This window comes from Podarcis vaucheri (genome assembly GCF_965113315.1).
Source record: "Podarcis vaucheri genome assembly, chromosome: 13".
Taxonomy (NCBI): Eukaryota; Metazoa; Chordata; class Lepidosauria; order Squamata; family Lacertidae; genus Podarcis; species Podarcis vaucheri.
The window spans coordinates 41,463,784-41,523,158 of NC_138751.1; the positions used below are offsets into that span (position 1 = coordinate 41,463,784).

Consider the following 59,375-nt stretch of genomic DNA (forward strand, 5'->3'; position numbering starts at 1 on the left):
GGTCGTTGTTGTTCTCTTTGACATCTGATGGGAGGGCGTTCCACAGGGTGGGTGCCACTACCAAGAAGTCCCTCTGCCTGGTTCCCAGAAGGCCCTCGGAGCTGGACCTCAGTGTCCAGGCAGAACGATGGGGGTAGAGACGCTCCTTTAGGTATACTGGGCCGAGGCCGTTTAGGGCTTTAAAGGTCAGCACCAACACTTTGAATTGTGCTCGGAAACCTAGGGTTCTCAAGCCTTTGTTCTTCTTATTCTACTGTGTGAACCCTACCAGTACCAAGGTCTAAGCTGGGTGCTCCAAGCTTTGACCACATGGCTTAAGCAAGCCACCTTTGTGTTTCTAAACAAATAATTTAGTAACATTTACCCAGTGCTTTTTTTCCCCTAGAAAAGAGGTGTTGGTACTCACCATGAAGTTGTTACACCTTTTAACAACAACAAGAAGAGGTGCTGGCACTGTGTACTCTTGAGTACAACCCCCCTCCCCCCAAAAAAGCATTGCATTTACCACATTGGAACCTAATTTTTGCTGCCTGCGTTTTCTTACTGCTGTATGGGAAAGCACATGAATCTGACCTTTAAAGAGTTTGTAAGGAAACCATTTTTAACTTACCAGATGTGGGGTCTCTTTCTATGCTAAGGGAAGTGGGGAACTTTGCAAGCAACTTAGAAGGGGATATTTTAAAAGTCTAACAGCCGGAATTTCCACGCTTTGCTTTGCTGTACTGTATATTTTGTGATTTTAAATCACTGCTGGAGCCCTCTCATCAAAGAGTACTTGTCCCAAACCTGGATCTTAGGCATCCAGTGAATTCTCTTCTTATTATACCTAGCATATTTTTCTTTAAACCAAAATACGAAAACCAACAGCATCACCCAGGCATCTCCACCAGTTTCTGCCTGCCAACTTGATTTGCTAACTTCAGCTGCCAACTTCCATGAGTTTCATCAGTTTGTGAATATCCACTAGTTTTCATTCGCAATACATTCATACACATAAAAACACAATTTGCCCCTGCTTCTCAGCAATACAGCTCTGCAGACTTAGACCCTATTATTCACTGCAGGGGCCCCAAATGGATGGTGTGTACACATCCTTTGGTTTTAAGGGAAAGGTGTCTTCCTGAAGGTGAGTCGGAATCTCCTTTCCTGTAGCTTGAAGTCACAGATTCAGGTCATAAGGGCCTCTGGAGCAGGAGAAAACAAGTTTCTTCCCTCCTCCCAGTGACGGCCCTTGAGATATGGACAGGGCTGCATGGTGTGGCTCTAATATCCATCTTCTGAGAGAGAGAGCAAAACATTTCTCTCTCCCCTTTCTCCACCCCATGCAGAATTGCAATGCATTAGGGCTGGCTATGGGCAGGATCCTTGCATTGCCGGGGGCTGGACTAGATGACCCTTGGGATCCCTTCCAACTCTGCCATGCTATGTGTCTATCAAGCAGCTAAAGGAACGGGTGGGGGAGCAAGATGAGGAACAAAGGGAGGCACAACCACACACCACAGCAGCACATTCTGGCCAGACCCACGGTGGCCTCATCCCAGCACACTTTGACCCCCCTGATTTTATTTGTATTAATTCAGCTGCCTGGCAACCCATCTGCCTGGCCCCTGTGTGCCAGCTGATGTCACAAAGAGCTGCTTTGCAAGCAAGCCTTATATGGTCCTGCAAGAGGGATGCCTGTCAGATGATGGTGAGAGACTTGGCAAGATACTTGCCCATCACTGATCATGAATAGGAACTGTGAAGATAGGAGGAGCACGAGGCCCAGAGGAGAGGAGTGGCATAGAAATCTTCTTCTTCTTCTTCTTCTTCTTCTTCTTCTTCTTCTTCTTCTTCCTACCCGTCACTGATGCATGTGGCTTGGCTCCTTGGCTTGACTTGTCAACAGCTGTAGATAGCTTGCCAGGTCCCTGCCTCTCAGAAATGCAGCTCTGTGTACTTAGCCCCTTTTCATGCTGCAGGGGCATCCAATGGATCCTTTGGTTTTAAGGGAAAGGCATCTTGTGGGCTTCATCTTGTATGGGGCAGGAGCGTAGCGAGATTTATTTTGTGTTATTTGTTTGCACCATTGCTGCGTGTGACCCTTGAGAAAGAGGTTCCTGCCCCAAGGGGCTTACAATCTTTAATTTGACACAGGGAGGGAACAGGAAAAGGTTGAGGTCCAAGGTGGACCCTGAGTCCTCCTGCGAGACAGAAGTCAGGGTCTGTGAGTTTAGATTTTGGGACTCCTGGACATTTCCCAATTGTAACCTCTTCCTCTGTTTTTGCAATAGGGTAATTAAGGTGATTCTGTTAGAATTCCCAAGTGTATGTCAAGCAGGGAGGGAGGGGGGAAGAGAGAGAATGGAATTCTGGTGGAGACAGAAGGTTGGAGGAGGCTTAGAAAGGGAGAGTGAATGTTGGGGGGAGGCTGTTTAGAGTCGGTTGAGAGTGGTGGGTTCTAGAAGGGGGGCACTTGGTGGGGGACCTGAAGCTGGGCTGGGCAGCTTTTCAGGATCAGTAGTCCAGTAGTAGGATCAATACTGTATCAATACAGTATTTATCAAGTGTGCCCATCAGTGACCACGAGAAGGAACTCTGAATGTAGGAGAAGATCCAAGGCTCAGAGGAAATGAGTGGCATAGAAATATTATTATTATTATTATTATTATTATTATTATTATTATTACCCATCACTGGTGCATGTGGGTTGGCTCGCGGGCTTGACTTGTCCACAGAAAGCTTGGCAGGTCCTCAGCTGTGATCCCCAGATTATATTTTCTGTTGTGGATGCCTATGCCAGGAGAATACCAAGTCCTTCTTCCATCTCAGGGTCATGATTTGGGAAAGGCTCTGGCCAAGCAGCAGCCCAGCGGTGTGAGGGGGAAACCCAGAATTTGCAGGTATGCTGTGACCTTCAGTGGCAGGGGAAGGGTTTCCCAGTGATCTTCCCAGCTGGAGGAGGAAGGCCTGATTTAGATATTCCTATAGTTTTACGGGAAGAGTTTCTCCGCGGTCCACCTGGGCAGGACAAGGGGCGTGATTCTCTCCCATGCCAACACCACATCCCAAGGGTGGGCCGGGGCAGTTTTAGGATGGCACGACCGGTGTGCTCACACTGGGCACCACGCTGCAGAGGGGGCCAAAACAATGCTGAAGAACAAGAGGGAGGGGTGCCAAATTTTAGGGTCATGCGGGGCACCGTTGACATTTGAGAGCCCAAAGTTTGCCCTTGGTTGGACGCAGTTCCAGATTAAAACCTGTGGAGGCAGTAAAAATATCGCTGGGCTCCTCGCAAATTATCTCCTGATACCAATTTACCAATCAAAAATAGTAATAAACCAATTTTATTACACAATACTAACAGTATTTATTTTGATCCATTGGGTAATATGGCTCTTCTTGGGAATGCTTCTGCCAATATGAATCCCAGAATTCTTCCCCCACATCCTTCCTTCTTTCAGACAGAAACGGACATGGTGTGTGGAAACTGGACCAGGGGAAGAAGCGACTTCCCCATTGCTGTGGAAGGGGACTGCCATTTCCTCATGCCAGCAATGGGACAGCCACTTCTCTTCTCCCTGGTTATTGCCTTGGGGAAACAGGTCCCCCCAGGAGCTGTCTCCATGGCTATGGTTTCAGACCTGCAGGAATCAAGGCCAGCCTACTAGTCCAAACCTAAATATTTTGGGAAATAGATAGTTTTCCATGTTTGGACTTCAAATTATGCATATTGCTGTCCCGGACCACCTAGATCTCAAACTAGGGCACTTTCTTTCTTGCAGCCTTCTTCTTCTTCTTCCTTAGAAATGTTGCCCCCAAAATACTAACATCAGAGTTAGGTTGAGAAATCTTATGAAATCTCACATGTTGACCAAAATGGAATGCATTTGAGGTTCTTTCCTTGCCTTCTTAGCCCATATTTTTCTCTAATTTCTGCATCCCATGAAAACATCCTTCCTGAGATACCAGGCAGCACCAACCAGTGGTCTCACTTACCACAATGAACCTTAGAATAAAATAAAGGTAAAGGTACCCCTGACTTAGGTCCAGTCACGGACGACTCTGGGGTTGCGCGCTCATCTCGCTCTATAGGCTGAGGCAGCCAGCATTTGTCCGCAGACAGCTTTCAGGTCATGTGGCCAGCATGACTAAGCCGCTTCTGGTGAACCAGAGCAGTGCACAGAAACACCATTTACCTTCCCGCCGGAGTACTACCTATTTATCTACTTGCACTTTGATGTGCTTTCGAACTGCTAGGTGGGCAGGAGCTGGGACCAAGCAACAGGAGCTCACCCTGTTGTGGGTGTTACCATAAAGCACCAATGCTGCAGCAAGCAAAGGCTCCAGCAGCTCAGTCAGCTGCTTGTGGCTGGAAAGCCAAACAGGATGTTTGTGACTGTTGCCATGGAAACAAAGGGGCAGTCCATTCTGTACTGAGCACCGGATGTTAGCTCAGTGTGTGTGTTATATGACCCGTACTGGAAGTACATGGGTGGAGTTTCTTCTTGCTGTTGTCGAGTGCAGACGTGTTTCTCTGTACTGATATGAGAGACAGAAATAAAGGATGTAAATAGTTTTCTGTCTGCTTCTTTCCCCTCCTTGGGGGACACCAAAGGGGAGAGACGAAGAACGGTGTGTTCCTCTCAAACATCTGAGATGAATCGCCGGGACCTCGCCTGCTTATCAGCAGAGTGGAGACGCGGGGAGGTCGACAGGAATATCTGCCGGTGCCTACGCTGTGGCACATTCCTCTGACCCAGGCAGAATTCCAACAGTGGTAGCAGAGGATGGTTGCTGTCCATCGGACATCTGGATGAGAGGCTGGTGAGTTGTCCTCCTCTGCTCCATGGAAGCCTGATTTGAGAGGCTGATTCTCTGCAGCCAGAAGCTGACCAGAAGAAGCTGACAGCCAAGCCGATGCCCAAGGTATGAGACTTTTAAAGGGCTTACAAGTGTGAATGCAGAATGATTCATTCTCTGCTTCACGGAGAGCGTGTGTGGGAAAGCAGCTCCAACTTAGAAGAGGCCTGCATACCAGGCATTTTTGTGGTTTCCTGTACGAGGAAAGGAATGCGCTGTTGCTAGGCAACGTCCTTCAGAAGGCTGTGCCTCAGAGAGGAGAAATGGAAAGTTACTCGAGAGGACTGGACAGTCAGTCTATGCCTCAGAGAGGCGAAAACAAAGTTTTGTTATGACTAGGTCCTCACGAACTGGTGGAAGGGACTTTCCAACGCAGCCAGTGTCAGAGTTGCCAGGTGTCAAGAGTGTAAACAAGCCAGCTATTGGATTTTAGAGGCTTGTGTTTTAGAGTCAATGCAAGGACTCAAAATGGATGCCAAGAAGGGGGGAGGCTTGCCTTCTCCACCCCTCCTGACCAATGACAATTATTCATCTTGGTCTGTAAAGATGGTCTGCTGCAGAATCAGAGACTGTTTGGGGTGATTGAAAATCCCATCCCTGCAGCACCAACGCGTGCTTGGGAGTCACAGAATGTGAAGGCTAGGACTGCTATAATTCTGTGTGTCTCAGATGAGCAGCTTGTGCATATACAGCATTTGGAATTTGCGCAAGAGGTTTGGAACGCGCTGCGTACAACGCATCAGAGAGATGCTGGTTCTTCAGCGTTGCTGTATTTTGAGAAGTTGACCAATCTGAGATTAGCGCCTGATGGAGATGTTCAAGCGCACCTGACAGAGATGAAGTTTCTGCATCAACAGGTGGTGGAACGCAATTTCCGTCTACAGGAGGAAGTGTTTTGCTTCATGATGATAAACAGCCTGAACCGGACTTACAAGGTTGTTGCCAGTCAGCTTGGTTCGCTACCTGCTCAGCAGCTAACCGCGGAAAGAGTGTGTGCCGTCGTCCTGAACGAACATGACAGACTTGCTGCACTGGAAGTGAAGGACAGAGGGAGGCAAGAACAGAGTTCAAATCTTCCCACTGCTGATGCTACTGGAGAGCATGCCGTAGCATTGAGTGCCGTCCGATGCTATAATTGTGGACAGACTGGGCATCTACAGCGAAACTGTAAGAAGCCGCGCCAGTCAAAAGGAGCCAAGAACAGCTCTACGAAGCCTGAGGCGTCAAGCAAAAGCCGTACCAAGTGCCAGGTGAAACCTGCAAAGGCTATGATGGCGAAAGGAACCACGCCAGATGTTGGGAACGCATTCATAATCGATACGGGCGCCACGAAGCACCTCTGCCCACACAGAGAACTGTTTTCGACGTTGAAGAAGCAAAGCTTCACTGTGAAACAAGCCAATGGTCAAGAACTGGAAGCGACCGGAATTGGAACTGTGTATCTTGAGAGTCTGAACTTGACTATAAGCGATGTTTACCTGGTTCCAGAACTGAAATTTAGTCTGCTGAGTGCTTCGCAGATTGCAAAGAAGGGACTAAAACTGTACTATGATGCTAAAAGATGCAAGATCTACAAAGATGGAGAACTGTTTCTTACTGCCAAAGAGAAAGATGGACTGTGTTTGTTGACTTTTGATCAAAGTGATTACATGAAATGTAATACTTCTGATTCTAACGACATTTCTCTTGCAGGTGTGACCAGTGTGAACACCAGGAAGGTGTCCAAGAAGGTCCACAGAGCTTTTCAGCGGGTGTATGCTGATGTGATTGGTCCACTAGAACCATCTAGAGGCGGTGCAAAATATTACCTTGTGTGTGTTGATTGTTACACTAATTATTCTTGGGTTTATATGATGAAGAAACCGCAGGAAACTTTAGAAAAGTTTCAGGAGTTTTGTGACAAGGTTAAAAGTGTGCATGATGCTAACATTGATTGTCTTTTCACAGATGACAAGCCAGTTTTTCTTTTACAGGATTTCCAAAGGTTCCTGGATGGAAAAGGGATAAGGCACAAACTTGCTACTTCCGAAGAAGCATGGAAGAAATGTGTCTGTGTTAGGGTGAACAAAGAGTTGCAAAAGGGGATGAATGCGCAATTGCTGAGTTCACATTTGCCACATGATTATTGGGCCGAATCTCTAGCGTCCTATCTTCATGTGTGGTTGAGAAAAGTCTCAACAGAGTTGGGATGTTCTCCTTTTGAGAAGCTGTTTAATAGAAAACCTTCTGTTGCCTATTTTCAGGTTTTCGGGTCTCATGTGAGAACAGAAGCTCCAAGTGGGGTAAAGAATGCCAGAGGCATCTTTGTAGGTTATGAAAAAGGTCTCTACAGAGTAATTTTGTCTGAATCTGGTCAGGTGATTCTCACAAAATTTCTAGAGAGTGCTCCTGAACGGGAGAGAGTGATTGTTCCCACTTTTTCCACAGATGATTCTGATGATGATGATGATGATGATGAGTTTGATCTTATTGAGTTCAGTGGTACTGATGATGATGACACTGATAGCTCAGACAGCTCAGTTGTCACAGTCATTGAGAGGAAATCTCAAATAATGACTAGACCCTCAGAAAAGGAGGATGAACCACTGATTAAGCTTAGTACTGGTTCTCCAGAGAGTTCAGAGGCTGAACCAGAAAGCAGAGAAGAGAAGCAACTCTTACGAAGGTCTGAGAGAGCAACGAAGGGTGTACCACCCAAGAGGTATTCAAAGGAGTTTGCTAACCTTGCATATGTTGCTGTTGTAAACGATCAAGGACAGATTGAAGCTGTGTCTGAGTCAGAGACAAAGGCACAACAGAGAGTTGTTAACCAAGGAAATGTGAATTCACACAACCAGAGAGGTACATTGGTTAAACCAGTGGCGGGTAGTTCCAAGGGTGGAACTGAAACAACAGGGGAATGTTATAAGTATAACAACTGTTTGTTTTCTTCTCTGGATGACGCTTTGCTCGCAGCACGCATTGATACTTTAGGGGGAGTATGTTACCATAAAGCACCAATGCTGCAGCAAGCAAAGGCTCCAGCAGCTCAGTCAGCTGCTTGTGGCTGGAAAGCCAAACAGGATGTTTGTGACTGTTGCCATGGAAACAAAGGGGCAGTCCATTCTGTACTGAGCACCGGATGTTAGCTCAGTGTGTGTGTCATATGACCCGTACTGGAAGTACAAGGGAGGAGTTTCTTCTTGCTGTTGTCGAGTGCAGACGTGTTTCTCTGTACTGATATGAGAGACAGAAATAAAGGATGTAAATAGTTTTCTGTCTGCTTCTTTCCCCTCCTTGGGGGACACCAAAGGGGAGAGACGAAGAACGGTGTGTTCCTCTCAAACATCTGAGATGAATCGCCGGGACCTCGCCTGCTTATCAGCAGAGTGGAGACGTGGGGAGGTCGACAGGAATATCTGCCGGTGCCTACGCTGTGGCACATTCCTCTGACCCAGGCAGAATTCCAACAGTGGGGATTTGAACCACTGATCTTCTGATCGGCAAGCCCTAGGCTCTGTGGTTTAGACCACAGCACCACCCTCGTCCCTCCCTAGAATAAAATAGATACATATAATTATCTATATATTTATCTGGAACTCCTCCAACCAATCCAACTAACTGAGCTTGTATCAGGGGTGGTCCCAGAGTCCTGCTGACATAAGCCAGGATCTTCTGGGTTCCCCGGCTTTTCCTATAGGTAACCTCTGTGACAACACAGGGCTTCCACCACCACTGGCTATTCCCGGTCTCAGCTTGCATGTGGCTACAGCTCCCAGATGGACGCAGAGGACAACTTCAAGCATTACAAAACTCAGGAACCGCCAGTGATTTTATGCCCTGCGAGTTTCCCAACAGCATGGTGTGGCAATGCGACCATTGGGGAATCCATGGACAGTGAGAGCCCATTCACATGAGAGCCCATAATATACCCTGCTTCGTCCACAGGGCCACACCTCCAGGGATCAGGCTCCAGCTCCAGCTCCCAGGATGAAGGACCAAAGGACATCCAGGTGATTCCTGGTTGCCATCCATCGCGCCTCTTCCCCACTGCCCCTTCTCCTTGCGGGCATGGCTCCGTCTCAGCCATCTTTGGTGCAGAAGCAGCAGCCAAAGTTTCCTTTCATTAAGACAGCAGCTCTGCTTATTTCCCACCTGTAATCTCTTCCTCTGTTTTTATTTTCCTTTCTGTCTCCTAGCTCCTCAGACAGGTAGGTCATAGAGGCTATTGTGGGCTTTGCAAGCAAATGACAGATGGCATAGCTGTCAACGTTCCACTTTTTTAAAGAGAAATTCCCTTATTCTGAATAGGATTCCTCGCAAGAAAAGGGAAAAGTTGACAGCTATGCAGATGGGGAGGCCGCCATGTTTAAGAATGGCATCATAGAAATTGTGGTAGGGGGAAGCGGGGCACATTGATGCATCGGGCACATTGATACACCAACAATATTTCAATACAGTGGCAAGACGAATGCCTCGCAAGATGAAAAACTCGCTAGACGAAAGGGTTTTGCGGTTTTTGAGCTGCTTCGCAAGACGAATTTCCCTATGGGCTTGCTTCGCAAGACGAAAACGTCTTGCAAGTCTTGTTTCCTTTTTCTTAACACCGTTAATACAGTTGCGACTTGACTTCGAGGAGCAACTCATAGAATGCGGTGTGGTAGCCTTTTTTAAGGTTTTTGGTGATTTTTGAAGCTTTTCCAAAACTTTTCCGACACCATGCTTCGCAAGACGAAAAATTCGCTAGACGAAAAAACTCGCGGAACGAATTAATTTCGTCTTGCGAGGCACCACTGTATCGAGAAATGTTATTTGTGTTGCGACATCACTAAAAATGTGTCTATACATGTATGCCTACAACAGTTGCGACCACACCGCCCGCCAGTTAGCCGTTGACATTTGACGAGAGTAGGTTAGAACTGAACTGAAGGGTTCAGCCAGCCTGCTTATATAGAGCTCCACTACAACGCAACGTTACACTTTCTGTAACTATCCAATCACTGAACGTCACTTTCAATCCCTTATTTGCATATGTGGACCTGAGTGAAAACTATCTACAGTATTCCCCTGCTGGCTCAGGGTCAGAACTTCAGTACATAACACCTTGTCCCTTTTTTCAGGTTCTACAGTCTTCCTACATTTGTTGTGAGACATTAGTGTTGAGTACAGTATAAGGTTGGGGAAGAAGAGGATTGGAGAGGAGGGGTGGTGTGGTGAGGCTTATATTCTTTTGTATATTGTCCGTGTGGGGTTTTGTGTCTGCGTTTATTACATATCCTTGGTAGTGAAAGGTATTGGGGAGGCAGGCTGTGATTGGTTGCCTGTGGTTGTCTGCAATGGGGTTTGTTTGCATTTGTGATGGGGAGAATTGTTGAGTCAGGTAAACCAGATTGATTAATATGCTGTCAATGGATTCTTCTTGTTGTCTTTATGGGCTGTGTATGTGATAAATGGGAGCCATACTGGGGTGAAGGCGTCCTCTCCCATTTGTCCCCATGTCAGTTTCAGTTTATTGCTTAGCTTTTCTAGTATTTCTGTGCACACTCAGTAAGCATAGCCCATTGAGACATTCCTTTATGTGATACGGGGGGGGGGGGATAAATATGGGTACAAAATGGGCTACGTACAGAGAGCTGTTAATTGAAACAGAAAACAAATTAAAATGGAAATATTTTAACAAAATTAGAGAGAACGTAACAGATTGGTTACAATATTTTTCAGTTAAATGAAATATTTAAGAATGATAAAATGGTAGGATTTGCATATGAAATTTCAACCTTTCAGAGAGAAAGAATTGAAAAATGATACGAAATTAATATCTAAAATGTACAATCTGTTGCTGGAATGGGAAACAAAAGATGAAGAGGTCAAATCAGTTATGATTAAATGGTCACAAGATGTGGGACATAATATTCATATGGTGGAATGGGAAAAACTATGGAAGAATGATATAAAATTTATAGCGTGTGTGGTGATTAAAGAAAATTATATGAAAATGATGTATAGATGGTATCTAACTCCAGCTAAATTAGCAAAATTTATAAAACTAAGGAAAGCAAGTGTTAGAAATGTAAAATAACAGAGGGGATATTTTTCCATATGTGGTGGAATTGTAAAATTATAAAGAAATATTGGGAAATGATTTATAATGAAATGAAAAAGATGTTTAAAACAACCTTTGTTTAAAAAAACCCAGAAGCTTTCTTATTAGGAATTATAGGAGTGGACCTATCAAAATCACAAAAGAACTTGTTTATGTATGCAACAACGGCCGCATGGACCTTATTAGCACAACATTGGAAAGAAGAAGGTGTCCCATCTAAAGAAGATTGGGAAGTTAAATTAATTGAATATGCTGAAATGGCAAAATTGACTATGAAACTAAGAGGAAGAGATGACAATGAATTTAAGGAAGAGTGGAAGATGTTTATTGCATATTTACAGAAGCAATGTACACAGGTTAATACATTAGCAGGGTTTTAAGATTACTTGTAATTTTGTTATGAATGGATAATAGGGATTTAAATAGGTTAAAATTTAACAATTAGACATGCAGTATGTTGAATAGAACCAAGGAAGGGACTAGACTGGAAGTCAATTTGTTTTGTTTTGTTTCTGTATTGTTGTTTTTATTTTGGGAAAATCAATAAAATGTTATTTTTTTTAAAAAAGAGACATTCCCTTATCATCATTGATCTTAGCCAGTTCTTCACTCTCCACAAGGTGCTGAATGACTGCTCTCTGATACAAGTCGTGTATCAGCAAGAGACATGAGCAGAGCCTTTTTTTGTGGTAGGATAAAAGATTACCCACCTCTTTTACTAGGTCTGCTATGTTCAGCTTTTTTAACTGCTGTTTGCAGAGTTTCTTCTTCTTCCATATGGTGTACCACAGTTCAGTTTCAGGGTGGGAGTCTATCACTCTGTCGGGTTGCCAGTTGCGTCGTGAGATTGCACCACCACGACATCATCAAAGCAACCTCGGTGCACATTTCCATTTCAAATATTCTGATTCTATTTACTTTTAGTTAAGAATTTTCTACTTATTTACCTAACTCCCGCTCCTGCTATGCCCATGCCATTGGGCAAAGGCTGAATGTCACAGCAGCTGTAACATTATTTCATATGTGATGGACTTGTAAAAGGGTAAAATATTGGGAAATGATCCATGATGAATTGGAAAAAAAATGTTCAAAAGCACTTAAACAACAACCAGAGTCCTTTTGGTTGGGGATAATTCAGTGGGAAATTCCCAGGTGTCGAAAAAGGTTATATATGTATGCCACTACTGCGGCCTGTGTTTGTTAGCCCCAAAATGGAAAACGAGCAAGGTCCCAACTAAAGAAGAATGCCAACTTAAGCTGATGTAATATGCACAACTTGCAGACCTAACATACAGAATAAGAGAACAAGAACCACATACTTTTAGAAAAGATTGCAAAATGTTTATAGAATATATGGGGGGAAATTGTGTACACTTGAAAACGTTGGCAGCATTAATAATAATAATAATAATAATAATAACATCTTTATTGTCATTGCCCCCTTTATTAAGATAAATTCAACAGTGTAAATACGTTTTAATGGATGTAATAATGGAATACTGAATGGTTTAGTTTAGCTAAAATATGCAGGGATTTATGATATGCAAAATGAACTATGGAAAGAGAGGACGGGAAGTCATTGATATTTCTAAAGCGTAAAGCAGAAAAGTTAATAAAATTATATACGGTACATAAAAAAAGAATGTCACAGGGGCTGCCTGCTGTGTTCTATTGGAGAAGATGACGAGGGCCCAGGCAAATCACACGCTTAAAAATGCTAATAAAAGACTGGTGTGTGTCCAGGAAACAAGCGAATGGCCGGCTTAGGCAAAGACCAGAGACAGGAAGACATTGGAACTTTGGTGGCAGCAGCACGAAAAGGAGGCGGGGCATTAGCAAACCAATCAGAAAGCGGTACACTAGAGCTCCTCCTCCCCCGGCGGTCCTACGCCTTTCGCTTCTAAACCTTCCGAGCTTCCGTAGGGTTCCCGGAAGTGCCGCGGTTGCTAGCCTGCAGGTTGCTAGGCAGCGGCGTCGCGTCTCACTTGGGCCTTGCCCGGCTCCCAGGCAATGGGGGACTCGGAGGGCGAGGTTTTGCGGGGGACCTTCCCCAGCCTCATGGCGGAAGGGACGATGCTGAGCCGGCGCGGGGAGCTTGCCAAGGCGCTGACTTGCTACACCTACGTGAGAATTGGCCGTGCTCGTGGGGCAGGAGGGGGGGGTGGGAAGGGAGGGAGGGGGCGAAGCTGGTTCGTGAATAGGAATGAAGGGAGGAGGGGACGTTGCCGCTGGGCACTTGGGGGTCGAGCTGGTGGTGTTTATCGCATGGCCAGGCATACCTGGGACCCTCAAATACGAGAAGAAGCGCCTCCCCCCCCCATAGCTGCCAACTTTTCCCTTTTCTTTCGAGGAATCCTATTCGGAATAAGGGAATTTCCCTTAAAAAGGGGGGGAAAGTTGACAGCTATGCTCCCCCCACATCCTCCAGATGTGGCCTTTGAGAAGCCCGATGTGTCCTGAGGGTATAAGAAGAGCCTTGCTGGATCAGGCCGGTGCATTCATTCATTCATTAGTAGAATTGTAGAGTTGGGAGGTACCCCCAAGGGTTACAGACTCCGCTAACCCAGAAATAGTACCTTGGGTTAAGAACTTTGCTTCAGGATGAGAACAGAGATCGGGCTCCAGCGGCGCGGCGGCAGCGGGAGGCCCCATTAGCTAAAGTGGTACCTCAGGTTAAGAACGGACCTCCAGAACGAATTAAGTTCTTAACCCGAAGTACCACTGTAATGGGACGCGGGTGGCGCTGTGGGTTAAACCACAGAGCCTAGGACTTGCCGATAAGAAGGTCGGCAGTTCGAATCCCCGCGACGGGGTGAGCTCCTGTTGCTCGTTCCCTGCTCCTGCCAACGTAGCAGTTCGAAAGCATATCAAAGTGCAAGTAGATAAATAGGTACCGCTCCGGCGGGAAGGTAAATGGCGTTTCCATGTGCTGCTCTGGTTCACCAGAAGCGGCTTAGTCATGCTGGCCACATGACCCAGAAGCTGTACGCTGGCTTCCTCGGCCAATAAAGCGAGATGAGCGCAGCAACCCCAGAGTCGGCTATGACTGGACCTAATGGTCAGGGGTCCCTTTACCTTTACCACTATAATACAGGATCCATTGCTAAGAAATGGGGAATAGTGAAGGAACTGTGGCTTGCCAAATGATTCTTGGCAGGATAAAAGCACATCCCAGTTTGTTTGTTTTTTAGCACACCCCAGTTGTCATCTACGAAATGTTGGATGGTATATAATGATCAGTTAGCAGTTGTAAGTATACTTTTGAGACTGGGCATCATGTTTTTGTGTGTTGCTAGGCCCTGCAACTCCAGCCAGGTGACAGGAACTGCCTTGTTGCCCGTTCAAAATGCTACCTGAGACTTGGAGATACAGAAAACGCCTTGAAGGATGCTGAAGCCTCCTTGGCAGCTGACAAAGGGTTTACCAAGGTAAGTAACCAAAAGGTGGAAAGGCCTGCACCAACCCAAAGGGTTCCCTTTCAAAATTTATTGTGGAGTATCTGGTTTGAAGGTGGAAGGGAGTTATGGTTCTGTCTCCCCTCTTTTCTTAACCTAGAAGGAAAGAAGGGTAACTAATAACTTCCATAAAAGAACCCAACCTTCATGTCATTCTTTGTTCTGCAACTATCTTTCTAAACCATTTGGCATATTAACCAGGTTAGAAAATTCTGTTGCAAGCAAACCAGAGCAGAGGTTCAAAGGGACAGTTGGATTGGAAGGGAGTCTCTTCAGTGGACTTCAAGCTAAGACCCTTCTTCAAGTTGTCCACATCTCAGAAATTATCAAACTGGGACAAGCAAGCTGCTTGAGTGCATTTCTTGAGGATGGTATTTTCTGTTTACTCATATGAACAAGTTTACAATATATAGCTCTCTTATTGTCTATCTGTTGTCTTTCCCCCCCCCCCACCCCCAATATTTTTCCTCTTTGTTTCAGGGCCTATACCAGAAAGCAGAGGCATTGTACACTATGGGGGATTTTGAATTTGCCTTGGTCTATTACCATCGAGGCCACAAGATCCGCCCAGAGTTGCCACAATTCAGACTGGGCATTCAAAAATCCCAGGAGGCAATTGAAAATTCTGTTGGAAGTAAGCCATGTGATTTTCTATTAGGGGATGGAATCTAATTGACTGCTAGACCTGAGCTTCAACTTGACTGAGAATGCATGAATAAAAGAGAAACTAACAACAAAGATAATAGGCTGTCTAAACTAGCTAAGCAGAGTGCAAGGCAGAGCAGAGCAAGGACCTTAGAGAAGGCATGAAGGTATTTTGCAAAACCAAGGACATATTTGTATCCCTTTAATTTTATTTGAATTGAATTTAGTCAATAAAGCAGACAGTAAAATAAACTCGAGATCAAACATACAAGCAATCCAACAGAAAATCCTTTGAGTCTTCAAAGTCCAGGTAGAGATTTTATTTTTCATTGTACATCCTATTTTCTTATCTGTGCACAATATTACTGAGCCTTTTTGATGATGGAGCTGGTCATGTGAAGCTCCTTTCAGAAAAAGTCTCAACCTCCAACTTCTATTTTAAAAGGCTTGTGTGCTACAGCAGTGAAAAAAGCAAAATCATTGTTATTAGGGGAGAGATAAAAATAAAGGAAGTACCATAGGCTCTTACAGAAAGCTGTGGTGCATCCGCAGTTGGAATATTTTGTGGAGTTCTGGTCCAGGCTGTTTCTAGAAAAATGTCAAAGCTGAAAAAGATACAGAACGGGACAACTAAAATGATCAAGGAGTTCTAGCCTCTTCTATTGCACGGTTTTCATGCTGTTTCCGAAGGGGTTGCTTGCTAATGTTTTTGGCAGGTGATTTTCAGGGCCTTCCTGACTTCTTGGCTCAGGCGTAGGCAACCTAAGGCCCGTGGGCCGGATGCAGCCCAATCGCCTTCTCAATCCGGCCCATGGACGGTCTGGGAATCAGCGTGTTTTTACATGAGTAGAATGTGTCCTTTTTATTTAAAATGCATCTCTGGGTTATTTGTGGGGCATAGGAATTCGTTCATTTTTTTTCTTCAGAATATAGTCCGGCCCCCCACAAGGTCTGAGGGACAGTGGACCAGCCCACAGCTGAAAAATGTTGCTGACCCTTGTCTTGGCTGGTGCTTTCTCTGTTTGTAGGCCCTTCTTCTGTGAAACTGGAGAACAGAGCAGACCTCTTCTTTCTGAGTCGCCAGGCAGAGGTATGTTCTTACCAGCTTTTCCTAGAATGGGTCTGTGATTCCTTCATTAGGAGGAAATAGAAGATATGGTAAGGAGTTCAAGGCATAGATATAGGTTGTTGCGGCGTGGGCACAGGAAGGATGTTTGCGTCTGCAGCTATTTGGTCTTTCTCTTGCATCACAATAACATGGTTCACACATAACGCTAAACTTTAGCGTGAACAAGTGCTGGTTCCCAGATGGAGAATCTTGACTGCAGTGTTCTTTTTGATCCTCAGGGCTAAGCCATGATCTGGCTTAATGTTACATCTGAATCTGGGCTTGTAGTTTGTCTCCCCCCACAGTTACAGTTTGGTTGCAGGTCATGATTTCTACCTGCTGTGCTGCTTTTCTTCCCACAAGAAGTACTGTAGAGAAAATGATAAGTTTTTTCCCTTGCAAAATTTATTTTTTGCACTTTTTTATGTATGTGGCAGAGTAAAAGAGCAAAACAGAAGCTTCAGGTCAAATTTCCTAAGAAGGATGCAAAGTACCTAGGCAGACAGGAGCCTGTGAGGAATGAGAAAACCGAACGGCAGCTGCTGGGGGAGCTCTACGTTGACAAGGCTTTTCTGGAGAAATTGCTCAAGGATGAAGGTTTTTGATTACTTCATTTGGCTAATGCTGGGCTTGGGAGTTTCAGGACTGCAAATGTCATCAGGCAGTCGAGCAATTATAACCCCTCTGTGAGGCTGACTGGGTATTTGCAGGAATGCAAGGTTTCTAAGGGATTTCCTAAAACAGTCATTTTCAAACTCTTGTTTCTGGGCTCTTCGATTAAAAAAAAAGACCAACAAACTTCCTCAAAAGATGGCTTGCTCACTGTATTGGTCTTCCCCTGCAATATGAAACCTTAGAAATGTATTACCAGTTGGATACATGTTTGGTTCATGAGGGATGTTGTTGGAGTGCACAAGGCTTAGCCAGTGCTTCATGCCAACTGTGTGAATACCCTTGAACATGGATAGCCAACGTGGTGCCCTCTAGATGCTGTTGGACACCAACTCCCATCAGCCCCATCCTTCATGGCCAGTGGTCAGGGATGATGGGCGTTGTAGTCCAATCACACCTCGAGGGCACCGCATTGCTTACCTCTGCCCTAGAACGTGTCCCAAAATCTTCAACAACGCACAGAGTTTCCTAATAAATGAAGATTCTTGAAGATAAACCACCATGTTAAGGATTGTGATCAGCCTCTGCCTTACAGGTTGTATTGGTTTTAATTGTCACTGGTGCTGGATTGTGTTTTATTATTTTATGTCATTTTGATATTTCTTTATTATAGTACAGTCGTACCTTGGAAGTCAAATGGAATCCATTCTGGAAGTCCGTTCAACTTCCAAAATGTTCGGAAAGCAAAGCATGGCTTCCGATTGGCTGCAGGAAGCTCCTGCAGCCAATCGGAAGCCGTGGAAGCTGTGCTGGATGTTCGGCTTCCGAAAATCATTCAAAAACTGGAACACTCACTTCCGGGTTTCGATCATTCGGGAGCCGATTTGTTCAGGAGCCAAGGCGTTTGAGATCCAAGGCACGACTGTACTGTTTGCTGCTTTCAGAGCTTTCTGGCTGAAGAGTGGCAGGCAAATTCCGAAACCAAAATAAAGACAGTGCTACTATTTGCGGTTTACCTAGCCCTATAGCAGCATCCAATTACAAGTCACAAACATTACTTTATTAGTGAAAATATGGTTACATGCCTTCCCAACCTCTGAGCGGTGCGAGATTCCAGGACTTCCAGGCACTTCTGCAGGACCTGTGTTTCCTTTTGGAAATGAGGCACAGTGGAAACTGTGGTGTCTTTATGATATATGGTTTATTTACCCATATATACAACCTGAGCCTTCTATGGAGGCGTTCGCAGCATCAGCACCCCAAAGGGGTCTTGCTTCTCCCATAGCCAAAGCCCTGGATTCAAGCAGAAATCAGCCGTAGCTTTTTTCTCTGCTTTTTCAACCTGCATCTTTTCCCTCTAGGTCACATGACAGCAAACTATGCCCTTTAAAAAACCAACTTGGGTTATACGGATTAGAAATCTGGTACCCACAATCTCATAACAATATGAAGTCCACACAAAGTGGGGGGACATCTGTGTGTTCCAGCAAAGAGAGGATGTGTCTATAAAGAGGCATCTTCCCTAAGCCAGTCATATATATGTAAATACTGTAACGTAAACTCTCCCTTTTTGTTTGTTTTTTAAGCTGTCTGTCTCTGCCTATGGTCTCCCTGCAGACTTGACCAGAAGCACCACGAAGCAAGGGGTGACTGTTGGACGCCTGATCCAGGAAGGGCTTTCCTACCTTGATACCCGCACAGATTTCTGGCAGCAGCAGAAACCTATCTACGCCCGGATCAGAGACCGCAAGCTCATGCTTAAGAGATGGACAAGAGATCAAAAGCGGAAGCCATCCGAGGTGGCCAGATACATCTTAAAGAGCATGGAGGACATTGATATGTGTAGGTGGCTCAGTTGAAAATGTGCTGGCTGTTTTTTGTTTTTGTTTTAAACATTTGGTTACAATTATGCACAATGAAACAAAAAGAAGGGGGGAATGCAAATAAAAGGCCCCATGCATGGTTTCTTTGTTAAATACACCCACAAGGTTATAAAACATGAGGGAGCACCTATAAATAAGAAAACCATATTATTATTAGTATTAGTATTAGTATTAGTATTAGTATTGCATTTCTTTCTTTCCCCTGTTTGTTTGTTTAGACAAAGCAATAATCATAAACAAATAAGAATAAAAATGTGCACCCCACCACCAAGAACATTCCTTTGTAACTATCCAACCTCCCAAAATTTCAACACCTCTTGCGATGGTTTGACCCCTTTCCATAATTCTATGAACACCTTCCATATCTCCTCAAAATCATTTCTCCTGTGTATTCCCCATCTTACTTTGATGGCACATGTTAATTTATCATGAATAGCTATAATCCCACACCTCTTTATACCGTTCTTCCATTTTATATTTAGAATGAACTGATCCACTGGGTCTTGTTCGTTTGTTGAACTTTATGAGTTACTTCTGTTGAAGTTTACAATTTGATACAATGAATAGTATACCTTATTTATTTAAGAACACAGCCGGTTACGTCTCGTGTGTTTATTGATAATGCTTTACGTGACCATAGGTTTGTTTGTTGTTGTTTTGTTGGGAATAGACAGACAAGTCTCAGGCCCCTGTGGGGTAGTGTGGGGAGGCACCTCTCCCTGGGGTGGGGGCAGCTCAGAGACCGGGGGCAGCGGCAGTGGCTCCTTGGAGGACTCCCAAACAGCGGGGAGAGGAGAGGAGGCTGAGGGAACACTCCACAAGGGAGGGTGTTTGAAAAAGGGTGAGAGCTCTGCAGGCAAGGGGTGACATTACTGGGCTCCTGAGTCCCACAGGGGTGCTGCAGAAAGAATGTAGGTGGTCAAGGGAGCTGTGGACTCAAAAAGGTTGAAAACCTCTACCCTAGTTTATGTTGCAAGCTGCCCTGTGATCTTTGGATGAAGGGCAGTATATAAATTTAATAAATAATGATAATAATGGCTGCCACCAATAGCCACATGGTAATTTTTTTGTAGTGAAGTTATTGAAAATGCTTGTCCCATAGATTCAGGAGTGAGAGTTGTAGGGTCATTGGTAGAGAAGTCTTTAAGATCTTAGACGGTTCCTGATACACAGGAGTCAGAAACATTTTTAGAATTCCATTTACTGGCCAATACGGTAAAATCCAAGTCTGTTTCCCCAAAGCATTTTAAGACCTGTGAGGGGTCCCATTGATTTAATCAATTCCCTATATATATAACAGAAAATATGCTGACTTGAAATAACAGATATTAATGGAGACATTTGTTTGCCCCATTAAATAAGAATTGAATTATAGCACTCTAGGTAGGATGTTCTGAGCATGAAAATGTACTTTTCTAAACTCTCACATTCCACAAATATATATAGGCTTCAGAATTTCACCTGACTCCTGTATTAACTGAGCTTAGACCCCGGAGGTGTAAAAAGTAAGGTGTTGTGTACAGTGGTGCCCCGCAAGACGAATGCCTCGCAAGACGGAAAACCCGCTAGACGAAAGGGTTTTCCGTTTTGGAGGTGCTTCGCAAAACGAATTTCCTATGGGCTTGCTTCGCAAGACGAAAATGTCTTGCGAGTTCCTGCGGGGTTTTTTCCTCCCCCCCATTTTTCCCAAGCCGCTAAGCCGCTTATCAGCTGATCCTAAGCCGCTAAGCCGCTTAACAGCTGATCCGCTAAGCCGCTTATCAGCTGATCCGCTAAGCCGCTTATCAGCTGATCCGCTAAGCCGCTAATAGCGATAATCCGCTAAGCCGCTAATGGGCTTGCTTCGCAAGACGAAAAAACCGCAAGACGAAGAGACTCGCGGAACGGATTCTTTTCGTCTTGCGAGTCACCACTGTATTTAAATTCTTGCTAAACAACAAAACCAGAGCCAGTACCTGTTAGCGGATTCTCTGGAGGTAGCCTCTCTCTTATTCTGTAGGGACCCAATGAAATATAGAACAAAACAGACTCAGGTTGGTCTATGTAGTCAGGTCACTTTCATAGATTGAAAGAAAAGTTGCCTTTTCTTTCTGAACTTCTTCCAGGCATTACAAGGAGCAAGCCCCCAAATCTATTTCAGAAGCCACCAGAGTTTCTGCTTGCATTTGCAGCAACTGTTTCCCTCTATGATAAACAGTAGATTACATAAACATTTGGTAAACGTATCTCCAGGTAAAACGGACTCTGGTGTTGAGAATGGGAAAGACCTGTACCTGAACTATTGCCAGTCAGAGTTGACCAATAAGAGAGACCAACGATCTGACTCCTTACATTGAACTGTAGACAAACCACAAGAAAGAATTGTCTTGCTGGATGAGGCTAAAGGTCTCCTCCTTGTTTGGCATTCTGTTTTCAGTAGTGACCTGGCAGATGGTAGGAGCTGATGTAAGTGCTAGCAAACAAGATGGATAGTGAAAATGGGTAATGTGAGATGCCATTTTGGAGGGGGAGGGTGTCCAAATTTGGGATATCCTAATGAATTGGGGTTAGTTAACATGCATCATATGAGCACACACTTTCTTCTTCTTTTTCTTCCCTTCCCTGTCAAGTGTTGACTAGCGGCAGCCCTGAAAGAAGCTGCCAGAAAGCTGAACAAGTGCTGAAAAAGATCCAAGGCTGGTCTGACGAAGAGATCCCCAACAGGAGCGAACTGGTTGGAAACCTCTACAGCTGCATTGGAAATGCTCAGATCGAGATGGGGAACATGGCAGCAGCTTTGCAGAGCCACCAGGTGGATCTGGACATTGCAAAAGAAAAGTAAGGAAGGGCAGCTTACTCCTTTTGAGGGCTGCTTGAGTGCCCGTCCCATGCTGCCATCATTTAGCCATAGCTGTGTACTCTTTATTTCAGGACAGGAGTTCGGAATGTGTTGAATTGTTCAAATCTCAGTTTCTGCTGGAAAAAAGAGGGGAGGGGAACACTTAGGGCTTCTAGCCCTTATGGTTGTGTAAAAAATGTATGCAGGCAGTCCCTGGTGATATCTTCTGAGCTGGAGATGACAGAATTGGGCCTAGCTGTTGGCACAAGAGGCTCCGGTACTCTGTACAGCTTCCCCAATCCAACAGAGTTGGAGAATCTAGCCCAGGGGTCCCCAAACTAAGGCCTGTGGGCCGGATAAGGCCCAAGCGACTTGTTTATCCTGCCTGTGGAGACCCCTGCTGCCGCCGCCCACTCTTACCAGCGCTGCGCCGCCTGGCTGCCCACTTCCAGGTCGGAGGAGCACAGGGAATAGCTTGTGCACATGCGCAAGCGTTATTTGCGCATGTGCAAACCTTATTTCTGGTGCACCTCCGGGTCGGAGGAGGCCCGTGCACATGCGCACAAGCTATTTCTGGTGCTCCTCCGACCCAGAAGTGCGCCGAAAATAGCATGTGAGCACGCGTATGGGCACGCGCTCCCCCAGCCCGCTGCGCGATTGGCGCTGGAGACACCGGCCTGGGGCGTGGTAAGTTTGCTGGCCCCTGATCTAGCCTGACAACCGGTTCCACAAGCTCTCCCCATCCTCTTCTCTCCTCTCTCCTATTCTTTGTTCCAAATGCCTGCGTCTTTGAAAACCTTGTTTTCAGGAGCAGGATAAACAGAGACTGGCAGATTTGTTTGTGTTTTTCTTAGAAGGACACACGCTTACCAGCATTTCGAATGTTAGTTTAGTATTGCAAGATTCAGGTAGGTAGCCGTGTTGGTCTGACGTAGTCGAAATATATTTTAAAAAATTAAAAATTGTCCAGTAGCACCTTAGAGACCAACTAAGTTTGTTCTTGGTATAAGCTTTCATGTGCATGCTAGGTTATTTCTCTTGCTCAGGGCTTACATCAGAAGGCCATGAAGCAGGGGTTAGTTGCAACGTCAGCCACGGCTTCCTAGTAGCTGAGCCCATAGACTGGGTGCTTGGAATAAGAGGCAGGTAGAGGGGAGTGTGTGGGGATGGGGAGGAAAACTAGCCACAGGAGCAAGTGCATTTCTAGTTCACCCAGGGCATGGTCTCAAGTCGATCAGGTCTTTGTGTCTTTAGTTGGAGACCTTCTGGAAACAATAGGGAACTATATGTATGCTGTCTAGAAGGAAAGCTAGGATACAGACTACCCATACTGTCAGTATTAAGTTGCCTTAAGTTGCCTTCTTCTGACCCGTGAGTACCAGTCTTTCCAGAATTGCTAGCACTAGGGTTCCAGTTTGTAATAATCATCATTATCTCTGGGTGAGCCATGAAAGCTACTCATAGAATGATTGCGCTCTCTAGTGGCTAAAATGTTTAGGGCAAGCCATTAAGTCAAAGTCAAATCACTATTCCTTGCCATATTGCTCTCCCAGAATGTGAGTATCCAAATCCATAGGGATACCCTCCCCCAGGGAAGATGGTGCTCCAAGCAAGGTACAGATCTGTTCCAGAATCCCTGACCTACTGCGAATAAATAACGTTTTAAAATCAGCCTCTTCCTTTCCTCCTTATACACTTGTTTCCTGCTTTCTTAGTAGCTTTCTTTCATTTCTTCCTGGTTCAGCACTTTAGAGTAGAATCCAGCAGATACCTGCTGTGTCCTAATGTCCCTCCATTTCATACCTTGTTCCTTTGTTGTCCACTTCTCCAGTCAGATTCATGATTGGAATGGCTTTATCACACACCAAAAAAGCATCGTAGCATTTTAAAGATGGCTCTGCAGCACAGTTTTTGGGTAAATTCCCCTGTGCCTATATTTTAGATTGAAAACGGCTTGTGGCATGGATCTCCCACCTTCTTCGTTATCCTCTTTAAACTCACACACACACAGAGCTTTTGTTTGGTCCATAGACCTAAAATCCTTTAACCTGCTACAAGCACTGACAATGAACTGTAAATTAATACATACAGCTGGGGCAACATACAGGGGCTGGGGATGGAGGGTAGGTCAGAAACCTCTCGGGGAATTTTGAAGTAGCAACCCAGCTTTCAGATCACTTATTTTTGCTTCTTCTTGCAGCAACCTGACTGATGCCATCTCCAGAGCCCTTGACAATATTGGCAGAGTGCATGCCCGCATGGGCAACTTCCAGAACGCCATTGACACGTAGGTGGAACCCAAAGAAAAATAGTCAAGCCTCCATGCCTCTTGCATATTTAAGGATGGTCTCCTAACGCATCTGCCTTACCTTCATTCTGTAAACTGAAACTGCTTTTACTCTCATGGTTTCCTTTCAAGGGATTTTTGGAGCTGTAGCGTTTGGAGAGGATGAAGGACCTTCGACCAGCGGGTGGCCAGCCGCCCCACAAATGTGCTGCTCCTAAATCTTTTGAAAGAAGCAATGGCATATTTGACACATACATCTTGACACACAGGGATGATTTTCTCCCATACCTCTGCTACATGAGAATGAAGGGATGGGAGTTTCGGGGGTTGAACCATCTAGATTCTACAGAATGTCATTGACTAGGGAAGGGATTTCCCAAGGGGTGAGGGGCGTTGAAAACTGTGAAGGCAGTGGCGTAGCGTGGGGGGTGCCAGGGGTGCCGGGCGCACCGGGCGCAACATCTGGGGGGGCGCAAGTCCAGAGGGAAGGGACAAATTCCTTCCTCCGCCGGGCTCCCCCCCCCGGCGCCGCCAGCCTTGCGCCCTAGCGCGCGCGCCCCCCGCCGCTGCTGCGGCTGAGCTCCACTCACTGCTCGCAGGAGGAGCAGCCGCTGCAGCAGCACCGACGCCGCCACCGACGCCTGGCCGGGCACAGGCAGCCTCCGCACCCCGCCGCCGCCGCCATCCCCTCGGCCCAGCCACAGGTGGCGGCTACTTCTGCTGACTGGGAGGGAGGAGAGCTCTGAGGGGCCTCGCCGCGCCCTGCGCTGCCCAAAACCCTCTGAGAGGAAGCCGGCGGGCGGGCGAGGATCTCCTGGCAGAAGGGGGCGCCGCTGGCTCCGGCTCTGAGCCGCGGGGGGGGGGGGCGAGGACGGAGCACGGCTGGAAGCCCCCGGACCCGGCCGGGAGGAGGAGAGGCGCTCGCCAAGCCCGGATCTGGAGCTCCACCTACAGCCCAAGGAGAGGAGGGGGCGGGGAGGCGCCCGAGGGGAGGGGGCTTCGGCTGCCTCGGCCCGCGGGGGCTCCGCAAATAATAAATTTAATAAATCCCTGCTGAGCCCTTGGGGGGGGGGTCCTTCGCTCCTTCGCTCGCCCCCAGCCCCAGTGGCGTAGCGTGGGAGGGTGCAGGGGGGCCGGGCACAACATCTGGGGGGGCGCTCGCACTCGAGTGCTAAAATCCACGGGTTAGGGGGCGCAAATTACTTGCCTTGCCCCGGGTGCTGACAACCCACGCTACGCCACTGTGTGAAGGCCAGGCAGGTACAAAGAATAGAAGGGTACAAATAGAGGTGCCATTAGTTGCCATCTCTCTCTCCCCCCCCCCATCCCACCAAGTGCCTTTTGTCTCCATCCCTGGCCTGCTGGGTACCAATTCTTAACTTGGGGATGGGAAATCTGTGGCTCTGCAGATGTTGCTGGTGAATAACTTCCCATCATCCCTGAGCCTTAGGGGGCCTGACAACCCTAAGTAGCATCCATAAGCAAATGGAAAGTTGGGGCCAAGATCCTGTGGAGGGCTGAGTGCACTCTTAAACGGCTTTCGCAATGCATACCTGAAAGAGAGTCTCCACCCCCATCGTTCAGTCCGGACACTGAGATCCAGCTCCAAGGGCCTTCCGGCAGTTCCCTTATTGTGGGAAGTGAGGTTACAGGGAACCACAAAGAGGGCCTTCTCGGTGGTTGCGCCCACCCTGTGGAACGCCCTCCCTTCGGATGTCAAGGAAATAAAGAACTATTTGACTTTTAGAAGACATCCCTTGTACAGTCATACCTCGGGTTACAGCCACTTCAGGTTGCGTTTTTTTCGGGTTTCAGACCACCGAAACCTGGAAGTACCAGAACGGGTTACTTCTGGGTTTTAGCGGTCATGCATGCGCAGAGGCGCTAAATCGCGCTTTGCGCATGCGCAGAAGCACCAGATCGCAACCCGCGCATGCACAGACACAGAGACATGGGTTGCGAACGCTGCAGGTTGCGAACGTGCATCCTGTATGGATCACGTTCGCAACCCGAGAGTCCACAGTATAGGGAAGTTTTTAATGTTTGATGTCTTACTGTGTTTTAATTTGTTGGAAGCCACCCAGCATAGCTGGGGTAACCCAGTCAGGGAAGAAGCCCTGGTCTTGAAAGAGCCAGGAAAGCTACTCTCCATTTTATTTTATTTCCACGGTTAGTTGCAAAATTCTGTTTTATTTCGAAAAGCTGGGAAGAAAAGATTCCACTTGTGAAGAGCAACCTGGAGAAGACTTGGCTGTTCCACGAAATGGGCAGGTGCTACCTGGAGCTCAACAAAGCGGCGGAGGCTCGGGACTTTGGCGAAAGGTCCTTGCAGTGTGCAGAGGAAGAAGGAGACATTGAGTGGCAGCTCAACGGCGGTGTATTGGTGGCACAAGCACAAGGTGAATTGCTTTGCACAAACCTAAGTAGATTTCTTCACTAGCAGGGTCTGTGTGAGCTCCACAAGGCTCTAGGGCCACTTTCCCCCCCATAGGAGCAGGCTAGGCAATTGCCTGGAGTGCCAGGATCTAGGTGGGGAGGCTCTTTTCCTAAAAAAGAGAGCACATTGGGAGATGACTACTAGAGACAGCTTAGCATCTTGTCAGCTGGTTGTTGGGGTTTTTTTTAAATCTCCTGCATTTAAAGGGACACAATCTCTTATGGATTTCTGTTTGCTGCCTAGAGCATAGACACTTGTTCAAGAGGAAGTGGTGGGTGGGTGGGTGGGGAGTAGCATATTAAGAACAGAAATGAATAAATTATATTCTAGTCAATTCTGTTACACCTAAGGAAGTTAGATTAGCCTTAACCAGAGCCAGGGCCTTCTCAACACTGGCTCCGGCCCGGTGGAATGCTCTGTCTCATGAGACCAGGGCCCTGCGGGATCTAATTTCTTTCCGTAGGGCCTGTAAGACAGAGTTGTTCCACCTGGCCTTTGGCTTGGAATCAGTTTGATTCCCTCCCCCTTTCTTTTTCCTTTCTCCTCCTGTGAAGAAGCTGCATCCTAATGTTTTAATGTTGTATCTTAATCTTTTAAATTGTATTTTAATCAACTTGTTTTTATTATTGGTGTTAGCCGCCCTGAGCCTGGTCTTGGCTGGGGAGGGCGGGGTATAAATAAATTTATTATTATTATTATTATTATTACACTCCTCAGGACACCAGCGTTTGGATATGTTGTGCAAAATTGTTTTCATTTGACATGGGCAGCAAATAATTTGGCAGATCCAGAGTATAGAACTAGAATTCTCACTCAGACCTTGACATGCTGATGGGGGAAAAATTTTGAATGCTTTGGTTCTTGTGCCTCAAACCAAATGGAGCTTTGGACAAGGGCATGCAATTGCTGGGGTGAATGAGAGAAATCAAACAAAAACATTGTGTTGGATCCTGTAATGAGAATTATGCAAATGTCCATCCCCTGCTCCCGAGTTAAAAAGAAAAATCCTTTACAAAAATTTAGTTTATTTTTTTAGTTTTGCCAATTTCTGCCCGGACACTGCTTCCGACAGCAGTATTCTGGGTATGTCTGGAAAATTCCGGATGTATGGCAACCCTATGGTATGGAATATTCACAGTCCAGGATTAAAATGCTGGTTTTATTTTGCTGAAGGAAACTTATGGTTGGACTAAATTATGCATATTTAAAAGTATGTATGCTTATACAGTGGTGCCTCGCAAGACGAAAAGAATCCGTTCTGTGATTCTCTTCGTCTAGCGGTTTTTTCCGTCTTGCGAAGCAAGCCCATTGAAGGATTAGCGGATTAGCGGCTTTTAGCTGCTTTTAGCTGCTAAGCAGCTTAGCGGCTTAGAAAAAGGGGGGGGGAAACCCAGCAGGAACTGGCAAGACATTGTCGTCTTGCGAAGCAAGCCCATAGGAGATTCATTTTGCGAAGCACCTCCAAAACAGAAAACTCTTTCGTCTAGCGAGTTTCCGTCTTGCGAGGCATTCGTCTTGCGGGGCACCACTGTATTGCCACCAACTAACTTAATTCACCGTATTTTTCACTCTATAAGACGCACCAGACCATAAGACACACCTAGTTTTTGGAGGAGGAAAACAAGAAAAAAAATATTCTGAATCGCTGTGCAGCAAAAGCAGCAATCCCTCTTGCTGTTCTGGCTTCTGGGATAGCTGCGTAGCCTGAATTCACTCCATAAGATGCACACACATTTCCCCTTACTTTTTAGGAGGGGAAAAGTGAGTCTTATAGAGCAAAATATACAGTAATTTGTTTACAGTGCCAAAGATGGTATCTAGAATATTTTTAGCAGGGAAGAGACTACATTGAACTGAGGTGTATAAAGTCCAGAATTTGTGGATGCAAACTGTGTGGCCCTTTCCCAAATTGTATGAAGGTTCACGAATCTGCAGTTTAGGTTTGTGCCCAGTACAGTAGACGTTACACACCTAGTTCCTATGCAGATATTGCATTCAGATATCTGGAACATCAAGATGTAATATGTGTGCCCAGGGGTTGGGGCAGGGGGGACAGGAAAGACAGGGATCCTGTTTCCCAACCGCACTTCAGTGAGAGTCTGCACACATATAAATTTATTTTATTTGAGCCTTTATTGCTTCATCCTTAGGTCAACAGTAGTAAATGACAATCTCCCACCCCAATAAAATAAAATGAAAGCAGATGGAATATCCTGGGGTTTGGGAACTGCATCTTACATGCCTTATCCTAGAGAGTTCCAGTAATCAACTGACAATATACCACATGTTTATTTGTATAAGTTTCTCTGAAGTCTATATCTCGTGTTGAAGTTAATTATTTCTTGTTCTTCTTATTTTTTAAAAAAAATTAACACACAGTGAAACTGGAAGATTTCCAGTCAGCAGTCACCTACTTTGAGAAGGCTCTGGAGCAGGCGAAACGTATCCATAACGTTGCTGCTATGCAGGCAATCATTATTGTAAGTGGTCGGCTATCACCGGGGGGCAGAGATGACATGGTCAAAAAAGGGGGAGCAGGGGGAGACCAAAGGGACCACAGTGGGGAGAGCAGGATATTTTGTGCATGTTGTTAGGTAAAGTACATTTTTGTGGAAGTGAATTCAATAGTTTAATTGCATGCTATGCGATTAAAAAAATAAAGTACTTTCTTTTGTTGGTCCTGAATCTTTCATTGTTCAGCTTCATCAGATGTTCCTGGGTTCTAGTATTATGGGAAGGAAAGAAAAAGCTTCTCCTGGGCCACACGGTGCATAATGTTATATATGTCTTATCATGTCCCCTCTTGTTCGTCTTTTCTCGAAACTAAAAAGTCCCAAATGTTGTAACCTTTCCTTCCAGGGCAGTTGCTCCAACCACTCGATCATTTTTTTGCCCTTTTCCGAACCTCTTCCAGCTTTATAATCTTTCTTTTGAAGTATAGATAACTGTACATAGTATTCCAACTATGGTTGTAGGCACAGATTTGTATATCTGCGTTTGTTTATTGAGTATTGTGATATTCAGTATTGCATTACAATACGGGCCGTTCTGTTTTCAATCCCTTTCCAAATTATTCCTAGTATGGAATTCACCCTTTACACAACTGCCGCACATTGGGTCAATGTCTTCATAAAGCTGTGACCCCAAGGTCTCTTTCCTTGTCCAGACCTCATGGGCATATATGTGAAATTAGGATTTTTTTGACTAAGTGTGCGTCATTTTACACTTGCTTATATTGAATTGCATTTGCCATTTTACTGCCTGCTCACCATATTTGGAGAGATCCTTTTGTGGTGTTTCTTGTCATTCCTGTAGATTCCTGTCCTGAAGAATTTGGTATCAGCAGCAGACTTGGCTATGTCATTTCTCACTCCTAAATCTAGGTCTAGATAATTGATAAAACGGTTAAGAAGCACAGACCCAAATACCCATCCTTGGGGAAATTCCACTTTCTACATCCTGCTAATGGGAGAACTCCCCATTTATTCCTCCTTTCTGTTTTCTGTTTCTTAACCAATTACTGATCCATAAGAGGACCTCTCCTCTTGTTCCATGACTGCTAAGCTTATTCAGGAGTCTTTAGTGTGGTACTTTTGTCAAAAGCCTTTTGATAATCTAAGACAGGGTTTCCCAAACTAGGGTCTGTTTTTGGACTACAACTCCCATCATCCCTAGCTAGCAGGACCAATGGTCAAGGATGATGGTAAATGTAGTCCAAAAACAGCTGGAGGCCCAAGTTTGGGAAAGCTTGGGTCTGAGCACACAGTTCCGCTGGATCACCTCTACAGTGGTACTTCAGGTTACATACCCTTCAGGTTACATACGCTTCAGGTTACAGACTCCGTTAACCCAGAAATAGTACCTCAGGTTAAGAACTTTGCTTCAGGATGAGAACAGAAATCGTGCTCTGGCGCCGCGGCAGCAGCAGGAGGCCCCATTAGCTAAAATGGTGCTTCAGTTTCAGGTTAAGTACGGACCTCCGGAACGAATTAAGTACTTAACCCGAGGTACCACTGTATATACTTCAGGACATATGTTAGTTATATGGAACCTTCTTGTTAAGTGGTAATATACCTCTGAATACCAGATGCTGGGATAAACTATAGGAGGAGATTGCCTTCATATTTTGCTTGTTGACTTTTCAGAAATATGTGGCCGGTCACTGTGGGAAACGGGATGCTAGACTGGACGGATATTTGGTTTGACCCAGCAGAGATATTTCTCTGATATAACAGCTATGCATTGGTTCTTGTGTCTACCAAGGGGCCCCACATAATTCAAACAATATTACTGATTCATTTATTCCCCCCCCCCATAAATTACCTGACAGTTCATAGCCATGACACCTGAAATTCACCTGATCTGACCTCATCTCTGCTACCCTTTTGCCATCTGCTGGGTTTCAGGCAACTAGGTTTGCACTTTCAGGTGTCTCTCTTCTCTGTGTGAACCTCTTGAAGAAGAAGCAAAACAGGATTTCAGTCCTGTTCGCCCGCCCCCCCCCCCCCCAATAGTCCTATCTCATGGCAATGCCACTATATGCTGATGGCAGTAGTGGGAAGAGGGACTGAGGCCTGACTCAAGTTTCCCATTTAAGATCCCCACCTTATTTTTGCAGGCACTGGATGAAGCCAACAAAGGATTCATCAAGGAATTGAAAGAAGAACAGAGGCTTGAAAGGATGCGTGAGTTGAAAGGTTGGTGCACATACCAAGCTGTGTATAGAGGATTTCAGGCATCCTATGGTCTATCTTCATTTCCAGGGTGTATACACACAGACATGCTATCCAGCCGATTAAGATTAACTGGGTCTGAAGTAATTTGGGGTGTTTGTACAGTGGTGGGCCCGGCATGTGGAGCACGTTTTTAGAAAAACCTACAAGAAAAGGTGCTTCATTCCAGAGTTTAAACCTAGAAAGTGTCGAAACACAGAATGCATCAAGACCCTCCCTAGCACATTTTGAAGAATAGTCCATACCATTTGCCCAGGCATATAATTGTTGTGCTGTCAAATAAAGAAAAGGGAGGCAGATAAAGAAAACTAGTACTTAAAGCCCCTTGCCCTGAACAGATGATGATTACTTCAGGGGCAATTCATCATAAATCCCCCTCCACCTTGTTGAAGCAATAAAATGGCGAAAACCTGAGAACAGGAAGCTTTTAATTAAAAGCACAAAAGCCCTAAAAAAAACCCCTCAGTAGCCCATCTTGAAGAAACAGGCACTGCAATTAGATTTTAATTGGAAAAAATTAACCACAAATCAACTCTTGAAAAACAGTAAGAGAATGGAACACTAAACAATAATACAGCAATTTGGTAACTATCTTGTCTGGACACTCTGCAAAAAGAAGTGACTAAAGGATGGCAATTTCAAGGGAAGGGCTAATGTGTAAATGTCCTTAGGCCCATATAACCCATATGAATAAAATTCATCCAGATGTTTTGAAGTATTGTATCAAGACTAACCTGTAGGTGGCAGCATTTCTCCAGTTTCCTTCTTGTTCTTATCCAGCAAATGGATAAACTCTCTTGTTCTTGGCTAATCATAGGTTTTATAGGTTACTTGAGTTTAGCCTTAAATTTTATTGTTAGCAATGTACTCTGATGTTAGTAGCCTGAGTGTCGTCCTGCATCCCTTTTTGGGAATAATAAAAAAGAGAATTTTTGAGTCTGCCTTACACACCACGCTTCTCCCAACGCAGGAGTCTTCCACATCTCTATTCAAAGAGCAGTCACATTATATCAAAACACCGAGGAGAAGGCACACTAAGCTCTTGCAGAAGTTCTAAATGGGAAGCAAAACCCATTAACCGAGTCTCCCCATTGGCTCAGCCACAAAATTGCTATGATTATAGCCTCAGGCAAACTGCCTTGTTGTCACAGTCTGTAAAATGGGGTGGATGCCATAAGACCATAAACCATGAGGGTAGAAGCGAGCTAAGAAATCCTAGGGAGGATCTTCTCTGAGATTCCGTTTCTTTCCCAGAGTTAGAAGATGAGGAGGAGGAGGAGGAGGAGGAGGAAGAAGAAGAAGAACAAGAGGAGAAGGAGAAGAAGAAGGAAGATGCTGGGGCTGCAGACACAGGAGAACATACATCAAAAAAGCAAGAAGAGGAAAAGGCTGGCAAAATTGAAACTGAAGGAGAGAAACAGGTATCAGGCACGGAGGGCGGAGAGACAATTGCACCCAAGGATGGGGAGAAGAAGCAAGAGGAGGAGGGAGAAAAGTCACAAGGAGAAAGCGGGGGAGGAAGTCAGAAAACAGAAGAGGACGACACAGGAAAGTCGGGTGAGGACATTCCAGGATGAGGCCTGTGAAAGCTTGCCCTTGGGAACTCTTGGTTTATAACTCTGGAAGTGTCTTTTCCATGGTGTCATCTGTTTTGCTCCAGATGTCTTCTCCCCAAGTAACTTCCGGTGCCTTCCAGGGCATTCAAAAATAACCATTTTGCTTTTGGGTAGTTTCAAGGGGGCTCTAAGAATGTAGGGAAAGTTGTGTGTTAGACACCCCAAAAAGCTACTGTTTAGGTAACTTCAGGAAGAAGGAACTGTTCTAACCATTAAAAAGCCTTCAAATGCTACCTGTAGTGATATATTTTGTTTTCACTGACCATCTCAAGCAACTGAGATTAATCTTAATTGCAAGCTAGATAACCGATTAGGAAAATCCTTCAATCAGTTAATGCCATAGTGCTAATGTAAGCAAAGGAACAAGAAACTTTTTTTTAAGATGCTGGGAAGAAGTTCAACTGGTAAGGGCCTGAGATTCACCCATAAATGCATGCTGGGAGTTATGCCTTTAAGCATTCAGTTGACGGAAATACAGTAGGTAGTGGGTGTTTTTTTTAATGTTACATTGAACAAAGGCCTCACTTTGAGATATGAGCCATTTCTGCACGGTCTGGAGCGATGCAGTTCACCAGAGCTATTTAGAAATCTAAACTTCAAAACATGCCTTTCTGTCCAGCATAAGTGCAGAAGTCACACTCTTTCTTCCACGTGGCCTAGCGTATCATTGAGAAGTATACATATGCACACATGCATCAAAGTTTGCAAAAAGAGCTATTACTGTAGATCATGGCAATGGTGGGCACCTAGGTCCACAAGTATTTCTTTTTGGCATTCTACTTCTTTGGCGTGAGTAGGGCAGTTGCAATTCTTGCGGGCATTCAAATGTAGCAAATGGAGGTGGTGGGAATGCAGGTCATAGATTTGTGTGGCTTTTCCTCATCTTGCTCCCCAAATACAAAAAGTTTTCAGAACTCCAGAATGCCCAAGTAATAACGGTATAGGCTCTGCAATGGTGTAGACAATGGGCCATTGTCTATATACACTGGTAGAAAACAGGCAGCACATTAATTAGATCAATACAGTGGTGCCCTGCAAGACGAATGCCTCGCAAGACGAAAAACCCGCTAGACGAAAGGGTTTTCCGTTTTTCGATGCGCTTCGCAAGACGAATCCCCCTATGGGCTTGCTTCGCAAGACGAAAACGTCTTGCAAGTCTTGTGATTTTTTTCGCTCCCCCCCTTTTTCTAAGCCGCTAAGCTGCTAATAGCCTTTTAGCCGCTAAGCCTTTAATAACCGCTAATCCGCTAATAGGGTTGCTTCGCAAGACAAAAAAACCGCTAGACGAAGAGACTCGCGGAATGGATTATTTTCGTCTTGCGAGGCACCACTGTATGTCCAAAGCTATTGCTAGCTAGGGCTGAGGGGAATTGTAGTCCAAAACATCTGGATGGCACTAGATGTGTGTGGAGGGAGGGGGGAGCTGGTCTAGTAACCATCTGCTTAGAGACACATCTCTTCAGACCATCTACCCACCTTTTTGCAAATTAAACTATGCAATCCATACCATAACATGTAGAGTACAGGGGGAGAAAACACACACACACAGCAAAACTGTGAATTTCTTCCAAGTGCCTGTGGCAAGTGAAGGCGCACTAACATTTCCCTCCTGTTGGTATCCAACTATCCAGGGATATTAAAATATACTTAGTATATTAAAGGTGCTGACTTTTAAGCCCTAAACGGCCTCGGCCCAGTATACCTGAAGGAGCGCCTCCACCCCCATCATCCAGCCTTCTGGGGTTCCCTCACTGCGAGAAGCGAGTTTATGGGGGACCAAGCAGAGGGCCTTCTCGGTGATGGTGCCCGCCCTGTGAAACGCCCTCCCTTCAGATGTCCAGGAAATAAACAACTGTCTGACTTTTAGAAGAAGTTTAGGGAAGTTTTTAATGTTTGCTGTTTTCCCATGTTTTTAATATTCAGTTGGGAGCCACCCAGAGTGGCAGGGAAACCCAGCCAGATGGGCGGGATATAAATAAATTATAATTAGCCAAAGTCTGGTTGTTGTCGTTTTAAAGAATCAAAGTGCTGCTCAGGCCGTTTTAAGAGTTGCAAGATCTTAAAACGTATATGAGAAAAGGGCAATTGGTATCACCAGTGAGGTTTGCAACAAAATCGTTATAGTGTATCTTCATTGAAAAGCAGAGCATCCCTTTCAGACCCCCATGTTTCTTTCCCAACCACCACTATCACGCTTACATTACTGATCTACTAAAAAAAGTGAAATTATCGGTCTACTAAAGCGTGCTCGGTCCTTACTAGGCTGCTTTATTTTTGGGGGGCAGCGCGAGGAAGCAACCCCTTTAGGGCGCAACATTTTCGTAGGATGCCTCCCTTCCTATTTCTTCACTTCTGGCTGCAATCCTGGCTGGCTCTCCTCCTCCAGAGTTGCCTGGGGTGATTGCATTTCTTTCCTTCTCAGGACCCCTGCTGCGCTGAAGAAGAAAACATATCCCTCCCTCCCAGGGCCGGATTTAGGTTTGATGAGGCCCTAAACTACTGAAGGTAATGAGGCCCTTTATATGTCCAGCTGTCCTTTGTCAACAACAAATTGTCACTGTTTTTTGTGTTAAATAGATGCTATACGGTAATTTACGGGCCTAATAGGTATCTAGAGCCATTGCACATGTTGCCATGCAACCAGACCATGCAGAATGTAGGCACCCTATAGAGTCATACCTCGGGTTACAGATGCTTCAGGTTGCGTTTTTTTTGGGTTGCAGACCGCCGAAACCCGGAAGTACTGGAACGGCTTACTTCCAGGTTTCAGCGGTCGCGCATGTGCAGAAGCACAAAATCACGCTTTGCGCATGCGCAGACATGCCGAATTGCAACCCACGCTTGCGCAGATGCGGTGCTGCGGGTTGTGAATGTGCATCCTGCACGGATCACGTTCGCCACTCGAGCGTCCACTGTATATGGAAAGGAGCAAAGCGGTGATATTTTAGGGAGCAGGCTAGCAGGCTGGGCCCATGACTTACCATACATCACAAAAGCCTACACAAAACAAAACACTGTTGCTTTATGTAGGTTTTATTTTATTTGCTTTTTATCTTATGTTTTGGAGATGTACATCCAGCTTTCCCCCCCCCTTTAAATGTTTTTGGGGGCCCCAAGAGAGAGGGGCCCTAAGCTATAGCTTGTTTAGCTTATACGTAACCCCTACTTCTTCCTTTCGGCGGCTCCCGAAAGTATTTTTTTAAGCGGGGTTTCCGCAGGAACCTGAAGCCAAGCGGCCTCTGGGGGGCAGCGCGACCCGCGCTCCGCTCCCGCGCTCTTGCGCCGCGAAACCGCGCCTCCCCTCCTTGTCGTGCCAGGCAGGGACTCGGGGGGGGCGTGGCTTGCTCCTCCTCCCCTCACTCCCGCCTCTCGCCCCCCCCCCCGCGTGTATGAAAAGCAGCTGCGCGGGGGCTCCGTCCCTCTAAACGCAGGCGAAGTCCATTCAGCGCTCTTGCACCTTCCCGAGGCGTCGATTCCGCTGCGTCCGGGACCCTCCGCTCGGTGGCGCTGCCATGGTGAGGGGGCTCGTCGTCCTGGGGCGAGATTGGGGGGGGGGGGCGGAATGAAGGGGCTCCTAGGCGGGAAGCGAAAGTGCGGGGAAGCGGGCGGAGCGAAGGGGCGAGAGGCGCGCGCGTGTGTCTCGTCTCCGGGTCTGCAGCAGCAGCAGCAGCAGCAGCAGGTAAGCGAGCAGCTGGAGGGAAAAAATGAGACTTTTTGTCCCCTGACAAAAGCTTTGAGTCTGCCAGGTGCTCAGTAGGTCAGGCGCCCCTCTTTGCCTGTTGGGTTTCTGCCTGCCCTGGTGCTTGTCAGGGATATAAGGGACCAGTCCTAAGCGTATATAGACAGGTAATAATAATAATAATAATAATAATAATAATAATAATTTTTATACCCCTTAGGGATAGCCTCCTTCTTTCATTGTCTTGGGCTTGGGGGGTGGTGGCTTGTAGACTTTTTTATTTTGGGGGGAATATTCTCAAGGTTGTTCCCCAGAGCTGTGGGGGGGGTGGTAAGATGGGTGTGAAGTGAGGACCAGTTTTAGACTTCAAATGATAACAACAATAGTTTTATTATAATAAAAAATTATTATTTATACCCCGCCCATCTGGCTGGGTTTCCGCATGGGCGGCTCCCCACCACAGAATATCAAAAACGCGATAAAACGTCGAACGTTAAGAACTTCCCTAAGCAGGGCTGCCTTCAGATGTCTTCTAAACGTCAGATAATTGTTTTATTCGTACCCCACCCATCCGAACGGGTTGACCCAGCCGCTCTGGGCGGCTTCCAGCACATTCGAAAGCACAATAAGAAGTCAGACATTGAAAACTTTCTGAAACGGGGCTGCCTTCGGATGGCTTCTAAAAGATGCGTAGTTCTTTATCTCCTTGGCATCCGATGGGAGGACGTTCGCCCTTCTGCATGCAGGTCACCCAGACCACTTCTGTATGGGATGGGGCGAGTCCGGGAGGCATATTGTCAGAAATACATTTTTCAATATGCCACACTTTTCCTGGCGGTGGCTGATGTGTGGCAACACTCTACAGCATTTCCCCAAGTACTTTTGATTTGTTTTCTGGCATAAGCTACAGCATGAACCTCATTTTAGGGGAAAAGGAAGGGAGAGGGAGAGGGGCCTGGGCAGTGGATGACAGACACTTGTGGAAGTTAACTTCTGGAGGACAGGTCTCTGAGCATAGGAAGAGAGCCCTGCATTTCTCGCGTGGCTTTAAAATTCACCTGTGCAGGGTGCGTTTTGCAAGGATGATAAGGCATCCCTTTTCAGACAGATTTATGGCCAGGGTCAGGTTTGCAACCATTATGAATGACAGAGCTGGATACGGAATATACCACTGATTTTGTAAGAGACTTTGTCAGCCTCAGATGCGAGCTACATGGAGATTGGTTTCTCCTGGTGACGGACATATGTTCACTTAAACTCTCTTGGGTTTCACAAAACTCTTCATGGAGCATGGTGGAGAATGCCAACTCAACTTAAGGAAAAGAAAACATCAGTTTGCAAGAGAAAACGTCAGTTTACATGGGTCGTTCCTCCTCGATTTAGTTGGAGTTGTATTCTGTTGCTTCACAGGTGGGGTGTAATTTTACACCACAGCTGATGCTTTTGGGGGGGTTTGTTTAGGGGGAAGTTTACTATTTTTTCAATAAATAAAGTAAAGTTGGAAATACCCTGTGAGTAGTGGTGAAAATGCTCTAAAATATGAGGAGGGGTGAGGAGAGCATACTTATCCCCACCATAGTTTGAGATCCCCTGCAAAGTATGAGATTTTAAACTTTTTCTCTCTCTCTCTTTTTTGCATCAGCACCTAATGTTTATGAGGAAGGTACATGCCCTTCTTGGCTGCCTAGGCTGTCATTCACTATTTACAAGCATCTCCTCAAAGTTGTTGGTGCAACCCCTTGAACCAGCTTTCCACACCCCATTTGTTCTCCATTCGACAGCAAATGCCATTTTGCATGAGGAATGCTAACTTTTTTGCAGCCTTTCCGAGAACGCTATGCACTTGCTTGGCTTATATTGGGCACGCAGGAGGCAAGAGACTTCCTTTCCACCTGTAAAACCCTGGGGGAACAGGAAGAAATTTGAGATATTTTTAGAGAAGCAGTCTGCTTGGAAACAAAACTAGGGTGCTTTCCCTCGCTAATGAGCAACTCGTTAAACAAAATTATTTTCAGGGTGGTTTTTTTTTTTTAGTGTACATCTGGAACCAAACTCTTTCACTGACATAGCCTAGTTTTAAAAATCTCTACCCTTCCTTATTTGTTGAAAAACCAGTGCATTTTTATATTGTTTCAAAACAATAAAATAACAATTTACAGCTAAAGAAATCGGGGGGGGGGGGCATTTGATCTATATTTAGGCTTATGACGAAGCTTTGTTTTCTTGTTTTTATCTAAAGCACACAAACAGCTGGATTAGAAAATCTCTCTCTCTGTCTCTCTCTCGGCACATGCTCAGAACAGTTTATTGTTCCATGAGTTTTTTCAAATTTGGGTGCAGGTACCCTGAGAAGTCATCAGTGTTCTTAGAAGCTCTGAGTTTGCTCTGAAAACCTACCACTTACTGCTTTCTTTTTTTAAAAATAATAATAATGTTCAGATCTGTTTGTTTAGAATATTATTGCAAACCTTTTCTTTCTCCACTCAATCCCACTTCATTCTGCTTGCATACTTGTGGTCACTGAACGTGCCAATAGTATTTTAGGCAAATGCAAGACAGATAAAACATTCTGCATTCCAAACTGGTCCCAGAAGAAGAAACAGCCTGTTATGGGTTGTAGTGCTCCAGCATCCAATTTAGTTTTCCATTTTGGTGAAAGAAAAAGAATGCCTACTTTTTAACCACATTCCTTCTTGATTGGACTATTGGTTATCCTGAACCAAACACATCGACCAATCTGATGACAGGTGCACTTTTACTGAATTTAAATGCGGGGCAATTTCAGTTTTACAACCTAAATGAAGTATTTACTTCTTAATGTGACACAATTTTAAATTTACCTGCCCACAGGGAAGCTGATCAGCGTTGTTTCCATGTTCTGTTCTGAGAACAGAACTCTTGATTGGAGGAAGCCCAGAGCATGAGTCATGTGAGGATGGGTCATTCTGGTGCATCTCCGTATTAAGGCACTGAATGCTCCTATTGTCTGCAATGCAGAGATGGGGCAGAATTGTCTGTCCCTCTGTAGAGGCTGATTGGAAGGAGGCAAATCCAGACCAGTGACTCATACAGAGACACATCAGGCAGCTTCTGCTCAAGGCAGACAGTTCCACTGTATCACTCCATTGGGAATGACTGATCCAATCACACTTGGTGCAGAGGCGAGGCCAGAGTAGCAACTCACCCCCCCCCCCCCACACACACACAGAGAGAGAGGATCCTGTGTGGAACTGCCAGCTTAGAGGCATTGTTTTAAAGAATAAAAATGGTGGCACAGATTACTCCAATCCTGTAAAACTTAGGAGTCAGCAAACTTTTTCAGCAGGGGGCTGGTCCACTGTCCCTCAGACCTTGTGGACAGGCTGGACTATATTTTGAAAAGCAAAAAAAGAATGAATTCCTGTGCCCCACAAATAGCCTAGAGATGCATTTTGAATAAAAGCACACATTCTACTCATGTAAAAACACCAGGCAGGCCCCACAAATAACCCAGAGATGCATTTTAAATAAAAGGACACATTCTACTCCTGTAAAACACACTGATTCCCGGACAGTCTGCGGGCCAGATTTAGAAGGCGATTCGGCCGGATCCAGCCCCTGGGCCTTAGTTTGCCTACCCATGCTGTAAATAAACGGCTTCACCTCCTGCTTGGCAGGGTGAGACTCTCTCCACAGGAGGCAGATCTGAACCCAAGGTGAGGTGTGTGCCATGCTTGCCATGCCTGCGGTGGTGTGAGTACAGGAGGGGCAAGGGCATGGATCTGTGGTGAGATGGCAGCGGTAGCAGGGGGCGATAGGGCATTGTGCTTCAAGTGGCAAAATGCCCCAGGCTGGCCCTGTGGCTTAGGGATTGGGTCTTAGGTGCCACAGGTGACCACATGTGACTATATACAAATATAGGGCGAATGTGGAGAAATGTGCCCAGAGAAGGCCTTGTTGACAGATTAAGAACCATCAGATCTCTGGGTCCCGATAGTACCCACCCAAGAGGTTTTAAGAAACAAATATGACGCTGCTGATCTTTTAAGAAAAATGCGCAACCTCTCCTGAAAATCAGCCTCTGTAGCTGAAGGCCGCAAAGTAACTAATGCAAGACTATTTTCTTAAAAATGGCATCTGGGAAATTACAGGCGAGCTAGCAGAAAGCGTGATTAAGGATAGAATTGCCAAGTGTATAGAAGAACAAGCCTTACTAAAGCAGAACCAGCATGGCTTTCTATCTAATCTTTTAGATTAATTTGAGAATGCCAGTAAGCATATGGATAGGTGTGATATAGCAGGCAATGTGCGTTTTGACGTTCAGAAAGCTTTCAGTAAAGTTCTTCGCCTAGAGGCCAAGGGCCCAGTCCTGGGGGGCACAAAAATCACCTATCAGACTATGGGATGTATGATGTATGCTGTTATGGTGAGATCAAACACAGAAGAAGCTTCCTGTCCTTCTCACACCGTGGCACAAAGGCATGTGGTAAAGCGATTTTTCCTCTCGGGGAGCCCTGCAAGGGACCCTATGTACACCTCTGCCTTCACCAAAGACTCCAGAGTCAGTGTAGCAGTCATGGAAGAAGAGGAGAAATCCTTTTGTAGATCAGTAACTGGTTAAAGTTTAGGAAGCAGAGAGTAGGGGTACATGGATGGTCCTCTCAAGGGAGGGCTCTAAGATGTGGGGTCCCCCAATCACTGGTATCAGTACCTGTGCTTCTTACCTTGTTCATAAACAATTTGGACCAATGGGTGAAACATTACATAGCCGAGCTTGCAGATGGCACCAAATCGTTCTGGGTGGTAAGAATAAAAAGAAGATTCTGATGAGCCTAAAAAGAGTATCTCCAAACTGGGTGGATGAGTGTTAAAATGGCAGATGTGACTCAATATAAGCAAGTGTAAGGTAAAGGTAAAGGGACCCCTGACCATTAGGTCCAGTTGTGGCCGACTCTGGGGTTGCGGCACTCATCTCGCTTTATTGGCCGAGGGAGCCGGCGTACAGCTTCCGGGTCATGTGGCCAGCATGACTAAGCCGTTTCTGGCGAACTAGAGCAGCGCACGGAAACGCCGTTTACCTTCCCGCCGGAGTGGTACCTATTTATCTAATTGCACTTTGATGTGCTTTCGAACTGCTAGGTTGGCAGGAGCTGGGACAGAGCAACGGGAGCTTACTCCGCTGCGGGGATTCGAACCGCCGACCTTCTGATCAGCAAGCTCTAGCCTCTGTGGTTTAACACAGAGCAAGTGTAAAGAGGGCAATAAATGGGGCAATAAATCCTGACTTCACATATACCGTACATTGATGGGGTCTGAACTGGTGCTCACTGATTCATCTTGGAGTCGCCGCACATTTTTATTGAGCTTTGAAATACTGTGGGCTACCTCCATCCAGTCTTGGAGACTGTTGCCAGGATGCGGAAGTAGGGAGAGAGCTGTTGTGTTCGTGTTCTGTTTTTGGGGGAGCTTTTCATCCTTGAGAAAAGGGTGCTGGATTAGAGGGGAGGTAGGTTTGATCACATTTTAAAAAGGCTTGCTGGTGGATCAAGCGTCAACAGCAGTCAACCAGTAACCAACAATGAAAAATACATCACTCAGCGATTGGCAAAAGTGGAAAGCAATCTTGTGACAACTTGCAAGAAGAAACTAGCATCCAACTTTCCATTTGATGTTTGTAGTTTTCATTTGGCACAGAATGAAGAGCTCAAAGCCTTCTTCTCAGTGTACTTTTTCTCACACAGAAGTGTCTTAGACCATTTCAGCTCCTGGTGCCTTTTTTGTTACTACATAGTAGTGCATTGCTACATAGTAACTTGCATAAAATGTTTCCAATTGACTTGTGTTTAAAAATATAAACAGAAATTCATTACACAATAAAAAAAACCAGTATAAAACATTAATATTTTTGTACAATATACCAAGTCTGTGTGTATGTGTGTGTGTGTGTGTGTGTGTGTGTGTGTGTGTATATAAACAGCCTCCCATTCCCTTATTTCGCTGCAGCTTTTCAATCTCGGTTCACCTTGAATACTGCGAGTAACAGTCTCTACAGTAGACCCTTCAGTGGAATGTGGAAAATGTGTTATGTAGGAAGTATCTCTAGTAGTTACTTATGATCCAGCTGTTTCTTAGAGGGTTTGTAGGAGCAGGCTTTAGTTAATTTGGACGTCTCTTTGGTAAGTTTTATTCACTCAAATCAGCTACACTTAAATTAGTTTTGTGTCCCATTTATTTTAGTTGCATGGACTTCAGTGGGCTTTCCAACAAGGATTGCTAGATATGAATCCAGGCCGTTGTATGTTATTATATGTACACAGCATTGGGTTTGATCGTAGAGAAGGTGCTTTAAAAATTTATACCGTTAAAATGATACTGATTTGTATTGCAGGGACTTAGAAGGCAGTGGCTTTGGCTTGTGTGACACAGCGCAGGACAATTGCATTGCATTGCAATCTTCTTTTTGCATTGCAGGATTGGGAACTTGGGTTCCCAACAAATTATGACAATTATCTGCAGTCTGTAATGTAAAGGTTGTGGGGGCGGGGGGAGCTAGCTAAGCAGCTGTGCCCTCCTTGCTATTTGGTCCCTCCCTTATTGCTTGTTGGTGTGGTGCGGTACCGGGAAGGAAAGTGAGGAGGGGGCCTGTTTTGTGCAGAATGGGACAAATTGTTCCGGACTGGAAAACCATCCAAGTTCTCCTCTTTAGACTGGCTTGTGTGGTACCATTGTTCTTGCCTCCTCCCCCTCATTTATAACACAAGCATTTATTATTTCAGTTTCACTTGCAAAACAATTGGTGCTCACTGTGTATGCCCTCCCACCCACAATTATTGTTTTGTTTTGTCTTCTGTGTGTGTGTTTTTTTAAGCCATTGTTAACCGCTGTTCCCCAGGCAGCTGTTTTTGTCAAAATAGTGCAATAGCTACTCAAACGCCCTTGTCTTGACCAAACACAGGCAGCATCTTCACTGTGTCTTGAAACTGGACACAGGAACAGAGATGGCTTTTCTTTCCCCTCCCCGCCCCCCACATTGTAATACGAGTCTTAGTCGACTTGTGCCGCTTGGTCTTCCCTGCTTCTGAGTCAACAAAAGTAGTGAATGGTTTATCCCTTTGGCTGTAATAACTACTTTGATAGCCATTAAGGCGTCACAGATGCCTTGTTTATCTTCAAGGATCTGGGAGACACGAATTGCTGAGCTGGGAGGGACCTCTAAGGGTCATCGAGTCCAACCCCCTTCAATGCAGGAATATCAACTAACACATCCATGAGAGATGGCCATCCAACCTCTGCATAAAAACCTCCAAGAAAGGGGAGCCCACAGCCTCCTCAGGGAGACTGTTCCACTGCCTGACAGCTGTCTTACTGTTCTTCTTGATGTTTAGTCAGAATCTCCTTTCTCATAACTTGAATCCATTGGCTCAATTCTTGCCCTCCAGAGCAGGAGAAGACCACATTGCTCCATCTTCCATGTGACATCCCTTTAGACACTTGAAGATGGCTATCCTGTCTCCTCTGTCGCCTCTTTTCCAGGCTAAATCTACCAAACTCCCTCAACTGTTCCGTATTAGGCTTGTTTTCCAGACACTTGATCATCTTTTAAAAGCCCTGACAGTAAGAGCTGTTCGACAGTGGAATTTGCTGCCAAGGAGTGTGGACCTGCTTTGGAGGTCTTTAAGCAGAGGCTTGACAACCATATGTCAGGAGTGCTCTGATGGTGTTTCCTGCTTGGCAGGGGGTTGGACTTGATGGCCCTTGTGGTCTCTTCCAACTCTATGATTCTATGATCTTGGTCTTCCTCCTCTGTACACGTTCCAGCTTGCCAATACAGTGGTACCTTGGGTTACAGACTCTGCTAACCCAGAAATAGTATCTCAGGTTAAGAACTTTGCTTCAGGATGAGAACAGAAATCGCGTGGCGGTGGCAGCGGGAGGCCCCATTAGCTAAAGTGGTTAAGAACAGTTTCAGGTTAAGAACAGTTTCAGGTTTCAGGTTAAGAACGGATCTCCAGAACAAATTAAGTTCTTAACCCGAGGTACCACTGTATCCTTCTTTAATTGTGACACCCAGAACTGGACACAGTATTCCAGGTGTGATCTGACTGAGGCAGAATAGAGCGGTACTATTAATTCCCTTGATCGAGACACTATATTTCTACTGATGCAGCCTAGAATAGCATTAGCTTTTGTGCTGTTGCTGCGTCACACTGTTTACTCATGTTAAGCTTGTGGTCTACTAAGGCCCCTAGATCCTTAAATTGCAATCTCAGCCCCCTGATAAAGGCTTCTAAAAGCTTGCTTTGGTGGTTGCGAAACAACTGTGTGTAATGTCTCTGAAATTCAGAAGAGCAGGAGTGCCTTCCAGGTGTTGCTGTTGCAGCATCACTCCCATCATCCCTGGCCATCAGCCATCTTGGCTGGGACCAGTGGGGACTGGATATCTGACATCTGGGAGTGCCAGGTTGGCTACCCCTTCTTGAACAGCAGCACCCAACATCTAACAGCTTAAGACTCACTCTACCTCTTTCCATCTCTCTTTATCCTTCATCTTCTCCCAAACTCTGCACCCAGCTTGCGGCTTACCACCTTTGTTTTCTGCTTCCGTCGCCCATGGCAGAACTGGCCCCGTGGCATTTTTGCTGCCCGAGGCTGAACATCAACCATCACTGCACCCCGCCAAGTCATAGCCTATTAGCCAAGTTATTTTAGTACCTGAGCCAGAAAAATCCCACAAGTGCCTCTCCCTAGGAATTCCGAGACAGTAATAACCAATAAAGTAACAATGTGTTGTCTGAGGCAGCTGCCTCCCTCTGCCTAACGGTAGGGACTGGCTCTGCCAAGGACTTAGCACACCTGGGGAAGCCTGTTTTGTTGTTGTTTTTTTTGCTAAAGCCGGCTGCTTCTGCAAATTCTCTTTGAGCCATGATCTTTCTCTCTGGTCAGGCCCACACCTTTTGCTCCTCTGCCCTCTCTCTTCGGATTTTTGCCTGCTCTGCACATTTAGCTTAGGGACGTGGGTGGCGCTGTGGGTTAAACTACAGAGCCTAGGGCTTGCCAATCAGAAGGTCGGCGGTTCAAATCCCTGCAACAGGGTGAGCTCCCGTTGCTTGGTCCCTGCTCCTGCCAACCTAGCAGTTTGAAAGCACGTCAAAGTGCAAGTAGATAAATAGGTACCGCTCCAGCGGGAAGGTAAACGGCGTTTCCATGTGTTGCTCTGGTTCGCCAGCAGCCGCTTAGTCATGCTGGACACGTGACCCAGAAGCTGTACGCCGGCTCTCTCAGCCAATAAAGCGAGATGAGCGCCGCAACCCCAGAGTCGGCAACGACTGGACCTAATGGTCAGGGCTCCCTTTACCTTACCAGTCATAAGTCCTTGCCTTCACACCGAAGTATCTCTTTGGGGAAGAAAAAGAGAGCGGTTGTGTGTTAATGGTCACACTTGAGAGAGCCAGCTCTTCTCTCGCTTCCTCTGCTGCTTGTGGGGACAGCGAGTATTTTGCATCTTCAGTTTCATGCCATTTTTCGTTTGTTTTAAGCTTCTGAAGAAGGAAACTTTGAAATGGCATGCCCTCTGCCACAGCTGATGCTTCTGGGTGGGAGAGCCTGAATTGCTTGTGCTTGCATGCGTGTATTGATCGAGGGAGGGAGAAAGCGGGTTACCTCGTAAACTGGATCAGGCCAAAGGCCCATCTTCCTTTTGCCCATCCAGATGCCCATGGGAAGCCCAGAAGCAGGGCTTTCCCTACCTGCGATCCCAATCAGCTGGTATGCAGAACCATACTTCTTCTAACACTGGAGGGGAGAACGCAGCCAATGTGGGAGATCGCCACTGATATCCTCCACAAACTTGTTGAGCCATCACTTCCTGTTGTGGGAACCAATTGCCTAGTTCAGGGTTTTCCAAACTTGGGTCTCTGACTGTCGTTGGACTACAACTCCCATCACCCCTAGCTAGCAGGACCAGTGGTCGGGGATGATGGGAATTGTAGTCCAAAACCAGCTCATTTCTCCATCTTGCTTGATTGGCACTTACTGGCAGGAGGCAGGGAAACACTGAACATGCAACGCACCATTTTCATGGTTTGTTACTAGGGAAGATTTTGGCAGACATGCATCCCACCCCCTGGTAAAGGCCACTTAGGCCGCAAGACGATATGGGGCTGATCAGAACTTGGATTTTTTAAAAAAGAGCTGTGGAATTTCCTATGCAAGGTGCTCTCTAGAGGAAGATTAGTAGATAAATTAAAGGTATTTGTGGCATGAGGTTCTGTAGGCCTCAAGAAACGTTCATCTTCGAAAGGTGCCATAGGGTGTGTGGTTTCCCCCTCTCCCCCCCCCCTTTTCCCTACAGCAGATTAACAGGGCTGCTGCTTCTGGAATGCACCATGTTCTTAGCTGACATAATAGCATCATTTAAAAGCCATCACTGGGCCATTTGTGCCCATCTGAATAGCCCAGCAGCAGCAGCAGCAACAAAAACAAAAATCCCCTCTCTGGTTCAGACTGAAAACAGTGGCCCTATTATTGAGGGCCCAAAGATGGTATCTCTCTCTGGAATGTTCCGACTGAACTGCGCACAACTATTCCTTTTCTTTCCCTTCCCTTCCAGAACAAAGGCTTCGGCCGGAAGAGCCACACGTTCCTGCCCAAGATATTTAGGAAAATGTCTTCCCAGCCCAAGGAGCGCCCTGAGAGCTTGCAGTTCCCTTTCCTGGATGACAACGACACCATAGCCACCATCCGGGAGTCGAAGACGTTGTTCATTCTGCGGGGCCTGCCCGGCAGCGGGAAATCCACTTTGGCGCAGGCCATCCACGACAAGTACAAAGATGCTTGCAAGGTCATCTCCGCTGACAACTACAAAATCCAGCCTGCTGTCCGGAGCGCCATTCCCGACGACTACAGCAAGGTCGACGAGGACCTGGGCGACTACTGCAAGCGTGACATCAGCGTGCTGGTGGTAGACGACACCCACCATGAGCGGGAGCGCCTGGATCAGATCTTTGACATCGCCGACACCTTCCGCTACCAGGTCATCATCGTGGAGCCCAAGACGACGTGGAAAATGGATTGCTTGCAGCTGAAGGATAAGAACCAGTGGAAACTCTCGGCGGACGAGCTCAAGAAGCTGAAGCCCAGTTTGGAAAAGGATTTCCTTCCCTTGTATTATGGGTGGTTTTTGAGCAAAAGGAGCTCAGAGAACTTGCGGAAGACCGGGCAGGCCTTTTTGGACGAGCTTGCCAGTATCAAAGTCTTCAGAAAGGAGGCTAAGCACTGTGGGTCCCCCAAAAACATGTTTGTTTTTCGTGTCAGATTTGCCTTCTACTAACTAACCCACGAGACCTGGCTTTCTACTAGTTGAGCATAAGATAAGCAACTTCTATCTAGCTCCCATGTTGTTTCCTTTGAGGTTAATTGTTCAGCAAACTCACCCTTTTTTAAGATATCCAAGTTTCCAGTTCTCCTGTTGACGAGAAAGCTTGAGAGTGTCTCATTACCCATTTGTGCTGCACCTTGTTGAATCCAATAATTACTGAATCATTTGGGGAAACAAAAGGAATTATGCAGAATCAAAACTCTGTTAATTCTGAGTGCATATTGTTAAGGGAGACACTGGTGCAGAACCCACAAGTTCACCCTTCGAGAATGTCCTGTGTGCTGCAGGTTTGGGGAACTTGTGCAGTCCTCTTGAAGTTGCTAGAGCTCAACTCCCATCATCCCTAGCCCTTGGCCATGCTGACTGCGGCTGATGGGAGTTGTAGTCCAACAATATCTGTAGGAGCAAACATTCCTCACTCTTGCTGTGAACAAAGGGGATCTATTCTAACATCTAAAGCGCTTAGATGTTGTGGGCAATTGCCTAATCCTGCCCATGTCCCCTGTGCTCCTGCCTCCAAACACGCACCCATGTTATCTGACTCTGGAAACCAATGAGATCAGCCCCTCTTCCCCATCCTACACCAGCAGCAGCCTCCCAATGGCTGCAGGGACCCCCGGTCCATCTTCGTTAATCGGCCCCCATTGAGGAGTAGCAGGGGATCTCCTTCCCCGCCTCGCCTTCGCTTCAGCAGTTCTGTTTTGAGGCATCTCAGTGTTCTCCAACGTTTGGTTTCGGGAGGCTGTGCAGAAAGCTGCTCACATTCACTCCTGGATCAAATCTATAGGCAGGCTGTGGGTGTTACGAGCCAGAAACAAGCTTTAGGTTGCACTATGGAATATCAAGCGTGCCAATTTTCTTTCTTTCTTTCTTTCTTTCTTTCTTTCTTTCTTTCTTTCTTTCTTTCTTTCTTTCTTTCTTGCAGCATATATCCCAAAGTAAGTTAGTTCTGCCCTAGAATGAATCCTCTAGCATTCTCCCTTCATCTCTGTGCCAGAGTAGTGGAAAATTCATGGCACAAGCTGGGACCAAGGGGAGCTGCCACTGTCACCACCAGCAGCTTTAGAAGTGCCATGCTAGACACCTGCATGGTCATAGACTCCTAGAATTGTAGAGTTGGAAGGGACCCCATGGGTCATCAGGTCTTAAGCCCCTGCAATGCAGGAATCTCAACTGAAGCATCCCTGACACATGGCCACCCAACCTCTGCTTAAAAACCTCCAAGGGAGGAGAGTCCACCACAAAAGTCTACAAAAGAACCAGAGTGCATGTCACAAGGACTAGGCAGCTCACCCACACTGCCTTCCCTGTGCAAGGCTTATGACACTCTGGTGCTTGCCAATATAAAGGCAGGGCCAACCTAGCAGCAAAGTAGAATCCTACAAACAGGATTGGGTGGGGTCTCCTGGCTTGGGAGAACTTGGCTTTCTAATGGCAGAAGCAGAAACCCTGTCCAAAGCCTGACCTGTCTCGACTCTTGGCTACGTAACACCCCACCCCATTTTGGACCAAGAGCAGGTGAATTGCGCAACTTGCACCTGTAGGTTAGGTAACTTTTCCCGTGCGCATAGCTTGTGCATGATGCACTGCTTCGGCTACTCGCATGGAGGGCAGAGCAGCTCTTCAGCACCACCTGAGTTTGGACCACTGATAAATCCATTTGCTCTCCCAGCAAACCTTTTGTGATTTTGGGCAGACATTGCCCCATTTGCTTTCAAAACATAGAGTCTCTCAGGTGGGGTGGGGAGGCAGCCCCTTTGGACCACAGAACCACTCAAAATGGATGGGTTGAGGCTCTTTAATGATTCTTACTTCCTTTTATTTAATGAAAGCCAATATTTCACGGATGTTAAATGCTACGTTTCCCCCCCCCTGTGTGCGCATGGGATGTTTCAACATATGTGCCACACAGCCCTACCCAAACGGGAATATTTTCCTTCCATTAGCCACCCTCCATTTCCAGGAACAGGGCATCTTTAAACATGCCACAACTGGCAGTTCATCTTAAAGATGTTCCCTAGTTACTGGCATCAAATTGCCCCTAACGAAGCCAACCCAGCTTGGTGGAAGTTTACCACCACATTCCTAAGCAAAGCTGCAGCAGCACTTGCAGTTAGAATGTTAGCATCCACATCTTGGTTAAATCTTACGAATGTAGTTTCTGCATTCTACGCAGTGCCCTTGCCGCACTAACACATTCAGTCTGCTTTCCATTTGGATCCCTAAGAAAAGATAAAATGATTTGGACTTAAGGAGATAACCTGCTTTGGCAAGGGTAGCAAGCGCTCCACCTGACACAGATTCCTTGGCTAGCAGGCTGCATCCCTTGTTCTCCTCCTCCATTGTAACGTCTCTGGAATTACAAACACTGCAATACAACATAGCCAGCTAGCAGGTGTCTTCACCCCTACAAATGGCAGCCCATGAAGCTTGATCAGGGGTGGAGAACTGTTGACCTTCCAGATGTTCTCAGGCTCCTACTCCCTTGAGCCCCAGCCAGCAGGGCCTGTGATCAGGGATGATGGGGAATTGAAAGTCTGATATTATCTGGGGGTGGTGAGTGGGGAGCACAGCTTCCCACCACCTCTTCTAAACATTATCCAGGGGGCAGATGGTGTAAGCTGCTGCTTTTGTCAACAGCCACACTGCTCCTGTGAATGTGCGCTTCTGGCCAAAAATGCTCATCCATGCTGAACTGGCTGAAGTTGACCCCTTCCACAGTTGTGTCCCCACTGCATATTAATTCTTGATTGCATTGCCAAGGCTTAGCAAGGGCTGTGCTTAAACACTTTAGGTACCTGGCCTCCAAGCAGTGATTAAAAACTGCGAGAAATTTAACATAACTAGACAGCTGCAGTTTTCTTTTTAAAAAAATTAAATTTATATTAAATTTCACAAAAATCTGTACGTTGCATGTGTATAGTGTATAGTCTTAATCAAATGCCAGTATCTGGTTTCAGTATATTACCTGGTCTATGGAAGTTCTAAAAATTAGCCAAGGGAGAGCCAGATCTTGTTTTTGTCAGCGGGTGTTTAATGCCCACTCTTTTCCAGCTTTAAACTAACCCTGCAGATTGTCCAAGTAAAAGAATAATATCGTATTGGCCTGAATATAAGTCTCACTTTTTTCTCTCCAAATTCTGATGCTGAAAAGTTAAAGTGCGGCCTAAATTCGTGACCTTACAAAAAATGTCTCAGACATACGGTAAAACAGAATGGGTGTGAGTGTCTGTTGAATTTTAAGAGAGCGGCTTATATTCGGGTATTGTCTCCCCCCCCCCTTGAATTTTCAAGGTGCGGCTTATTTCCGGGTGTGGTTTATATTTGGGCCAATACAGTAGCAATAATTGGGGTGGGAAAACAAGTGGGAAGAAGTAACAAAATCAGTTTGCAAGACTCATTATTTTCCTCCTTCATTTGCAGTTGGACAACCTAGCGAAGACCCCAAAGCAAAAATTGACTTGACCGGCTACTTTGTGAAAAGGCCACCGGGGGTCTTGCACTGTACCACGAAGTTCACTGACTACGGGAAGGCTCCAGGATCAGATGACTACGCACAGCAGGAGGTGATAACTTTGCTTTCATCCACTCTGACCAGGAAAAAGGGATGGTTCTTGTAGGAGCTTTTCATATGTTCTTGCATTGGAAACTGCAACTTCTTCACTCTCCTCTGTCTTTTGAGATGGGAGCAAACCTTTTCCAAGGGAATCCATATGTATCCTTGCAGTTGCACCCAACGCTTTGAGTGCAGAATTCCTCTTGCACTCCGGGGCTTTCCCCTTCCTTTCCCCTCCCTGCATGCCCTCAAAATCTGCTCCGGAAGGTCCACCAAACTTCTAGAGCAGATTTTGAGAGTGCCGGGGGGCTGCAGGGGAGAGAAAGTTATGTTGTGCTAGTGGAACAGTCGGGCTGAATATGATCCTGGGGGCCCAGCTGAGGTTTTTAAAAATCCAATCAAGAAAGCAAACATCTCAGCAGAGAGTGGGCAACTCAATTCAATTCATTATTGTTGTTTTTAAAGCCAATAAGAGATTCCAGTGAAGTCCCCAAAATGAAATGTGACTTGTATGTTGTAAGCAGACATAACTGGAAACTAGAACAAATAGTTACAGATTCTGCTGTTACCCCTTCCTCCCCTTCACTTGGGGAGAAGTACCTCTCCACAATCACATCTCCCAGGTTTATTTATTTTTTTAAAAAATATTTATGCTTCAAGTGATCATTCCTTATTCTTCCTTCCTTCCTTTGATTTTATAGTACAGTGGTGCTTCGCAAGACGAAATTAATCCGTTCCGCGAGTCTCTTCGTCTTGCGGTTTTTTCGTCTTGCGAAGCACGGCTATTAGCGGCTATTAACGGCTTAGCGGCTTTAAGAAAAAGGAAACAAACTCACAAGAACTCGCAAGACGAAACGTCTTGCGAAGCAAGCCCATAGGGAAATTCGTCTTGCGGAACGACTCAAAAAACGGAAAACTCTTTCGTCTAGCGAGTTTTTCGTCTTGCGAGGCGTTCGTCTTGCGGGGCACCACTGTACTTGTTGTTAACTGCTCTGCAAATACCTGAATTTCCAGGATATACATATACAAAAATTTATTTTGAAACCTTGTCAGACTGCTGAATGGCTACTTGCAACCAGACAGTGAAGCTTTTGTAAATTAGATGACACTAGCTTTATGTCCCACTTTATCTTAGGCTGAAATCCTGTGGTTTCTGGGATGGTGTTCCTGTGTGCATGATAGCTTTTTGTGTTCGTGGAAGCCCAGCTAGTTTCTTTTTTGTACGCTGTAGGCTAGTAGCTTTTGTGGAGTTCTTTGCAAGGCTGTTTTCAGTCGATAACAGCAAAAGCCTCCATGGATTTTAACGAGCAGATCCAGTCATTTAAACACAACCAATAACTGATGAAGCAAGACAGTCCTTTGAGTGCACTGGCAGCCCTAACAGAAATCCTTTCTCCCCCGCCCCCCACTCAGGCTGTTAAATCATCTTATGGAAAAGCCTTCTTCCTGACCATCTCCGCTCTCTTCATCACACCAAGAACGGTTGGAGCCCGCGTGGAACTGAGCGACCAGCAGATGCTTCTGTGGCCTGGTGACGTGGACGTGCTTCAGCCAGCCGCCAGCCTCCCGAAAGGCAGTCGGGCACACATCACCCTGGGCTGCGCCAGCGGCGTAGAAGCTGTCCAAACCGGCATTGACCTCCTCGAGTTTGTTAAGCTGGAAAAGGCAGGGAACAAAGGCGAGGAAATCGGGGAAATTGGGGGCGGGAGACTTTTGTCCTACGGGAATGGCCTGTGGATGCTCCAGCTTTCTAAAAAGATTGAGGTGAGGTGTGTCTTTTCTGGGTACTATGGAAAGGGGAAACTGGTGCCAACTCAAGGGGGGAGTAAGCGGGGCTCCCCTTTTAACGCCTGCATCATCATCTAAGGGCCCTTCTTGCTACTGCAGCCTTTAGCCGTTGGCAGCAATGGTCAACCTTTTTATAAACAACTCCCCAAGCCACACACATCCAAGTATCGTCCTCCAACTAAAGCCAACTCTTGTTAAATTCTAGCTTAGCTGGTCTCTTCAGAGAAATTTCTTCTTGTTCAGGGAAAAACACCACTAGAGGCCGGTAATGGAAAATTAGCGCCTTTGTTATATGTATGAATTAAGATTAATGCAACTGGATTTGTGGTGGTTTTTTGTTTCTTTTTAACAAAAAACCATTTGTTTTGTTTTGTTTTAAAGGTAGAGAAACATCCTTTAATCATGACCACTGCTTGTAAATCCACTAGACCTTGTGCTGTTAGGGCTCTCGCAGAATGAAGTGGTAGAATGGGTTATATCACGTCAGACTGCAAATCTTTATGTGTGAGAAGTTATGTTTTTACTCAAAGGTCTCTGCAAGTAGAAAGCCAGCAGAGCAAGGAAAAGGAGAGGCGAGAACCATGCTGGTTTGTTATTTGCAGGGGACATATTTACAGAGGGGTATATTAAAAATATTAATTATTTAATAAAAATATTTGTACCCCGTCCATTGGACTGGGTTGCCCCAGCCACTCCAGGTAGCTGATGTGATTCACCTGTAGTATGAAGTGGTACGATCCATTCTCTCACCCCCCCCCCCCACGTTCTGCTGAGTAGGTATCTGCCTGGTTTGGGATCTCACACTGCTCCCCCAGAATTCTGTGAAATGCAGATTGAAAGGAATAAAGGAAAAGTTCCGCGCACTGGCCTTGGATTTGCTGGATTCAGATCTCAGCTGAGTTACAGTGGTTTGATAGCATCTCTCTTCAGTTACTTCATTTCTGGAAGGGTTTCAAAAGCTAGAACTGGACCAGCAGTTAATCCTGCTACAAGGACCAACAGGGTTCTTGTGAAGTCAAGAGGGTCCATAAATCCTAACATGAAGTGTATTTAATCAAGGACTTATATGGCAGTTTGTGTACAGCAAATGACCCCCCCCCCCCCAATTTTAAGTTGGTCAAGACAGTGGTGGAACCTGTGCCTTTCTGCTAGCATGTGAACACAGGCAAGTGCTATACAGAGATTTATATGGCACAGTCTTGTGCATATTTACTCAGCCATCCCATTGAGTTTAATGTGATTTATTTCGGGGAAGTTTGACTGGCGCCTTCATTATATACCTTTAGGAGCCAGGCAGAAACATTCCTTTTTAATCAGGCCTTTGGTTGACCTGATGGACACCCCATACCCTTTTAAAATGTGGCTCTTTTTTGGGGGGGGTACTATTGGGTTATTGTGTTATTTTGATTTTATATATTGTGATCTTTTCAGCGAAGCGCCCCGAAACCTCCAGGTATGGGGCGGTATAAGTTCAATAAATAAAAATAAAAATAATAAAAGTATTCTCAGATACATATGTAGAGCCTCAGCCAGCATGACCAGTCCAACAACACAACGGCCACAGGTTCCCCATCTCTCTCCTCTGGATACATCAGATTCTGAATAAATAAAGGTACTGTTTAGTTTTTATATCTGCCTTTTATGCAGACTAGTATGCAGGTCTTCAGTTAAAACATAAGACGTATGAGACAAGTGCAGCATATTTTTTTTTACAACTCGGCTGGATCATGGTTAGACTCTTGACAGTGGCCTATTTTATATACAGAAATTCCCAGCCACTCTTATTGCAAGATACTTTATTTTAATTTTGTGAATAGAACTGCTGCTCACTTACTGAATATTTCAGTTTCCTATTAAATATCCTCCTCTCGCCTTGCAACTTTGACATGTCCTGTTGAGCGCGTTGTTTACCTGACTGCATTCCAGCAGTAGTTATGTACGACATCTGAGCAAGCTGGTTTTTTTTTTAATCAAGTACAGTGGTACCTCAGTTTAAGAACAGTCCGGTTTATGAACGATTCGGTTTACAAACTCTGCAAAACCGGAAGTAGTGTCCCGGTTTGCAAACCTTTACCTCGGTCTAAGAACGGAATCTGAATAGTGGAAGGGCACCGAAAGCACGCCTCAGTTTAAGAATGGTTTTGGTTTAAGTACGGACTTCCAGAACGGATTAACTTCGTAAACTGAGGTACCACTGTACATGCAGAAATCTGTAGTGTGTGCTTTTACTTTCTGTTTGAAGTTGTACAAAGCACAGGATCTAAAATACCTCCCACTCCATAGTTGGCTTATTTATGCTACTAGAAGACCAGGGTTTTTCCCCATCCCTCAGTGCTTATTCTTGTATAACCTCACTGAATCATGACCCTCACTTGGGGCAAAAAAGAGGGAAGAGCAGCTCTGAGCTCAACCGTGGGAACAGCTTGGAAGTAAAGCACACCCTACTGCTTTGTTCATGTGAATGCTCCCGAGAGTAATATGAGCAAGTGCCTGGCACGGGATTGAACTTGAAACAGGTTTAAACTTGCTCTAAACCAGACCTAGGCAAACTCAGCCCGCCAGATTTTTTGGGACTACAACTCCCATCATCCCTAGCTAACAGGACCAGCGGTCAGGGATGATGGGAATTATAGTCCAAAAGCAGCTGGAGACCCAACGTTGGGAAACACTGATTTAAAGCAAGATGGGTCTTTTTGGTTTGTACAATTGTAAGTCTAATTCACTTGAATGTTTAGTTACACAAGGGGGCGGGGAATTGGTTATGCTAACTGTCGCTCAGGAAACATCCATCACATCATCATAACTTATATTTGTGCATAATACCTGTGCCAGATTAAGATTTCACATACTGGTTATCTAATGGTCAAGTTTCTGTTAATATGTCTGTCTTGAATACAGTCAAATCCTTATTTTTACTTATGAGGAAAGTAGTACATCTCTGTGGTTCTGACTGGTGTAACTTTTTATTTATTTAAAAAAATACCTTTTAACTCTGATCCAGGGCCAAATAGGAGCTTAAGACTCATAGCAACTGTAAAATATACTTAAATAAATCTGTTATTAATATACAGAAATGTTTGCTGAGTTTATACTTAAAAGAAAGCTGCTTGCTCAAGCCATCACTAGGTGAACTTTGAGGTTACACAGATAGAAGCCGAGGGCATTATCACTGGGTACCCAAACTGGCAATTACTTGCTGCCAGAGATTTTCTCTTGGAAATGAGCCACAAGAGGGGCCAAACTCCCCAATAGACTTTCTCTTGCAGTTTGTGGGTCTCTCAGAGAGTGCTTTTCATGTGATATTCACGTGCCAGAAGGGTATCTCCGGGGGGGGGGGGAGAGTAAGAATTGGTGCTTGGTGAGATTTGGGTTTTGCTCTATTGTAATTTTATTTGTATGCCAACTTTCCCAAAGCACCTCAGTATATACTACCCTTCTGCAAATGATCTGAAGACCAGGTCAAAGCCTCTCCCGAAGAATCATCATTTTTTGTCCTCTCCCACCCTCAGTGCCAGCAAAGGGGAAAAGGGGAAACTAGCTACACACCGTACAACTTAAAATTTGGGCACCAAAGATTTCTTGGGATGGGCTCTACGGTTGCTACTCATTCAATCCAGCTTCATACCACCACATTCACACGAAACCTCAGCAGTGTCCAATCTATTCAAGGAAGCAAAAGTCACCAGTGAGATCTGGATTGTTTATTTTTTATTTTGTACATCATATACAGTTTATAATAAAGTTAATATCAATTGCATACGGTTTTTGCTTCAGTCTGGTTTGAAATTTTCTGCATATAAACACATTATGAATCCTGCCTAACAAAACAGTCACCAGTTTTTGTTCTCCGCTAATCATCTTCATTTTGGAAAGGTGAAAGAGTTCAAGTGGGACAGTGTGTTACTTAATCCAAGTGTGAAGCCATCCCCAGGAGAGAGGGGGAAGTGGGGTGTCGCTCTAAAAGAGATCATGCAACAAACGTTTTAACAGGGGAAGGCTAGATCCTCACACGGAGGCAAAACAGAGTATGTTGAATATTTCTAGCTAAATGGCCTCAGCTCCAAATGGCTTCAACACTGGTTTGACCTCTCCTTCTCTCAGGCGGAAGTTCCAAAAAGGATGCAGTGCATGCAAGGAAATATAAGGCAGTGCACAGAAATAAAAAGTGTGTGTGTCTTTTGGGGTGGAGTGGTGAAACAGAATTAGAAACGTCGAGGCAAAATGGCGAGCTTTCCTAGAAAACTTCGCCCTTGAGCGCAGTGGCTCACAAGTAAGGTGGAAGCTGCCCCAGGTCTCTCTACTTCGAAAAGGTCCCCTGGTTTTTCCTCTCACCCCACCTTCCCACTGAGGCTTAAGTGCACGATACAAAACAAAGCCAGCGCAGCAGGGAGAAAAGCTCAAGCCCGCCTCCGATCCAGTTCTCTACTTTCAGGGAGTTGTTCATTTAAGAGAGCATTCAGAAATGCAATTCCCACCTGCAACCAGCCTGGTCTACCACTATCAGGTCGCACACAGATACAGATGGCGAGGCAGAGCCTACCGGGGCCATCAGCAACAAAACATTCTGGTAGCTCTTAAATGCAATGCGAATAAACTCAAAAATAAACTTAAGAATGAGATGCAAAAGTTTAAAATGCCACGTTAGGTGTGGAGGATTTTTAGAAGCAGATCCTACAGTTCCTGCTTGCTACTTTTAACATAAAATCAAAAACCTATGAGGCCTCATTAGTGGAATGGAAGCAGACCTTCAGGTAGTCAGAAACACACGCTAAAAAGGCAAAACGAAAAAACAAAAACCCTGCAGTAGTTGGTTTGAAATTGGCACTCACCAGCTTCACAATCCAAGTCCGGTCCCAGAAACTTCTGCCTATTGTTAGCTTTTGGATCGCAAAAGGATTCAAAATGCCTGGAGACATGAAGGAAGTGACTTCCCATGAAAGCTTTAAGAAGATGTCCATCTGCAGCTGGCTAGTTCACTGTTCACTGAAAAAATATCAACGTCCCTGGAAGCCTCATTTCTCTAGACAAAGGGATCTCAATCAGCCAAGAATCTAAGGTGGGGAGGGGAATACTTCAGAGGATGCTTCAGTTCTACTTTTCCCAGGTGTCCAGTAGCATCAGGCTACCGAAGGTTAACACCCTGCTTGTATAATTTGCTTCAGCGTAAGACAATTATGAAGAGCAATTTTGTGGCTTCGTATCCTTTCCTGCCAATTTCTGAACACAACTGTCCTTATTTTTTTGTGATTAACATTCCAAGTATACGCAAGTCAAAACACCCACTTGATTCGACTCCAGGATGTGTATACTCTGCCAATGAAATACATGCCCATCAATGAAAACTACATCATGCAGGCCTAGATAGACCAGAGAGACGGCGTTCCCAAGACCATGTGTTAACACGAAAAGATCCTCATGTAACCCCAGACACCTAGATCCCGCTCCCCAGTTCTGGTGCTAACTTTCCTCCCTTCAGCCTAGCTGGCAATATGTGCTTCCTGCTATCAACTGCACCTCTGCCAAGAGAGATTCTCCTCCCAGGTACTTCAGGAGGAGGCTGGGGTTGGGAACCAGGGATCAAGGTAAAACCTACTGTTAAGCCTTCATCTGCCAGGAGGTGACCCACTTCAAAAGTAGCAGGCAACTCGCAGGGCTTGAGGACACCTCTTAAGATGGACCAGTAAATTAAAGTATCACTGATCGAAAACGGGTCACAAGCTGGAGTAGGGCAGGGAAGGGACCAACACCTGCTTAAGATGGCTTGCCACTGCAAAGAAAAGGAATGAGCCAACTGCTGCAAACAAGGAGGTATTATGAACGCAGTTACTAGGTGTGGCCAAAATTCACAGTAATTACCACATGGATAACAGTTTTTTTTCTTTGTTTTTTTTAAGCTAGCCAACAATTCCAGAGCGGCTGGTTGTTGCTATTTCAACTGCAAGTTATCATCTTGTGAAACAGCCCATCGGGTAGGTTCACAGCTCAGCTCTGAGCAAAATCTGAGGTTCCACGAGTACAAAGATGTATGCAGAATATTTTGAACTCAGCTCTCGGCACAAAAGATTTGTGCTTGGAGACAACAAGCACCTTTACAGCATGCTACAAGGGCTGCCCAGCAGAAACTCTGCAGTCCTCTTTACCCCAGAAGCCCCACACACCCCACACCCCAAAAACGCTTACTGATTTTTGTCTTCTTCAAGGCTGTACATATTGTCGGTCAATTCCGAAAAATCATTTCCGAGGGGGGGGGGAGAAATGTGGTTTTGAAGATCCCATACATTGGTTAAGGAACAGGTTCCGACGCTTAGGGTGGATTTGCACGTGGCATGTATGAACCGTGACCCTTGACATCGAGTGATGATTTGCATGTGCGAAATGGCCACTGCAGTCAGGCTTACAGCTGCACTACGGGGGTCGTCACCAAACGACAAACACCTACGTGTTAAATCAGCCCTTACCATTTCCTTGGAAGTACTCA

At 45.7% G+C, this 59,375-nt stretch overlaps 2 protein-coding genes across 4 annotated transcripts; both read left to right on the forward strand.

The window, feature by feature from the left end:
* The first annotated feature begins 12,870 nt into the window (after window positions 1–12,870).
* ODAD4 (outer dynein arm docking complex subunit 4) lies at window positions 12,871–32,751 on the forward strand. 3 transcript variants are annotated; one of them, XM_082194896.1, is made up of 12 exons: window positions 12,871–13,048; window positions 14,221–14,352; window positions 14,860–15,013; window positions 16,053–16,114; window positions 16,570–16,729; window positions 18,362–18,586; window positions 21,237–21,444; window positions 23,646–23,732; window positions 25,935–26,131; window positions 28,549–28,649; window positions 30,788–30,866; window positions 32,163–32,751. In XM_082194896.1, exons 1-12 carry the CDS (start codon window positions 12,935–12,937, stop codon window positions 32,477–32,479), a joined length of 1,836 nt encoding a protein of 611 aa, XP_082051022.1. In that variant the 5' UTR covers window positions 12,871–12,934; the 3' UTR covers window positions 32,480–32,751. The 3 variants fall into 3 exon arrangements, with proteins under 3 accessions (XP_082051022.1, XP_082051021.1, XP_082051023.1); XM_082194895.1 differs by having other exon boundaries at window positions 12,872–13,048; window positions 32,157–32,751; XM_082194897.1 differs by having other exon boundaries at window positions 12,872–13,048; window positions 32,166–32,751.
* Window positions 32,752–35,896: 3,145 nt separating this feature from the next.
* On the forward strand, window positions 35,897–56,654 carry CNP (2'',3''-cyclic nucleotide 3'' phosphodiesterase). Its single transcript, XM_082195021.1, has 4 exons — window positions 35,897–36,033; window positions 46,786–47,452; window positions 50,977–51,119; window positions 52,523–56,654. The coding sequence occupies exons 1-4, from the start codon at window positions 36,031–36,033 to the stop codon at window positions 52,973–52,975; spliced, it is 1,266 nt and encodes a 421-aa protein (XP_082051147.1). The 5' UTR covers window positions 35,897–36,030; the 3' UTR covers window positions 52,976–56,654.
* Window positions 56,655–59,375: the final 2,721 nt, after the last annotated feature.

Coding starts and splice junctions, on each gene's coding strand:
- ODAD4 (XM_082194895.1), top strand. CDS start 12,935: ATGGGGGACTCGGAGGGCGAGGTTTTGCGGGGGACCTTCCCCAGCCTC. Junction 13,049..14,220: donor CGCTGACTTGCTACACCTAC/GTGAGAATTGGC, acceptor GTGTGTTGCTAG/GCCCTGCAACTCCAGCCAGG. Junction 26,132..28,548: donor ATTGGTGGCACAAGCACAAG/GTGAATTGCTTT, acceptor ATTAACACACAG/TGAAACTGGAAGATTTCCAG.
- CNP (XM_082195021.1), top strand. Junction 47,453..50,976: donor CAGAAAGGAGGCTAAGCACT/GTGGGTCCCCCA, acceptor CTTCATTTGCAG/TTGGACAACCTAGCGAAGAC. Junction 51,120..52,522: donor ATGACTACGCACAGCAGGAG/GTGATAACTTTG, acceptor CCCCCCACTCAG/GCTGTTAAATCATCTTATGG.